This window comes from Mytilus trossulus, chromosome 1, assembly GCF_036588685.1.
Source record: "Mytilus trossulus isolate FHL-02 chromosome 1, PNRI_Mtr1.1.1.hap1, whole genome shotgun sequence".
NCBI classification, from domain to species: Eukaryota; Metazoa; Mollusca; class Bivalvia; order Mytilida; family Mytilidae; genus Mytilus; species Mytilus trossulus.
This window is the reverse complement of record NC_086373.1, coordinates 53,366,924-53,439,012: the sequence shown is the minus strand read 5'-3', so window position 1 is coordinate 53,439,012 and position 72,089 is coordinate 53,366,924. Positions and strand designations below refer to the sequence as shown.

The 72,089-nt window shown below is 34.2% G+C and overlaps 2 protein-coding genes across 4 annotated transcripts; both read right to left on the bottom strand.

Annotated features, from left to right (window-relative positions):
- Positions 1 to 42,652: 42,652 nt before the first annotated feature.
- Positions 42,653 to 43,594, bottom strand: LOC134726745 (zinc finger BED domain-containing protein 4-like). Its single transcript, XM_063591191.1, has one exon. It carries the CDS (start codon positions 43,592 to 43,594, stop codon positions 42,653 to 42,655), a length of 942 nt encoding a protein of 313 aa, XP_063447261.1.
- A 2,106-nt stretch (positions 43,595 to 45,700) lies between these two features.
- LOC134727248 (uncharacterized) lies at positions 45,701 to 71,740 on the bottom strand. 3 transcript variants are annotated; one of them, XM_063591637.1, is made up of 8 exons: positions 71,625 to 71,740; positions 64,825 to 64,971; positions 63,581 to 63,725; positions 58,636 to 58,749; positions 57,942 to 58,067; positions 50,614 to 50,724; positions 47,225 to 47,306; positions 45,701 to 46,482 (listed from the first exon to the last, which is right to left on the bottom strand). In XM_063591637.1, exons 1-7 carry the CDS (start codon positions 71,625 to 71,627, stop codon positions 47,236 to 47,238), a joined length of 717 nt encoding a protein of 238 aa, XP_063447707.1. In that variant the 5' UTR covers positions 71,628 to 71,740; the 3' UTR covers positions 45,701 to 46,482; positions 47,225 to 47,235. The 3 variants fall into 3 exon arrangements, with proteins under 3 accessions (XP_063447707.1, XP_063447700.1, XP_063447714.1); XM_063591630.1 differs by having other exon boundaries at positions 45,702 to 46,482; positions 47,240 to 47,306; XM_063591644.1 differs by lacking the exon at positions 47,225 to 47,306 and having other exon boundaries at positions 45,702 to 46,482.
- Positions 71,741 to 72,089: the final 349 nt, after the last annotated feature.

Below are 72,089 nucleotides of genomic sequence, written 5' to 3'. Positions count from 1 at the left end.
CCAAAGGTCCCATATTTACTTATTTTATTCACCCAAAGGTCCCTTTTATTTATCAAAAAATTATCAACCTTAAGGCAAAGATAGACCAACTTATGTTTATCAATTTTAGTTGCATGAATTTTAACCTTCTTTCATATAAAGCATAATGCTGCCATTAATGATAAGGATTTTACTAATATAATAGTGTAGTATATAGATAATTAATTGCTTATACACACTAGAATAGATTTTCATATTGAAGCATAGATTGTTCTTTAGTTATTTACACAAAAATGTTTATTTGAATAACAAGGCATATCCAATCAGTAATGAAAGACATGCAGAGTTTGCTAATAAAGGAAAACTCACCATCTTGAAAGCGGAACAATAAATCAAGAAATTTGCCTTATGCCTTACCCTTTTAAGAAGAAAGGTCATATGAAAGTGGTGTTCGAAAAATAAAGACACAAAGTTACCTTAAATAACAAGTGACAAATGAAGAACATATTATTGTCCATTTTTGTCCATTTACACAATCAACTTTATAATACATACAGACATCATATCTTTGTAATAATTGTTCTATTGTATCTATCACACCTTCATTTATAATGTCTTCATCTAACACCCCAGACATGCCCTTGTAACACCCTTATCAGGCATTTGTGACATCCTAGTTCTACACACTCAACTATATAATACATACAGACATCATATCTTGTAATATTGTTCTATTGTATCTATCACACCTTCATTTATAATGTCTTCATCTAAAACCCCAGACATGCCCTTGTAACACCCTTATCAGGCATTTGTGACATCCTAGTTCTACACACTCAACTATATAATACAAACAGACATCATATCTTTGTAATAATTGTTCTATTGTATCTATCACACCTTCATTGATAATGTCTTCCTCTAACACCCGAGTCATGCCCTTGTAACACCCTAGCCCTTGGTATAATTGGTTTTTATTGTGTAGTAAGATAGTACTATGATGTTAGATAGTCTATCTAATGAAACATGCTTGGTATAATTGGTTTTTATGGTATAGTAAGATAGTACTATGATGTTAGATGGCCTGTCTATTGAAACATGCTTGGTATAATTGGTTTTTATTGTGTAGTAAGATAGTACTTTGATGTTAGATGGTCTATCTATTGAAACATGCTTGGTATAATTGGTTTTTATTGTGTAGAAAGATAGTACTATGATGTTAGATGGTGTATCTAATGAAAAATGCTTGGTATAATTGGTTTTTAGTGCGTAGAAAGATAGTACTATGATGTTAGATGGTGTATCTAATGAAACATGCTTGGTATAATTGGTTTTTATTGTGTAGAAAGATAGTACTATGATGTTAGATGGTCTATTTAATGAAACATGCTTGGTATAATTGGTTTTTATTGTGTAGTAAGATAGTACTATGATGTTAGATTGTTTATCTAATGAAACATGCTTGGTATAATTGGTTTTTATTGTGTAGTAAGATAGTACTGTGCTGTTAGGTTGTCTATCTATTGAAACATGCTTGGTATAATTGGTTTTTATGGTGTAGTTAGATAGTACTATGATGTTAAATGGTCTATCTATTGAAACATGCTTGGTATAATTGGTTTTTATTGTGTAGTAAGATAGTACTATGATGTTACATTGTCTATCTCATGAAACATGCTTGGTATAATTGGTTTTTATTGTGTAGTAAGATAGTACTATGATGTTAGATTGTTTATCTAATGAAACATACTTGGTATAATTGGTTTTTATCGTGTAGTAAGATAGTACTGTGCTGTTAGATTGTCTATCTATTGAATCATGCTTGGTATAATTGGTTTTATGGTGTAGTAAGATAGTACTATGATGTTAGATGGTCTATCTATTGAAACATGCTTGGTATAATTGGTTTTTATTGTGTAGTAAGATAGTACTATGATGTTAGATGGTCTATTTATTGAAACATGCTTGGTATAATTGGTTTTTATTGTGTAGTAAGATAGTACTTTAATGTTAGATGGTCTATCTATTGACACATGCTTGGTATAATTGGTTTTTATTGTGTAGAAAGATAGTACTATGATGTTATATGGTCTATTTAATGAAACATGCTTGGTATAATTGGTTTTTATTGTGTAGAAAGATAGTACTATGATGTAAGATGGTCTATCCAATGAAACATGCTTGGTATAATTGGTTTTTATTGTGTAGTAAGATAGTACTATGATGTTAGATGGTCTATCTAATGAAACATGCTTGGTATAATTGGTTTTTATTGTGTAGAAAGATAGTACTATGATGTTAGATGGTCTATCTAATAAAACATGCTTGGTATAATTGGTTTTTATTGCGTAGAAAGATAGTACTATGATGTTAGATGGGGTATCTAATGAAACTTGCTTGGTATAATTGGTTTTTATTGCGTAGAAAGATAGTACTATGATGTTAGATGGTGTATCTAATGAAACATGCTTGGTATAATTGGTTTTTATTGTGTAGAAAGATAGTAATATGATGTTAGATGGTCTATCTAATGAAACATGCTTGGTATAATTGGTTTTTATTGTGTAGTAAGATAGTACTGTGCTGTTAGATTGTCTATCTATTGCAACATCCTTGGTATAATTGGTTTTTATGGTGTAGTAAGATAGTACTATGATGTTAGATGGTCTATCTATTGAAACATGCTTGGTATAATTGGTTTTTATTGTGTAGTAAGATAGTACTATGATGTTAGATGATGTTAGATGGTCTATCTTATGAAACATGCTTGGTATAATTGGCTTTTATTGTGTAGTAAGATAGTGATAGATTTACTCTGCCACCATTTCTATTGGTCAATGTATCATTATTGTTACAGGATAAATCATCGGACTGTGATAGATTGATTCTGACATTATGTCTATAGGTCACAGTATCATTATTGTTACAGGATAAATCATCTGACTGTGATAGATTGACTCTGACACCATGTCTATAGGTCACAGTATCATTATTATTACGGGATAAATCATCTGACTGTGATAGATTGACTCTGACACCAAGTCTATAGACCACAGTACCATTTTTGTTACAGGATAAATCATTGGACTGTGATAGATTTACTATGACACTATGTCTATAGGTCACAGTATACTTATTGTTACAGGATAAATCATCTGACTGTGATGGATTGTCTCTGACATCATGTCTATAGGTGACAGTATCATTATTGTTACAGGATAAATCATATGATTGTGATAGATTGACTCTGACGCCATGTCTATAGGTCACAGTATCATTATTGTTACAGGATATATCATCTGACTGTGATAGATTGACTCTGACACTATGTCTATTGGCCACAGTACCACTAGTGGTACAGGATAAATCATCTGACTGTGATATATTTACTCTGACGCCTTTTCTTTTGGTCAAGGTATCATTATTGTTACAGGAAAAATCATCTGACTGTGATAGATTGACTCTGACACCATGTCTATAGGTCACAGTATCATTATTGTTACGGGATAAATCATCTGACTGTGATAGATTGACTCTTACACCATGTCTATAGGTCACAGTATCATTATTATTACGGGATAAATCATCTGACTGTGATAGATTGACTCTGACACCATTTCTATTGGTCACAGTATCATCATTGTTATAGGATAAATCATCTGACTGTGATAGATTAACTCTGACATCATGTCCATTGACTCTGACACTATGTCTATAGGCCACAGTATCCTTATTGTTACAGGAAAAATCATCGGACTGTGATAGATTGATTCTGACACTATGTCTTTAGCTCAAAGTATCATTATTGGTACAGGATAAATCATCTGACTGTGATAGATTTTGACACTGACACCACGTCTATTGGCCACAGTACCATTTTTGTTACAGGATAAATCATCTGACTGTGATAGATTGACTCTGACACTATGTCTATAGGTCACATTATCATTATTGTTACGGGATAAATAATCTCACTGTGATAGATTGACTCTGACACTATGTCTATAGGCCACAGTATCCTAAATGTTACAGGAAAAATCATCTGACTGTGATAGATTGACTCTGACACCACGTCTATAGGCCACAGTACCATTTTTGTTACAGGATAAATCATCTGACTGTGATAGATTGACTCTGACACTATGTCTATAGTTCACAGTATCCTTATTGTTACAGAATAAATCATTTAACTGTTATAGATTGACTCTGACACTATGTCTATAGGTCACAGTATCATTATTGTTACAGGATAAATCATCTGACTGTGATAGATTGACTCTGACACCATGTCTATAGGTCACAGTATCATTATTATTACGGGATAAATCATCTGACTGTGATAGATTGACTCTGACACCAAGTCTATAGACCACAGTACCATTTTTGTTACAGGATAAATCATCTGACTGTGATAGATTTACTATGAAACTATGTCTATAGGTCACAGTATCCTTATTGTTACAGGATAAATCATCTGACTGTGATGGATTGTCTCTGACATCATGTCTATAGGTGACAGTATCATTATTGTTACAGGATAAATCATATGATTGTGATAGATTGACTCTGACGCCATGTCTATAGGTCACAGTATCATTATTGTTACAGGATATATCATCTGACTGTGATAGATTGACTCTGACACTATGTCTATTGGCCACAGTACCACTAGTGGTACAGGATAAATCATCTGACTGTGATATATTTACTCTGACGCCTTTTCTTTTGGTCAAGGTATCATTATTGTTACAGGAAAAATCATCTGACTGTGATAGATTGACTCTGACACCATGTCTATAGGTCACAGTATCATTATTGTTACGGGATAAATCATCTGACTGTGATAGATTGACTCTGACACCATGTCTATAGGTCACAGTATCATTATTATTACGGGATAAATCATCTGACTGTGATAGATTGACTCTGACACTATGTCTATAGGTCACAGTATCCTTATTGTTACAGGATAAATCATCTGACTGTTATAGATTGACTCTGACACTATGTCTTTAGGCCACAGTATCCTTATTATTACAGGAAAAATCATCTGACTGTGATAGATTGATTCTGACAATATGTCTTTAGGTCAAAGTATCATTATTGTTACAGGATAAATCATCTGACTGTGATAGATTGACTCTGACAGTATGTCTATAGGTCACAGTATCATTATTGTTACAGGATAAATCATCTGAAAGTGATAGATTGACTCTGACAGTATGTATATTGAACAAAGTACCATTATTGGTACAGGATAAATCATCTGATTGTGATAGATTTACTCTGACACCATTTCAATTGGTCATAGTATCATTATTGTTACAGGATAAATCATCTGACTGTGATAGATTGTCTCTGACATCATGTCTATAGGTGACAGTATCATTATTGTTACAGGATAAATCATCTGACTGTGATAGATTAACTCTGACATCATGTCTATAAGTCACAGTATCATTATTGTTACAGAAGATATCATCTGACTGTAATAGATTGACTCTGACACTATGTCTATTGGCCACAGTACCACTGGTGGTACAGGATAAATCATCTGACTGTAATAGGTTTACTCTGACGCCATTTCTTTTGATCAAGGCATCATTATTGTTACAGGATAAATCATCGGACTGTGATAGATTGACTCTGACACCATGTCTATAGGTCACAGTATCATTATTATTACGGGATAAATCATCTGACTGTGATAGATTGACTCTGACACCAAGTCTATAGGCCACAGTACCATTTTTGTTACAGGATCAATCATCTGACTGTGATAGATTGACTCTGACACTATGTCTATAGGTCACAGTATCCTTATTGTTACAGGATAAATCATCTGAATGTGATATATTGACTCTGACAGTATGTCTATAGGTCACAGTATCATTATTGTTACAGGATAAATCATCTGACTGTGATAGATTGACTCTCACACTATGTATATTGGCCAAAGTACCATTATTGGTACAAGATAAATCATCTGACTGTGATAGATTTACTCTGACACCATTTCTATTGGTCAAGGTATCATTATTGTTACAGGATAAATCATCGGACTGTGATAGATAGACTCTGACAATATGTCTATAGGTCAAAGTATCATTATTGTTACAGGATAAATCATCTGACTGTGATAGACTGATTCTTACACTATGTCTATAACTCACAGTATCATCATTGTTACAGGATAAATCATCTGACTGTGATAGATTGATTTTGACACTATGTCTATAGGTCACAGTATCATCATTGTTACAGGATAAATCATCTGACTATGATAAATTGACTCTGACACCATGTCTATAGGTCAAAGTATCATTATTGTTACGGGATAAATAATCTGACTGTGATAGATTGACTCTGAATCCATTTCTATTGGTGAAGGTATCATTATTGTTACAGGATAAATCATCTGACTGTAATAGATTGACTCTGACACTATGTCTATTGGCCACAGTACCACTGGTGGTACAGGATAAATCATCTGACTGACTGATAGGTTTACTCTGACGCCATTTCTTTTGATCAAGGCATCATTATTGTTACAGGATAAATCATCGGACTGTGATAGATTGACTCTGACACCATCTCTTTAGGTCACAGTATCATTATTGTTACGGGATAAATCATCTGACTGTGATAGATTGACTCTGACACCATGTCTATAGGTCACAGTATCATTATTATTACGGGATAAATCATCTGACTGTGATAGATTGACTCTGACACCATGTCTATAGGTCACAGTATCATTATTAATACGGGATAAATCATCTGACTGTGATAGATTGACTCTGACACCACGTCTATAGGCCACAGTACCATTTTTGTTACAGGATAAATCATCTGACAGTGATAGATTGACTCTGACACTATGTCTATAAGTCACGGTATCCTTATTGTTACAGGATAAATCATCTGACTGTGATATATTGACTCTGACAGTATGTCTATAGGTCACAGTATCATTATTGTTACAGGATAAATCATCTGAATGTGATAGATTGACTCTCACTCTATGTATATTGGCCAAAGTACCATTATTGGTACAAGATAAATCATCTGACTGTGATAGATTGACTCTGACACCATGTCTATAGGTCACAGTATCATTATTATTACGGGATAAATCATCTGACTGTGATAGATTGACTCTGACACCAAGTCTATAGGCCACAGTACCATTTTTGTTACAGGATAAATCATCAGACTGTGATAGATTGACTCTGACACTATGTCTATAGGTCACAGTATCCTTATTGTTACAGGATAAATCATCTGACTGTGATATATTGACTCTGACAGTATGTCTATAGGTCACAGTACCATTATTGGTACAAGATAAATCATCTGACTGTGATAGATTTACTCTGACACCATTTCTATTGGTCAAGGTATCATTATTGTTACAGGATAAATCATCGGACTGTGATAGATTGATTTTGACACCATGTCTATAGGTCACAGTATCATTATTGTTACAGGATAAATCGTATGACTGTGATAGATTGTCTCTGACATCATGTCTATAGGTGACAGTATCATTATTGTAACATGATAAATCATCTGACTGTGATAGATTGACTCTGATGCCATGTCTATAGGTCACAGTATCATTATTGTTACATGATATATCATCTGACTGTGATAGATTGACCCTGACACTATGTATATTGGCCACAGTACCACTAGTGGTACAGGATAAATCATCTGACTGTGATATATTTACTCTGACGCCATGTCTATAGGTCACAGTATCATTATTGTTACATGATATATCATCTGACTGTGATAGATTGACTCTCACACTATGTATATTGGCCAAAGTACCATTATTGGTACAGGATAAATCATCTGACTGTGATAGATTTACTCTGACACCATTTCTATTGGTCAAGGTATCATTATTGTTACAGGATAAATGATCGGACTGTGATAGATTGATTCTGACACTATGTCTATATGTCACAGTATCCTTATTGTTACAGGATAAATCATCTGACTGTGATAGATTGACTCTGACACCATGTCTATAGGTCACAGTATCAATATTATTACGGGATAAATCATCTGACTGTGATAGATTGACTCTGACACCAAGTCTATAGGCCACAGTACCATTTTTGTTACAGGATCAATCATCTGACTGTGATAGATTGACTCTGACACTATGTCTATAGGTCACAGTATCCTTATTGTTACAGGATAAATCATCTGACTGTGATATATTGACTCTGACAGTATGTGTATAGGTCACAGTATCATTATTGTTACAGGATAAATCATCTGACTGTGATAGATTGACTCTCACACTATGTATATTGGCCAAAGTACCATTATTGGTACAAGATAAATCATCTGACTGTGATAGATTTACTATGACACCATTTCTATTGGTCAAGGTATCATTATTGTTACAGGATAAATCATCGGACTGTGATAGATTGATTCTGACACTATGTCTATAGGTCACAGTATCATTATTGTTACAGGATAAATCATATGACTGTGATACATTGTCTCTGACATCATGTCTATAGGTGACAGTATCATTATTGTTACATGATAAATCATATGACTTTGATAAATTGACTCTGACGCCATGTCTATAGGTCACAGTATCATTATTGTTACATGATATATCATCTGACTGTGATAGATTGACTTTGACACTATGTCTATTGGCCACAGTACCACTAGTGGTACAGGATAAATCATCTGACTGTTATATATTTATTCTGACGCCTTTTCTTTTGTTCAAGGTATCATTATTGTTACAGGATAAATCATCTGCCTGTGATAGATTGACTCTGACACCATGTCTATAGGTCACAGTATCATTATTGATACGGGATAAATCATCTGACTGTGATAGATTGACTCTGACACCATGTCTATAGGTCACAGTATCATTATTATTACAGGATAAATCATCTGACAGTGATAGATTGACTCTGACACTATGTCTATAAGTCACGGTATCCTTATTGTTACAGGATAAATCAGCTGACTGTGATATATTGACTCTGACAGTATGTCTATAGGTCACAGTATCATTATTGTTACAGGATAAATCATATGACTGTGATAAATTGACTCTGACGCCATGTCTATAGGTCACAGTATCATTATTATTACGGGATAAATCATCTGACTGTGATAAATTGACTCTGACACTATGTCTATAGGCCACAGTACCATTATTGCTACAGAATAAATCACCCGACTGTGATAGATTGACTATGACACCATGTCTATAGGCCACAGTACCATTTTTTATAAAGGATAAATCATCTGACTGTGATAGATAGACTCTGACAATATGTCTATAGGTCAAAGTATCATTATTGTTACAGGATAAATCATCTGACTGTGATAGACTGATTCTTACACTATGTCTATAACTCACAGTATCATTATTGTTACAGGATAAATCATCGGACTGTGATAGATTGATTCTGACACTATGTCTATATGTCACAGTATCATTATTGTTACAGGATAAATCATATGACTGTGATAGATTGTCTCTGACATCATGTCTATAGGTGACAGTATCATTATTGTTACATGATAAATCATATGACTGTGATAAATTGACTCTGACGCCATGTCTATAGGTCACAGTATCATTATTATTACGGGATAAATCATCTGACTGTGATAAATTGACTATGACACCATGTCTATAGGTCACAGTATCATTATTGTTACAGAAGATATCATCTGACTGTAATAGATTGACTCTGACACTATGTCTATTGGCCACAGTACCACTGGTGGTACAGGATAAATCATCTGACTGTAATAGGTTTACTCTGACGCCATTTCTTTTGATAAAGGCATCATTATTGTTACAGGATAAATCATCGGACTGTGATAGATTGACTCTGACACCATCTCTTTAGGTCACAGTATCATTATTGTTACGGGATAAATCATCTGACTGTGATAGATTGACTCTGACACCATGTCTATAGGTCACAGTATCATTATTATTACGGGATAAATCATCTGACTGTGATAGATTGACTCTGACACCACGTCTATAGGCCACAGTACCATTTTTGTTACAGGATAAATCATCTGACTGTGATATATTGACTCTGACACTATGTCTATAGGTCACAGTATCATTATTGTTACAGGAAAATCATCTGACTGTGATAGATTGACTCTCACACCATGTCTATAGGTCACAGTATCATTATTATTACGGGATAAATCATCTGACTGTGATAGATTGACTCTGACACCAAGTCTATAGGCCACAGTACCATTTTTGTTACAGGATCAATCATCTGACTGTGATAGATTGACTCTGACACCATTTCTATTGGTCAAGGTATCATTATTGTTACAGGATAAATCATCGGACTGTGATAGATTGATTCTGACACTATGTCTATAGGTCACAGTATCATTATTGTTACAGGATAAATCATCTGACTGTGAAAGATTGACTCTGACACCAAGTCTATAGGCCACAGTACCGTTTTTGTTACAGGATAAATCATCTGACTGTGATAAATTTACTCTGACACTATGTCTATAGGTCACAGTATCCTTATTGTTACAGGATAAATCATCTGACTGTGATAGATTGACTCTCACACTATGTATATTGGCCAAAGTACCATTATTGGTAAAAGATAAATCATCTGAATGTGATAGATTGAATCTCACACTAAGTATATTGGCCAAAGTACCATCATTGGTACAAGATAAACCATCTGACTGTGATAGATTGACTCTGACACCATGTCTATAGGTCACAGTATCATTATTATTACGGGATAAATCATCTGACTGTGATAGATTGACTCTGACACCAAGTCTATAGGCCACAGTACCATTTTTGTTACAGGATCAATCATCTGACTGTGATAGATTGACTCTGACACTATGTCTATAGGTCACAGTATCCTTATTGTTACAGGATAAATCATCTGACTGTGATATATTGACTCTGACAGTATGTGTATAGGTCACAGTATCATTATTGTTACAGGATAAATCATCTGACTGTGATAGATTGACTCTCACACTATGTATATTGGCCAAAGTACCATTATTGGTACAAGATAAATCATCTGACTGTGATAGATTTACTCTGACACCATTTCTATTGGTCAAGGTATCATTATTGTTACAGGATAAATCATCGGACTGTGATAGATTGAATCTGACACTATGTCTATAGGTCACAGTATCATTATTGTTACAGGATAAATCATATGACTGTGATAGATTGTCTCTGACATCATGTCTATAGGTGACAGTATCATTATTGTTACGGGATAAATCATCTGACTGTGATAGATTGACTCTGACACCATGTCTATAGGTCACAGTATCATTATTATTACGGGATAAATCATCTGACTGTGATAGATTGACTCTGACACCACGTCTATAGGCCACAGTACCATTTTTGTTACAGGATAAATCATCTGACTGTGATATATTGACTCTGACACTATGTCTATAGGTCACAGTATCATTATTGTTACAGGAAAATCATCTGACTGTGATAGATTGACTCTCACACCATGTCTATAGGTCACAGTATCATTATTATTACGGGATAAATCATCTGACTGTGATAGATTGACTCTGTAACCAAGTCTATAGGCCACAGTACCATTTTTGTTACAGGATCAATCATCTGACTGTGATAGATTGACTCTGACACTATTTCTATTGGTCAAGGTATCATTATTGTTACAGGATAAATCATCGGACTGTGATAGATTGATTCTGACACTATGTCTATAGGCCACAGTACCATTATATTGCTACAGAATAAATCATCCGACTGTGATAGATTGACTATGACACCATGTCTATAGGCCACAGTACCATTTTTTATAAAGGATAAATCATCTGACTGTGATAGATAGACTCTGACAATGTCTATAGGTCAAAGTATCATTATTGTTACAGGATAAATCATCTGACTGTGATAGACTGATTCTTACACTATGTCTATAATTCACAGTATCATCTTTGTTACAGGATAAATCATCTGACTGTGATAGATTGATTCTGACACTATGTCTATAGGTCATAGTATCATCATTGTTACAGGATAAATCATCTGACTCTGATAAATTGACTCTGACACCATGTCTATAGGTCATAGTATCATTATTGTTACAAGATAAATCATCTGACTGTGATAGATTGTCTCTGACATCATGTCTATAGGTGACAGTATCATTATTGTTACAGGATAAATCATCTGACTGTGATAGATTAACTCTGACATCATGTCTATAGGTCACAGTATCATTATTGTTACAGAAGATATCATCTGACTGTAATAGATTGACTCTGACACTATGTCTATTGGCCACAGTACCACTGGTGGTACAGGATAAATCATCTGACTGTAATAGGTTTACTCTGACGCCATTTCTTTTGATCAAGGCATCATTATTGTTACAGGATAAATCATCGGACTGTGATAGATTGACTCTGACACCATCTCTTTAGGTCACAGTATCATTATTGTTACGGGATAAATCATCTGACTGTGATAGATTGACTCTGACACCATGTCTATAGGTCACAGTATCATTATTATTACGGGATAAATCATCTGACTGTGATATATTGACTCTGACACCACGTCTATAGGCCACAGTACCATTTTTGTTACAGGATAAATCATCTGACTGTGATATATTGACTCTGACACTATGTCTATAGGTCACAGTATCATTATTGTTACAGGAAAATCATCTGACTGTGATAGATTGACTCTCACACCATGTCTATAGGTCACAGTATCATTATTATTACGGGATAAATCATCTGACTGTGATAGATTGACTCTGACACCAAGTCTATAGGCCACAGTACCATTTTTGTTACAGGATCAATCATCTGACTGTGATAGATTGACTCTGACACCATTTCTATTGGTCAAGGTATCATTATTGTTACAGGATAAATCATCGGACTGTGATAGATTGATTCTGACACTATGTCTATAGGTCACAGTATCATTATTGTTACAGGATAAATCATCTGACTGTGATAAATTGACTCTGACACCAAGTCTATAGGCCACAGTACCATTTTTGTTACAGGATAAATCATCTGACTGTGATAAATTTACTCTGACACTATGTCTATAGGTCACAGTATCCTTATTGTTACAGGATAAATCATCTGACTGTGATAGATTGACTCTCACACTATGTATATTGGCCAAAGTACCATTATTGGTACAAGATAAATCATCTGAATGTGATAGATTGACTCTCACACTATGTATATTGGCCAAAGTATCATTATTATTACGGGATAAATCATCTGACTGTGATAGATTGACTCTGACACCAAGTCTATAGGCCACAGTACCATTTTTGTTACAGGATCAATCATCTGACTGTGATAGATTGACTCTGACACTATGTCTATAGGTCACAGTATCCTTATTGTTACAGGATAAATCATCTGACTGTGATATATTGACTCTGACAGTATGTCTATAGGTCACAGTATCATTATTGTTACAGGATAAATCATCTGACTGTGATAGATTGACTCTCACACTATGCATATTGGCCAAAGTACCATTATTGGTACAAGATAAATCATCTGACTGTGATAGATTTACTCTGACACCATTTCTATTGGTCAAGGTATCATTATTGTTACAGGATAAATCATCGGACTGTGATAGATTGATTCTGACACTATGTCTATAGGTCACAGTATCATTATTGTTACAGGATAAATCATATGACTGTGATAGATTGTCTCTGACATCATGTCTATAGGTGACAGTATCATTATTGTTACGGGATAAATCATCTGACTGTGATAGATTGACTCTGACACCACGTCTATAGGCCACAGTACCATTTTTGTTACAGGATAAATCATCTGACTGTGATATATTGACTCTGACACTATGTCTATAGGTCACAGTATCATTATTGTTACAGGAAAATCATCTGACTGTGATAGATTGACTCTGACATCATGTCTATAGGTGACAGTATCATTATTGTTACGGGATAAATCATCTGACTGTGATAGATTGACTCTGACACCACGTCTATAGGCCACAGTACCATTTTTGTTACAGGATCAATCATCTGACTGTGATAGATTGACTCTGACACCATTTCTATTGGTCAAGGTATCATTATTGTTACAGGATAAATCATCTGACTGTGATATATTGACTCTGACAGTATGTCTATAGGTCACAGTATCATTATTGTTACAGGATAAATCATCTGACTGTGATAGATTGACTCTCACACTATGTATATTGGCCAAAGTACCATTATTGGTACAAGATAAATCATCTGAATGTGATAGATTGACTCTCACACTATGTATATTGGCCAAAGTACCATTATTGGTACAAGATAAATCATCTGACTGTGATAGATTGACTCTGACACCATGTCTATAGGTCACAGTATCATTATTATTACGGGATAAATCATCTGACTGTGATAGATTGACTCTGACACCAAGTCTATAGGCCACAGTACCATTTTTGTTACAGGATCAATCATCTGACTGTGATAGATTGACTCTGACACTATGTCTATAGGTCACAGTATCCTTATTGTTACAGGATAAATCATCTGACTGTGATATATTGACTCTGACAGTATGTCTATAGGTCACAGTATCATTATTGTTACAGGATAAATCATCTGACTGTGATAGATTGACTCTCACACTATGTATATTGGCCAATGTACCATTATTGGTACAAGATAAATCATCTGACTGTGATAGATTTACTCTGACACCATTTCTATTGGTCAAGGTATCATTATTGTTACAGGATAAATCATCGGACTGTGATAGATTGATTCTGACACTATGTCTATAGGTCACAGTATCATTATTGTTACAGGATAAATCATATGACTGTGATAGATTGTCTCTGACATCATGTCCATAGGTGACAGTATCATTATTGTTACATGATAAATCATATGACTGTGATAAATTGACTCTGACGCCATGTCTATAGGTCACAGTATCATTATTGTTACATGATATATCATCTGACTGTGATAGATTGACTCTGACACTATGTCTATTGGCCACAGTACCACTAGTGGTACAGGATAAATCATCTGACTGTTATATATTTATTCTGACGCCTTTTCTTTTGTTCAAGGTATCATTATTGTTACAGGATAAATCATCTGCCTGTGATAGATTGACTCTGACAACCATGTCTATAGGTCACAGTATCATTATTGATACGGGATAAATCATCTGACTGTGAAAGATTGACTCTGACACCATGTCTATAGGTCACAGTATCATTATTATTACAGGATAAATCATCTGACTGTGATAGATTGACTCTGACACTATGTCTATAAGTCACGGTATCCTTATTGTTACAGGATAAATCATCTGACTGACCATGTCTATAGGTCACAGTATCATTATTATTACGGGATAAATCATCTGACTGTGATAGATTGACTCTGACACCAAGTATATAGGTCACAGTATCCTTATTGTTACAGGATAAATCATCTGACTGTGATATATTGACTCTGACAGTATGTCTATAGGTCACAGTACCATTATTGGTACAAGATAAATCATCTGACTGTGATACATTTACTCTGACACCATTTCTATTGGTCAAGGTATCATTATTGTTACAGGATAAATCATCGGACTGTGATAGATTGATTTTGACACTATGTCTATAGGTCACAGTATCATTATTGTTACAGGATAAATCGTATGACTGTGATAGATTGTCTCTGACATCATGTCTATAGGTGACAGTATCATTATTGTTACATGATAAATCATATGACTGTGATAGATTGACTCTGACGCCATGTCTATAGGTCACAGTATCATTATTGTTACATGATATATCATCTGACTGTGATAGATTGACTCTGACACTATGTCTATTGGCCACAGTACCACTAGTGGTACAGGATAAATCATCTGACTGTGATATATTTACTCTGACGCCTTTTCTTTTGTTCAAGGTATCATTATTGTTACAGGATAAATCATCTGACTGTGATAGATTGACTCTGACACCATGTCTATAGGTCACAGTGTCATTATTGATAAGGGATAAATCATCTGACTGTGATAGATTGACTCTTACACCATGTCTATAGGCCACAGAGCCATTTTTGTTACAGGATAAAGTATTTGATTGTGATGGATTGACTATGACACCATATCTATAGGCCACAGTACCATTTTTGTTACAGGATGAATCATCTGACTGCGATAGATTGACTCTGACACTATGTCTATAGGTCAAAGTATCATTATTGTTACAGGATAAATCATATGACTGTGATAGATTGACACTGACATCATGTCTATAGGTGACAGTATCAATACCGTTACAGGATAAATCATCTGACTGTGATTGATTGACTCTGACACTAAGTCTATTGGCCACAGTACCACTAGTGGTACAGGATAATTCATCTGACTGTGACAGATTTACTCTGACGCCATTTCTATTGGTCAAGGTACCATTACTGTTATAGGATAAATAATCTGACTGTGATAGATTGACTCTGACACCATGTCTATAGGTGACAGTATCATTATTGTTACGGGATAAATCATCTGACTGTGATAGATTGACTCTGACACCATGTCTATAGGTCACAGTATCATTATTATTACGGGATAAATCATCTGAATGTGATAGATTGACTCTGACACCACGTCTATAGGCCACAGTACCATTTTTGTTACAGGATAAATCATCTGACTGTGATATATTGACTCTGACACTATGTCTATAGGTCACAGTATCATTATTGTTACAGGAAAATCATCTGACTGTGATAGATTGACTCTCACACCATGTCTATAGGTCACAGTATCATTATTATTACGGGATAAATCATCTGACTGTGATAGATTGACTCTGACACCAAGTCTATAGGCCACAGTACCATTTTTGTTACAGGATCAATCATCTGACTGTGATAGATTGACTCTGACACCATTTCTATTGGTCAAGGTATCATTATTGTTACAGGATAAATCATCGGACTGTGATAGATTGATTCTGACACTATGTCTATAGGTCACAGTATCATTATTGTTACAGGATAAATCATCTGACTGTGATAGATTGACTCTGACACCAAGTCTATAGGCCACAGTACCATTTTTGTTACAGGATAAATCATCTGACTGTGATAAATTTACTCTGACACTATGTCTATAGGTCACAGTATCCTTATTGTTACAGGATAAATCATCTGACTGTGATAGATTGACTCTCACACTATGTATATTGGCCAAAGTACCATTATTGGTACAAGATAAATCCTCTGAATGTGATAGATTGACTCTCACACTATGTATATTGGCCAAAGTACCATTATTGGTACAAGATAAATCATCTGACTGTGATAGATTGACTCTGACACCATGTCTTTAGGTCACAGTATCATTATTATTACGGGATAAATCATCTGACTGTGATAGATTGACTCTGACACCAAGTCTATAGGCCACAGTACCATTTTTGTTACAGGATCAATCATCTGACTGTGATAGATTGACTCTGACACTATGTCTATAGGTCACAGTATCCTTATTGTTACAGGATAAATCATCTGACTGTGATATATTGACTCTGACAGTATGTCTATAGGTCACAGTATCATTATTGTTACAGGATAAATCATCTGACTGTGATAGATTGACTCTCACACAATGTATATTGGCCAAAGTACCATTATTGGTACAAGATAAATCATCTGACTGTGATAGATTTACTCTGACACCATTTCTATTGGTCAAGGTATCATTATTGTTACAGGATAAATCATCGGACTGTGATAGATTGATTCTGACACTATGTCTATAGGTCACAGTATCATTATTGTTACAGGATAAATCATATGACTGTGATAGATTGTCTCTGACATCATGTCTATAGGTGACAGTATCATTATTGTTACATGATAAATCATATGACTGTGATAAATTGACTCTGACGCCATGTCTATAGGTCACAGTATCATTATTGTTACATGATATATCATCTGACTGTGATAGATTGACTCTGACACTATGTCTATTGGCCACAGTACCACTAGTGGTACAGGATAAATCATCTGACTGTGATATATTGACTCTGACAGTATGTCGATAGGTCACAGTATCATTATTGTTACAGGATAAATCATCTGACTGTGATAGATTGACTCTCACACAATGTATATTGGCCAAAGTACCATTATTGGTACAAGATAAATCATCTGACTGTGATAGATTTACTCTGACACCATTTCTATTGGTCAAGGTATCATTATTGTTACAGGATAAATCATCGGACTGTGATAGATTGATTCTGACACTATGTCTATAGGTCACAGTATCATTATTGTTACAGGATAAATCATATGACTGTGATAGATTGTCTCTGACATCATGTCTATAGGTGACAGTATCATTATTGTTACATGATAAATCATATGACTGTGATAAATTGACTCTGACGCCATGTCTATAGGTCACAGTATCATTATTGTTACATGATATATCATCTGACTGTGATAGATTGACTCTGACACTATGTCTATTGGCCACAGTACCACTAGTGGTACAGGATAAATCATCTGACTGTTATATATTTATTCTGACGCCTTTTCTTTTGTTCAAGGTATCATTATTGTTACAGGATAAATCATCTGCCTGTGATAGATTGACTCTGACAACCATGTCTATAGGTCACAGTATCATTATTGATACGGGATAAATCATCTGACTGTGAAAGATTGACTCTGACACCATGTCTATAGGTCACAGTATCATTATTATTACAGGATAAATCATCTGACTGTGATAGATTGACTCTGACACTATGTCTATAAGTCACGGTATCCTTATTGTTACAGGATAAATCATCTGACTGACCATGTCTATAGGTCACAGTATCATTATTATTACGGGATAAATCATCTGACTGTGATAGATTGACACTGACCCCAAGTCTATAGGTCACAGTATCCTTATTGTTACAGGATAAATCATCTGACTGTGATATATTGACTCTGACAGTATGTCTATAGGTCACAGTACCATTATTGGTACAAGATAAATCATCTGACTGTGATACATTTACTCTGACACCATTTCTATTGGTCAAGGTATCATTATTGTTACAGGATAAATCATCGGACTGTGATAGATTGATTTTGACACTATGTCTATAGGTCACAGTATCATTATTGTTACAGGATAAATCGTATGACTGTGATAGATTGTCTCTGACATCATGTCTATAGGTGACAGTATCATTATTGTTACATGATAAATCATATGACTGTGATAGATTGACTCTGACGCCATGTCTATAGGTCACAGTATCATTATTGTTACATGATATATCATCTGACTGTGATAGATTGACTCTGACACTATGTCTATTGGCCACAGTACCACTAGTGGTACAGGATAAATCATCTGACTGTGATATATTTACTCTGACGCCTTTTCTTTTGTTCAAGGTATCATTATTGTTACAGGATAAATCATCTGACTGTGATAGATTGACTCTGACACCATGTCTATAGGTCACAGTGTCATTATTGATAAGGGATAAATCATCTGACTGTGATAGATTGACTCTTACACCATGTCTATAGGCCACAGTGCCATTTTTGTTACAGGATAAAGTATTTGATTGTGATGGATTGACTATGACACCATATCTATAGGCCACAGTACCATTTTTGTTACAGGATGAATCATCTGACTGCGATAGATTGACTCTGACACTATGTCTATAGGTCAAAGTATCATTATTGTTACAGGATAAATCATATGACTGTGATAGATTGACACTGACATCATGTCTATAGGTGACAGTATCAATACCGTTACAGGATAAATCATCTGACTGTGATTGATTGACTCTGACACTAAGTCTATTGGCCACAGTACCACTAGTGGTACAGGATAATTCATCTGACTGTGACAGATTTACTCTGACGCCATTTCTATTGGTCAAGGTACCATTACTGTTATAGGATAAATAATCTGACTGTGATAGATTGACTCTGACACCATGTCTATAGGTCACATTATCATTATTGTTACAGGATAAATCATCTGACTGTGATAGATTGACTCTGACACTATGTCTATAAGTCACGGTATCCTTATTGTTACAGGATAAATCATCTGACTGACCATGTCTATAGGTCACAGTATCATTATTATTACGGGATAAATCATCTGACTGTGATAGATTGACACTGACCCCAAGTCTATAGGTCACAGTATCCTTATTGTTACAGGATAAATCATCTGACTGTGATATATTGACTCTGACAGTATGTCTATAGGTCACAGTACCATTATTGGTACAAGATAAATCATCTGACTGTGATACATTTACTCTGACACCATTTCTATTGGTCAAGGTATCATTATTGTTACAGGATAAATCATCGGACTGTGATAGATTGATTTTGACACTATGTCTATAGGTCACAGTATCATTATTGTTACAGGATAAATCGTATGACTGTGATAGATTGTCTCTGACATCATGTCTATAGGTGACAGTATCATTATTGTTACATGATAAATCATATGACTGTGATAGATTGACTCTGACGCCATGTCTATAGGTCACAGTATCATTATTGTTACATGATATATCATCTGACTGTGATAGATTGACTCTGACACTATGTCTATTGGCCACAGTACCACTAGTGGTACAGGATAAATCATCTGACTGTGATATATTTACTCTGACGCCTTTTCTTTTGTTCAAGGTATCATTATTGTTACAGGATAAATCATCTGACTGTGATAGATTGACTCTGACACCATGTCTATAGGTCACAGTGTCATTATTGATAAGGGATAAATCATCTGACTGTGATAGATTGACTCTTACACCATGTCTATAGGCCACAGTGCCATTTTTGTTACAGGATAAAGTATTTGATTGTGATGGATTGACTATGACACCATATCTATAGGCCACAGTACCATTTTTGTTACAGGATGAATCATCTGACTGCGATAGATTGACTCTGACACTATGTCTATAGGTCAAAGTATCATTATTGTTACAGGATAAATCATATGACTGTGATAGATTGACACTGACATCATGTCTATAGGTGACAGTATCAATACCGTTACAGGATAAATCATCTGACTGTGATTGATTGACTCTGACACTAAGTCTATTGGCCACAGTACCACTAGTGGTACAGGATAATTCATCTGACTGTGACAGATTTACTCTGACGCCATTTCTATTGGTCAAGGTACCATTACTGTTATAGGATAAATAATCTGACTGTGATAGATTGACTCTGACACCATGTCTATAGGTCACATTATCATTATTGTTACAGGATAAATCATCGTACTGTGATAGATTGACTCAGACAACATGTCTATAGGTCACAGTATCATTATTTTTCCGGGATAAATCATCTGACTGTGATAGATTGACTCTTACACCATGTCTATAGGTCACAGTATCATTATTATTACGGGATAAATCATCTGACTGTGATAAATTGACTCTGACACTATGTCTATAGGCCACAGTACCATTATTGCTACAGAATAAATCACCCGACTGTGATAGATTGACTTTGACACCTATCTATAGGCCACAGTACCATTTTTTATAAAGGATAAATCATCTGACTGTGATAGATAGACTCTGACAATATGTCTATAGGTCAAAGTATCATTATTGTTACAGGATAAATCATCTGACTGTGATAGACTGATTCTTACACTATGTCTATAACTCACAGTATCATCATTGTAACAGGATAAATCATCTGACTGTGATAGATTGATTCTGACACTATGTCTATAGGTCACAGTATCATCATTGTTACAGGATAAATCATCTGACTATGATAAATTGACTCTGACACCATGTCTATAGGTCAAAGTATCATTATTGTTACGGGATAAATAATCTGACTGTGATAGATTGACTCTGAATCCATTTCTATTGGTGAAGGTATCATTATTGTTACAGGATAAATCATCTGACTGTGATAGATTGACTCTGACACCATGTCTATAGGTCATAGTATCATTATTGTTACGGGATAAATATTCTGACTGTGATAGATTGACTCTGACACCATGTCTATAGGTCAAAGTATCATTATTATACGGGATAAATCAACTGACAGATATAGATTCACTTTGACACCACGTCTTTAGGCAACAGTAACATTATTGTTACAGGATAAATCATCGGACTGTGATAAATTTACTCTGACACTATGTCTATAGGCCACAGTACCATTATTGCTACAGAATAAATCACTTGACTGTGATATATCGACTCCGACACCACGTCTATAGGCCATAGTGCCATTTTTGTTACAGGATAAATCATCTGACTGTGATAGATTAACTCTGACATCATGTATATAGGTCACAGTATCATTATTATTACAGGATAAATCATCTGACTGTGATAGATTAACTCTGACATCATGTATATAGGTCACAGTATCATTATTATTACGGGATAAATCATCTGACTGTAATAGATTGACTCTGACACTATGTCTATTGACAACAGTACCACTAGTGGTACAGGATAAATCATCTGACTGTGATATATTTACTCTGACGCCATTTCTTTTGGTCAAGGTATCATTATTGTTACAGGAAAAATCATCTGACTGTGATAGATTGACTCTGACACCATGTCTTTAGGTCACAGTATAATTATTGTTACGGGATAAATCATCTGACTGTGATAGATTGACTCTTACACCATGTCTATAGGTCACAGTATCATTATTATTACGGGATAAATCATCTGACTGTGATAAATTGACTCTGACATCATGTCTATAATTCACAGTATCATTATTGTTACAGGATAAATCATATGACTGTGATAGATTGACTCTGACATCATGTCTATAGGTCACAGTATCATTATTGTTACAGGATAAATCATCGGACTGTGATAGATTGACTCAGACAACATGTCTATAGGTCACAGTATCATTATTATTACGGGATAAATCATCTGACTGTGATAAATTGACTCTGACATCATGTCTATAATTCACAGTATCATTATTTTTCCGGGATAAATCATCTGACTGTGATAGATAGACTCTGACAATATGTCTATAGGTCAAAGTATCATTATTGTTACAGGATAAATCATCTGACTGTGATAGACTAATTCTTACACTATGTCTATAACTCACAGTATCATCATTGTTACAGGATAAATCATCTGACTGTGATAGATTGATTCTGACACTATGTCTATAGGTCACAGTATCATCATTGTTACAGGATAAATCATCTGACTCTGATAAATTGACTCTGACACCATGTCTATAGGTCACAGTATCATTATTGTTACGGGATAAATAATCTGACTGTGATAGATTGACTCTGAATCCATTTCTTTTGGTGAAGGTATCATTATTGTTACAGGATAAATCATCTGACTGTGATAGATTGACTCTGACACCATGTCTATAGGTCATAGTATCATTATTGTTACGGGATAAATATTCTGACTGTGATAGATTGACTCTGACACCATGTCTATAGGTCATAGTATCATTATTGTTACGGGATAAATATTCTGACTGTGATAGATTGACTCTGACACCATGTCTATAGGTCAAAGTATCATTATTATTTCGGGATAAATCATCTGACTGTGATAGATTGACTCTTACACCATGTCTATAGGTGACAGTATCATTATTATTACGGGATAAATCATTTCACTGTGATAAATTTACTCTGACACTATGTCTATAGGCCACAGTACCATTATTCCTACAGAATAAATCACTTGACTGTGATAGATCGACTCGGACACCACGTCTATAGGCCACATTGACATTTTTGTTACAGGATAAATCATCTGACTGTGATAGATTAACTCTGACATCATGTCTATAGGTCACAGTATCATTATTGTTACAGGAGATATCATCTGACTGTAATAGATTGACTCTGACACTATGTCTATTGACAACAGTACCACTAGTGGTACAGGATAAATCATCTGACTGTGATATATTTACTCTGACGCCATTTCTTTTGGTCAAGGTATCATTATTGTTACAGGAAAAATCATCTGACTGTGATAGATTTACTCTGACACCATGTCCATAGGTCACAGTATCATTATTGTTACTGGATAAATCATCTGACTGTGTTAGATTGACTCTTACACCATGTCTATAGGTCACAGTATCATTATTATTACGGGATAAATCATCTGACTGTGATAAATTGACTCTGACACCATGTCTATAGGCCACAGTACCATTATTGCTACAGAATAAATCACCTGACTGTGATAGATTGACTCTGACACCACGTCTATAGGCCACAGTGCCATTTTTGTAACAGGATAAATCATCTGACTGTGATAGATTGACTATGACACCATGTCTATAGGCCACAGTATCATCATTGTTACAGGATAAATCATCTGACTGTGATAGATTGATTCTGACAATTTGTCTATAGGTCACAGTATCATCATTGTTACAGGAGAAATCATCTGACTGTGATAAATTGACTCTGACACCATGTCTATAGGTCAGTGTATCATTATTGTTACGGGATAAATAATCTGACTGTGATAGATTGACTCTGACACCATGTCTTTAGGTGACAGTATCATTATTGTTACAGGATAAATCATCTGACTGTGATGGAATGACTCTGACACTATGTCTATTGGCCACAGTACCACTAGTGGTACAGGATAAATCATCTGACTGTGATAGATTTACTCTAACGCCATTTCTTTTGGTCAAGGTATCATTATTATTACGGGATAAATCATCTGACTGTGATAGATTGACTGTGACACCATTTCTATCGGTCAAGGTATCATTTTTGTTACAGGATAAATCATCTGACTGTGATAGATTGACTCTGACACCATGTCTATAGGTCACAGTATCATTATTGTTACGGGATAAATAATCTGACTGTGATAGATTGACTCTGACATCATGTCTATAGGTGACAGTATCATTATTGTTACAGGATAAATCATCTGACTGTGATGGATTGACTCTGACACTATGTCTATTGGCCAGAGTACCACTAGTGGTACAGGATAAATCATCTGACTGTGATAGATTTACTCTAACGCCATTTCTTTTGGTCAAGGTATCATTATTGTTACAGGAAAAATCATCTGACTGTGATAGATTGACTCTGACACCATGTCAATAGGTCACAGTATCATTATTGTTACGGGATAAATCAACTGACTGTGATAGATTGACTCTGACATCATGTCTATAGGTGACAGTATCATTATTGTTACAGGATAAATCATCTGACTGTGATGGATTGACTCTGACACTATGTCTATTGACCACAGTACCACTAGTGGTACAGGATAAATCATCTGACTGTGATAGATTTACTCTGACGCCATTTCTATTTGTCATGGTATCATTATTGTTACAGGATAAATCATCTGACTGTGATAGATTGACTCTGACACCATGTCTATAGGTCACAGTATCATTATTGTTACGGATAAATAATCTGACTGTGATAGATTGACTCTGACACCATGTCTATAGGTCACAGTATCATTATTATTACGGGATAAATCAACTGACAGATATAGATTGACTTTGACACCACGTCTTTAGGCCACAGTGACACTATGTCTACAGGTCACAGTATCATTAATGCTATAGGATTAACCATCTGACTGTGATAGATTGTCTCTGACATCATGTCTATAGGTGACAGTATCATTATTGTTACAAGATAAATCATCTGACTGTGATAGATTAATTCTGACACCATGTTTATAAGTCACAGTATCATTATTATTACAGGATATATCATCTGACTGTGATAGATTGACTCTGACACTATGTCTATTGGCCACAGTACCACTAGTGGTACAGGATAAATCATCTGACTGTGATAGATTTACTCTGAATCCATTTCTTTTGGTCAAGGTATCATAATGGTTACAGGAAAAATCATCTGATTGTGATAGATTGACTCTGACACCATGTCTATAGTTCACAGTATCATTATTGGTACGAGATAAATCATCTGACTGTGATAGATTGACTCTGACATCATGTCTATAATTCACAGTATCATTATTGTTACAGGATAAATCATATGACTGTGATATATTGACTCTGACATCATGTCTATAGGTGACAGTATCATTATTGTTACAGGATAAATCATCTGACTGTGATGGATTGACTCTGATACTATGTCTATTGGCCACAGTACAACTAGTGGTACAGGATAAATCATTTGACTGTGATAGATTTACTCTGACGCCATTTCTATTGGTCAAGGTATCATTATTGTTACATGATAAATCATCTGACTGTGATAGATTGACTCTGACACCATGTCTATAGGTCACAGTATCATTAGTGTTACGCGATAAATAATCTGACTGTGATAGATTCACTCTGACACCATGTCTATAGGTCACAGTATCATTATTGTTACGGGATAAATCACCTGACAGTGATAGATTGACTCTGACACCACGTCTATAGGCCACAGTACCATTTTTGTTACAGGATAAATCATCTGACTGTGATAGATGGACTCTGATACTATGTCTATACGTCAAAGTATCTTATTGTTACAGGATAAATCATCTTGCTGTGATAGATTGATTCTGACACTATGTCTATAGCTCACAGTATCATTATTGTTATAGGATAAACCATCTGACTGTGATAGATTGTCTCTGACATCATGTCTATAGGTGACAGTATCATTATTGTTACAAGATAAATCATCTGACTGTGATAGATTAACTCTGACACCATGTTTATAAGTCACAGTATCATTATTATTACAGGATATATCATCTGACTGTGATAGATTGACTCTGACACTATGTCTATTGGCCACAGTACCACTAGTGGTACAGGATAAATCATCTGACTGTGATAGATTTACTCTGACGCCATTACTTTTGGTCAAGGTATCATAATGGTTACAGGAAAAATCATCTGACTGTGATAGATTGACTCTGACACCATGTCTATAGGTCACAGTATCATTATTGTTACGGGATAAATCATCTGACTGTGATAGATTGACTCTGACATCATGTCTATAGGTGACAGTATCATTATTGTTACAGGATAAATCATCTGACTGTGATAGATTGACTCTGACACTATGTCTATTGGCCACAGTACAACTAGTGGTACAGGATAAATCATCTGACTGTGATAGATTTACTCTGACGCCATTTCTATTGGTCAAGGTATCATTATTCTTACAGGATAAATCATCGAACTGTGATAGATTGACTCTAACACCATGTCTATTGGTCACAGTATCATTATTGTTACGCGATAAATAATCTGACTGTGATAGATTCACTCTGAAACCATGTCTATAGGTCACAGTATCATTATTATTACGGGATAAATCAACTGACAGTGATAGATTGACTCAGACACCACGTCTATATGCCACAGTACCATTTTTGTTACAGGATAAATCATCTGACTGTGATAGATGGACTCTGATACTATGTCTATACGTCGAAGTATCTTATTGTTACAGGATAAATCATCTGGCTGTGATAGATTGATTCTGACACTATGTCTATAGCTCACAGTATTGTGATATGTTTACTCTGACGCCATTTCTTTTGGTCAAGATATCATTATTGTTACAGGATAATTCATCGGACTGTGATAGATTGTCTCTGACACCATGTCTATAGGTCACAGTATCATTATTGTTACGGGATAAATTATCTGACTGTGATAGATTGACTCTTACACGATGTCTATAGGTCACAGTATCATTATTATTACGGGATAAATCATCTGACTGTGATAAATTGATTCTGACACTATGTCTATAGGCCACAGTACCAGTATTGCTAGAGAATAAATCACCTGACTGTGATAGATTGACTCTGACACCACGTCTATATGCCACAGTGCCATTTTTGTAACAGGATAAATCATCTGACTGTGATAGATTGACTATGACACCATGTCTATAGGCCACAGTACCGTTTTTGTTACAGGATAAATCATCTGACTGTGATAGATTGACTCTAACACTATGTCTATAGGTCAAAGTATCATTATTGTTACAGGATAAATCATCTGACTGTGATAGATTGATTCTGACACTATGTCTATAGGTCACAGTATCATTATTGTTACAGGATAAATCATCTGACTTGTGATAGATTGACTCTGACACCATGTCTATAGGTCATAGTATCATTATTGTTACGGGATAAATAATCTGACTGTGATAGATTGACTGTGACACCATGTCTATAGGTCACAGTATCGTTATTATTACGGGATAAATCATCTGACTGTGATAGATTGACTCTGACACCATTTCTATTGGTCACAGTATCATTATTGTTATAGGATAAATCATCTGACTGTGATAGATTAACTCTGACATCATGTCCATAGGTGACAGTATCATTATTGTTACAAGATAAATCATCTGACTGTGATAGATTGACTCTGACACCATGTTTATAGGTCACAGTATCATTATTGTTACAGGATATATCATTTGACTGTGATAGATTGACTCTGACACTATGTCTATAGGCCACAGTATCATTATTGTTACAGGATAAATCATCTGACTGTGATAGATTGTCTCTGACATTATGTCTATAGGTGACAGTATCATTATTGTTACAGGATAAATCATATGACTGTGATAGATTGACTCTGACGCCATTTCTTTTGGTCAAGGTATCATTATTGTTACAGGAAAAATCATCTGACTGTGCTAGATTGACTCTGACACCATGTCTATAGTTCACAGTATCATTATTGTTACGGGATAAATCATCTGACTGTGATAGATTGACTCTGACATCATGTTTATAGGTGACGGTATCATTATTGTTACAGGATAAATCATCTGACTGTCATGGGATGACTCTGACACTATGTCTATTGGCCACAGTACCACTAGTGGTACAGGATAAATCATCTGACTGTGATAGATTTACTCTGACGCCATTTTCTATTGGTCAAGGTATCATTATTGTTACAGGATAAATCATCTGACTGTGATAGATTGACTCTGACACCATGTCTATAGGTCACAGTATCATTATTGTTACGCGATAAATAATCTGACTGTGATAGATTCACTCTGACACAATGTCTATAGGTCACAGTATCATTATTATTACGGGATAAATCACCTGACAGTGATAGATTGACTCTGACACCACGTCTATAGGCCACAGTGCCATTTTTGTTACAGGATAAATCATCTGACTGTGATAGATTGACTATGGCACGATGTCTATAGGCCACAGTACCATTTTTGTTACAGGATAAATCATCTGACTGTGATAGATGGACTCTGACACTATGTCTATACGTCAAAGTATCTTATTGTTACAGGATAAATCATCTGACTGTTATAGATTGACTCTGACACTGTGTCTATAGGTCACATTATCATTTTTGTTACAGGATAAATCATCTGGCTGTGATAGATTGATTCTGACACTATGTCTTTAGCTCACAGTATTGTGATATGTTTACTCTGACGCCATTTCTTTTGGTCAAGGTATCATTATTGTTACAGGATAATTCATCGGACTGTGATAGATTGACTCTGACACCATGTCTATAGGTCACAGTATCATTATTGTTACGGGATAAATCATCTGACTGTGATAGAATGACTCTTACACCATGTCTATAGGTCACAGTATCATTATTATTACGGTATTAATCATCTGTCTGTGATAAATTGACTCTGACACTATGTCTATAGGCCACAGTACCAGTATTGCTAGAGAATAAATCACCTGACTGTGATAGATTGACTCTGACACCACGTCTATATGCCACAGTGCCATTTTTGTAACAGGATAAATCATCTGACTGTGATAGATTGACTATGACACCATGTCTATAGGCCACAGTACCGTTTTTGTTACAGGATAAATCATCTGACTGTGATAGATTGACTCTAACACTATGTCTATAGGTCAAAGTATCATTATTGTTACAGGATAAATCATCTGACTGTGATAGATTGATTCTGACACTATGTCTATAGGTCACAGTATCATTATTGTTACAGGATAAATCATCTGACTTGTGATAGATTGACTCTGACACCATGTCTATAGGTCATAGTATCATTATTGTTACGGGATAAATAATCTGACTGTGATAGATTGACTGTGACACCATGTCTATAGGTCACAGTATCGTTATTATTACGGGATAAATCATCTGACTGTGATAGATTGACTCTGACACCATTTCTATTGGTCACAGTATCATTATTGTTATAGGATAAATCATCTGACTGTGATAGATTAACTCTGACATCATGTCCATAGGTGACAGTATCATTATTGTTACAAGATAAATCATCTGACTGTGATAGATTGACTCTGACACCATGTTTATAGGTCACAGTATCATTATTGTTACAGGATATATCATTTGACTGTGATAGATTGACTCTGACACTATGTCTATAGGCCACAGTATCATTATTGTTACAGGATAAATCATCTGACTGTGATAGATTGTCTCTGACATTATGTCTATAGGTGACAGTATCATTATTGTTACAGGATAAATCATATGACTGTGATAGATTGACTCTGACGCCATTTCTTTTGGTCAAGGTATCATTATTGTTACAGGAAAAATCATCTGACTGTGCTAGATTGACTCTGACACCATGTCTATAGTTCACAGTATCATTATTGTTACGGGATAAATCATCTGACTGTGATAGATTGACTCTGACATCATGTTTATAGGTGACGGTATCATTATTGTTACAGGATAAATCATCTGACTGTCATGGGATGACTCTGACACTATGTCTATTGGCCACAGTACCACTAGTGGTACAGGATAAATCATCTGACTGTGATAGATTTACTCTGACGCCATTTTCTATTGGTCAAGGTATCATTATTGTTACAGGATAAATCATCTGACTGTGATAGATTGACTCTGACACCATGTCTATAGGTCACAGTATCATTATTGTTACGCGATAAATAATCTGACTGTGATAGATTCACTCTGACACAATGTCTATAGGTCACAGTATCATTATTATTACGGGATAAATCACCTGACAGTGATAGATTGACTCTGACACCACGTCTATAGGCCACAGTGCCATTTTTGTTACAGGATAAATCATCTGACTGTGATAGATTGACTATGGCACGATGTCTATAGGCCACAGTACCATTTTTGTTACAGGATAAATCATCTGACTGTGATAGATGGACTCTGACACTATGTCTATACGTCAAAGTATCTTATTGTTACAGGATAAATCATCTGACTGTTATAGATTGACTCTGACACTGTGTCTATAGGTCACATTATCATTTTTGTTACAGGATAAATCATCTGGCTGTGATAGATTGATTCTGACACTATGTCTTTAGCTCACAGTATTGTGATATGTTTACTCTGACGCCATTTCTTTTGGTCAAGGTATCATTATTGTTACAGGATAATTCATCGGACTGTGATAGATTGACTCTGACACCATGTCTATAGGTCACAGTATCATTATTGTTACGGGATAAATCATCTGACTGTGATAGAATGACTCTTACACCATGTCTATAGGTCACAGTATCATTATTATTACGGTATTAATCATCTGTCTGTGATAAATTGACTCTGACACTATATCTATAGGCCACAGTACCATTATTGCTACAGAATAAATCACCTGACTGTGATAGATTGACTCTGACACCACATGTATAGGCCACAGTGCCATTTTTGTTACAGGATAAATTTTCTGATGGTGATAGATTGACTATGACACCATGTCTATAGGCCACAGTACCATTTTTGTTACAGGATAAATCCTCTGACTGTGATAGATTGACTCTGACACTATGTCTATAGGTCAAAGTATCATTATTGTTACAGGATAAATCATCTGACTGTGATAGATTGATTCTGACACTATGTCTATAGGTCACAGTATCATTATTGTTACAGGATAAATCATCTGACTGTGATAGATTGACTCTGACACCATGTCTATAGGTCACAGTATCATTATTGTTACGGGATAAATAATCTGACTGTGATATATTGACTCTGACACCATGTCTATAGGTCACAGTATCGTTATTATTACGGGATAAATCATCTGACTGTGATAGATTGACTCTGACACCATTTCTATTGGTCACAGTATCATTATTGTTATAGGATAAATCATCTGACTGTGATAGATTGTTTCTGACATCATGTCTATAGGTGACAGTATCATTATTGTTACAAGATAAATCATATGACTGTGATAGATTGACTCTGACACTGTGTCTATTGGCCACAGTACAACTAGTGGTACAGGATAAATCATCTTACTGTGATAGATTTACTCTGACGCCATTTCTATTGGTCAAGGTATCATTATTGTTACAGGATAAATCATCTGACTGTGATAGACTGACTCTGACACCATGTCCATAGGTCAGAGTATCATTATTGTTACGGGATAAATAATCTGACTGTGATAGATTGACTCTGACACAATGTCTATAGGTCACAGTATGATTATTATTACGGGATAAATCATATGACAGTGATAGATTGACTCTGACACCATGTTTATAGGTCACAGTATCATTATTGTTACGGGATAAATCATCTGACTGTGATATATTGACTCTGACACTATGTCTATTGGCCAGAGTACCACTAGTGGTACAGGATAAATCATCTGACTGTGACATATTTACTCTGACGCCATTTCTATTGGTCAAGGTATCATTATTGTTATAGGATAAATCATCTGACTGTGATAGATTGACTCTGACACCATGTCTATAGGTCACAGTATCATTATTGTTACGGGATAAATAATCCGACTGATAGATCGACTCTGACACCATGTCTATAGGTCACAGTGTCATTATTATTACGGGATAAATCATCTGACTGTGATAGATTGACTCTGACACTATTTCTTTTGGTCAAGGTATCACTATTGTTACAGGATAAATCATCGGACTGTGATAGATTGATTCTGACACTATGTCTACAGGTCACAGTATCATTATTGTTATAGGATAAATCATCTGACTGTGATAGATTGATTCTGACACTATGTCTATAGGTCACATTATCATTATTGTTACAGGATAAATCATCTGACTGTGATAGATTGACTCTGACACCATTTCTATTGGTCACAGTATCATTATTGTTACGGGATAAATAATCTGACTGTGATAGATTGACTCTGACACCATGTCTATAGGTCACAGTATCATTATTGTTACAAGATAAATCATATGACTGTGATAGATTGACTCTGACACTGTGTCTATTGGCCACAGTACAACTAGTGGTACAGGATGAATCATCTGACTGTGATAGATTTACTCTGACGCCATTTCTATTGGTCAAGCTATCACAGTCAGATGATTTATTCCGTAATAAATCATCTGACTGTGATAGCTTGACTCTGACACCATTTCTATTGGTCACAGTATCATTATTGTTATAGGATAAATCATCTGGCTGTGATAGATTGTTTCTGACATCGTGTCTATAGGTGACAGTATCATTATTGTTACAAGATAAATCATATGACTGTGATAGATTGACTCTGACACTGTGTCTATTGGCCACAGTACAACTAGTGGTACAGGATGAATCATCTGACTGTGATAGATTTACTCTGACGCCATTTCTATTGGTCAAGGTGTCATTATTGTTACAGGATAAATCATCTGACTGTGATAGATTGACTCTGACACCATGTCCATAGGTCAGAGTATCATTATTGTTACGGGATAAATAATCTGACTGTGATAGATTGACTCTGACACAATGTCTATAGGTCACAGTATGATTATTATTACGGGATAAATCATCTGACAGTGATAGATTGACTCTGACACCATGTTTATAGGTCACAGTGTCATTATTGTTACGGGATAAATCATCTGACTGTGATAGATTGACTCTGACACTATGTCTATTGGCCAAAGTACCACTAGTGGTACAGGATAAATCATCTGACTGTGACATATTTACTCTGACGCCATTTCTATTGGTCAAGGTATCATTATTGTTATAGGATAAATCATCTGACTGTGATAGATTGACTCTGACACCATGTCTATAGGTCACAGTATCATTATTGTTACGGGATAAATAATCTGACTGATAGATCGACTCTGACACCATGTCTATAGGTCACAGTGTCATTATTATTACGGGATAAATCATCTGACTGTGATAGATTGACTCTGACACCATTTCTTTTGGTCAAGGTATCACTATTGTTACAGGATAAATCATCGGACTGTGATAGATTGATTCTGACACTATGTCTACAGGTCACAGTATCATTATTGTTATAGGATAAATCATCTGACTGTGATAGATTGATGCTGACACTATGTCTTTTGGCCACAGTATCACTAGTGGTACAGGATAAATCATCTGACTGTGATAGATTGACTCTGACGCCATTTCTATTGGTCTCAGTATCATTATTGTTACAGGATAAATCATCTGACTGTGATAGATTGACTCTGACACCATGTCTATAGGTCACAGTATTATTATTGTTACGGGATAAATAATGCATTTACGTTGGATAACTGTATATTGATTTGGGGTATGATCTACATATCATATAAGAATAAGAATAAGAATAAGAATAATTTTATTGCATCATACACCCAAAAGAGGGTCAACGCAAAACAAACAAGTTCACAACATAAAGAACATAGACAATTATAGTCCAATGATAATCACAAGATAACAAAACAAATACAAATACATAATACTATCTAAAACATGAAATACATAGAAAAAATAAACGAAAAACAACAATCAAGTTTACAGGGTCAGAGTTTGATATATAAATATGCTATTGAGAATCTTACATTATTAATGGTCAATTATTATATTAAATTTAATCAATTCATTTGAAAGTTCACCTTTCAAATAAGTTCCCAAATGAACCCCGGAAATTTGTCTCCTGGTTTGATCTGCAATAACGTTTTGACGTCATATTTTAAATATTGTATATAAGTATAGGTCATTCTTTCTTAAATATTTATATAACTATAGGTACTGAATTTCAGTGAATGTTATATTAAAATGGGTACGTTTTTTGAGGCAAAAATGGCACAACCCTACCAAAAAAATATCGAAGTTAATACAACACATCTCAAACAATCTGTCATTTCTATAGTAAATCATTTTTTTAAAATTTCAGTTCTATAAGGGACTTACTTACTTTGAAAGCAAAGAAAGGGGACTGGGCACTGTGTGTTTGTTTTTTGTTTTTGTATTTTGCTTAGATTTTGTTTTTTCGTTTTGTTTTTATTTATTTTATTTATTTGCTTATTTGCTGTTGTTATATTTTCATTTTATCTTTTTTTAAGATTAAAAGTGCCGGAAAGAAGGAGGAGGGGGGGGGGGGGGGGGGGGGGTGTCATTCAGATTCTTGAAAAAAAACCTAATTTGTCCAGACAACGGCGACGACAAAGTATTTTTAAGTATCCTATATGACTGTCCATTTTCAATGGATAGTAACATGTAAAATTTAAAAGAAAATATATTTTTGAGATCTGAAAAATAAACCAGTTAAGACTTTTGTCGTGTTCTAAAAAAATGGTATTGCTAAAAGTTACTAGGAAAATGAGAAGGCTTTCTTCATATGTAATCCCCGTTTCAGAATCCTTGGAATTGACCCAAAAGGGGTAAGAGAAACAAAATTCAAAATCATGCAGTTCAAAAGAAGGCTCGCAATATATTTGTTTAAATCTAATGAAGTGTACATTACATTTATGGATTTTTAGGGTCATCGGACGCAAAAATGAAAATTGAAATGTCAAAAATTCATACGCATTTAAACAACAAGCGTGTTACATATAATGACTCCTAAAGGACACCGTAATTAACACCCCTGAAGAAATCAGTAGAGGACTTTGCTATGCACTTCACGTTACCCGTAGCAAAATACTGAACATCCATTTTAAGTGAACTAAGATGATCATATTCTGTGAACTATAGACATTTTGGTATTAAATGAGACTCTAGTAGGGATCATCCTGCTTGCCCTACATTCTCAGTTTTAGATTTTAATAGATAGTTGCCAAATTTTATGCAGTGTTTCTCCAGCCAGTGGAGGAATTTACAGAACAACAACACCCCCAGAAAGGATACGTTACAGGTCAGACATTTTAAAAGTTTTTGTTGTCTTATTTTGGTTTTCATTTTTTTTTTTTATTAAATTTGACTATATACTGCACAATTATTGTAAAAAAAACCACAGCAAAAGCGTACTTGGTATGTCCTACGTGGAGATTGTAAGTTCTCGTTGATGTTACAAGAAACAGTAAAATCATAAAAAAAACTTCAGATCGTAGATTTATTATCTATGTTCAGATTTACTGATTACTCGAATTCATGTCAATTTTTTCATGCAAGTGGCTCCCCGTACGAACAATTCGTACGGCGAGTCCCAGGGCTCCTAGTACGAACTGCCATATAGATGAAACGGATACGAATTTCCAAATTTCGGTCTTGGAATAAATCCCGTGAATGGTGCATTGACTTTGACCCAAAAAAATCATTATGTCGAAATATAAAATCATTCAATTGATAGACTAGCCTGATGTTTAGTGACTATATGGACATGTATCCTACAAAATTTTAGATGAAAATGCCAAACACACTAAGAATACGCAAACATCTTAACTGACGATGGCTGGTTATTGTTAAAAGAATTGATGATTCAGAATAAGGAGCATCATGAATGGGATTGTTTTGCTTGTAAACAAAAACTTGGTGTTAAGGAAACTCTGGCATGTGATTGCTGTCTAGAGTGGCACCATCTGCAAATGTGTCCATCTGAAATGTGTGCCCAAACAAACGTATTGGATCTGTAAATCTTGTAAGTAGTTTCATGCGTTTAAGGCAAAATACAGATTTGAACTTAATATATTTAAATGTAAATTATATGTCTATTGTAACATTGAAATTAAATTTCCTACTTCCATGAACCCCATAGTACGTAAGTTCAATGATGGCTGATAATTATTTTAAGTAATTTATATTTCTTATTTGATATGAGCATGTTTATATTGATTCTATATTCATTATGTTTCCTTCTATTTCTCTCATTGCATGAATTTGTTTTCATTTTAAGTCATGTTTAAAATTTATTGACTGTTTTACATTTTATTTAAAATTGTTAAAGACATTTTAATCTGTGGCTCTATGTGGATTCTGCATATTTTAAGTATTTGATTTTAACTGGGATCAATATAAAACGATTGGGATTTGAATCTCTCAGTATTTCTATGATACAACAGTAAATTTTCTACGTCGTGTCTCAAACTTTCACCTATAACTTTTGATTTACTCATCATAAAATTATTCTAAAAATTATGCAGGGAAGCTGATTTATAACTGATTTGCAAGATTAAATTTTCTTTCGCATAACAATAAAATCCTAATTTTAGAAAAATAATAAAGGCATGAGGGGTAGTTTTCTTGTGAAAAGAGGTCGTAAAAATGTCAAGAAACCTTCCAATAAACAATTGAAGTTATCGATGATTAACGAGCGGCGGAATACTAGAAATCAAGAAAATTGCGTAACTTTAACTGGTTAGTTTACCTGTTAAATTCCACACTACTATTATGAAATTTAACCTGGATAAAGCTCTTAATATTGGCTTTGTAACCATATACAATTTATGCAGGTGAGAATATTTACAGTGTGATTTTAGTTTTACTGACGTGACCCCACTAACGGAAATTTACATCAAATTTTTGGGGTTCAAAAACTGAACTTTTCATTATATATTTTTGAACTAAATATTCAACTAAATTTAAAGAAAAATATATCATAGGATGCCTCGAAGTTTCCTCTTTTCAGTCATATAATTTTAAAGTATGAAATATTTTTGGGAAAAATAGAGAGTGTTCCCAAATTCACGCCAACCAATCTCTCTCATTCACCACCAAATGTGATGCAAAGAAATTAATGAGAGAGACACCCGGTGCTGAATGAGAGAGATAAATTTTAGATCAATTAGAGGTAAGTACGTAAATTAAGACCCCTTATTCAATTTGTTTTAAAAATCAGAGAATGCTATTCTGTGGCAAATTCATTTCTCTATACGTTGGTATTCATTGCTTGCATGTAAACACAAAACTGACAACGTAAGACGTTTTCTCCTACAAACATGTCAATGGAAATACAAGAAAAAAAGTCAAACAATTGTCCAGAAATCAATGTTAATCTAATCTTATCTTACCAATTTCACTGTTGTAGAAAGTTTACCAGCAAGGTATCACTACCATGTCATATCAAGTGTCAGACTCTATCCGTTTTCTCTCAATCATTCTTTGAAGTTAGTGGTGATGCATGAGAACTAGTGGTGATGCAGGAGAAAAGTGGTGGTGCATGAGAGGACAACAAATTTCTTTATGCTTATATCAAAGTGTTCGACAATTATCATGTGAAATGACTGTTTCAAGTTTCAGTTATTCATCAAAACCTGAAATTGTCTTTCTGGGGACCTTAATTATCATGTTTACCTGGTTCAGTCGACATTGCGAAAGCAATGCGATGTCTGCCTTTTTGATTTTCTCTATTTTCTGATAATAAAGTTACCATTTTCATGTAATTTATCAAAATAGAGGAAGATTACCAAGAGCAATTTTTGTCCGTCCCGCCTGCAACAAAAGTCATGAAGGCGAGACGTAGCGCTCCTTAATTTCGTCGTCGTCGTCGGCGTTGTGATGATCAACATCTGGTACGCCCTGTGTTTAAATTCCTTTAAACATTAATAACTTAATCAAATCATTATGAAATCATTTGAAATTTAGACAGTGACTTTATGTTGAGGAGGCACTATCTATAACAATATTTTGAGAGAAAAAAAAGTTTTATTATTTTTTCTGAATTTTATTGGCAAATGGACAGTATGTTGCACATCATATTTTGTACGGTAAACGGACAGAAAGTCACAGGACAAAAAGTCACAGGACATAAAGTCACAAATTAGGTAGGACAAAAAGTCACAGGACAAAAAGTCACAATTAATCCTTCGACAATTGTTTGAATATATAAAAGAAAGATCTTGAAATATTATCTTTTTATTACATCTATTCATTTTGAAGTGTAGGACATTGTTCATAAGCTTTGTTAAATAAAAAAATAGTAAATTTTAATCATTCAAAAATGATATTTCTTGGCACCATGAAGCCATTTAAGTACCATGTCATGATGACATCTTGTTTTCATAACAATTATTTGATCATTATTGATATTTATTGAATAATTTTTAATTACAAAGTTGCTTTAAGTTTAACACTTCAAGAAAAAAACAAAACTTTTATTTTTTAAATTATTTTTTCTTGCTTTATAAAGAAAAATATTCTAAAAACTAAATTGTGACTTTTTGTCCTGTGACTTTTTGTCCGTGACTTTTTGTCTGTGACTTTTTGTCCTGTGACTTTCTGTCCTACATTCTTTTGTACACGCTATGGTTAAAAAAAATTTCAAACATCAATGACTTCATCAAATCTTAATCAAATCATTTGAAACTTGGATAGCAGCTTCTTCATGATCAAGAGATATAGCATGTTTCAAAACTAAATTTTGAGAAAAAAAAAAGATTTTCTTTCTGAATTTCACTGGTAATTGGAATAAGTTTTTTGCACTTTACATTTAGGTTCAGTCTGTAGTTAAAGTTCTTTAAACATCGTTTACTTTATCGGCATGTCTCTTTGGAATTCCTTCTAAATTGGATCGAGGCACCTTTATGATCAAGAAATTGTACCTAAAAATATTTATCTATTTTTCCACAATGTACTGATAAATGGACTTAGGTTTGTTTTTTTTAAATTTTTTTTTTTGCATTTCACATTAAAGGGTAGTGTATTGTTAAAGTTTTTAATTATCAATATTTATATCAAACCTTCATGAAACTAACTGAAACTAGTACCAAAGCTTTTAGTGATAAAAGTACAGTGTTTTTATCAAAATTTAACAACAATATAGATTTTTCCAAAATTGATTGATAATAAGACTTATTTTTTGTCAATTTACATTCTGGTACAGTCTGTTGTAAATCTTTCCGTCATCAGAGACTCTTATTAAGTATTATGAGGTGGGGAACATTTTTCTTCAGGACAGTTTTTGAAGATCAACAAATTAAGAGTTACATGTTATCACTGATTCCATGGAACCTTAACGAATTTTTATAGTATGGATTTATTTTTCCAAAGGCCACATCTGTCTAACCCCTCGCATGCATATGCACCAGTTCAAAGGCAGGAAAATATTGGCCATGGGTACATTTAGTAGTTCTATTTTGTATGTTTGTTGATGTTGTGACAAACTAATGTGTTATACTGTTCGATATATATTTTTTTTAAATCTTGTCGGGGTCATTCAGAGCTTGATACCCTGTTGAAAAACTTGAGGTGACCACAGTGAATTTGTGTCTTGTATTATGACCGTTTTTTATTCATGCCTATGCCGTTCTAAGCCAAGTCACCATTCATGCAAAAGTTACCTTTATCAATGAGCAAATTTGAAAATACTGATCATATACACCATTGGAAAAATAAAACCATATTATAAAAAACACTCCAGGTATTCTTCCTCTATTTTTACAAATTGAGATGCAAATGGTAAAGTTATACCGAAAATAGAGAAAAATCAAAAAGGCAGACACCGCATTGCTTTTGCAATGTCGACTGATTCAGGTAAACATGATAATTAAGGTCTCCAGAAAGACGATTTCAGGTTTTGATGTATAACTGAAACTTGAAACAGTCATTTCACGTGATAGTATAGAGAAATGAATTTGCCACAGAATAGCATTCTCTGATTTTTAAAACAATTTGAGTAAGAGGTTTTAATTTACACACTTACCTCTAATTGATCTAAAATGTATCTCTCTCATTCAGCTCTGGATGTCTCTCTCATTAATTTCTTTGCATCACATTTGGTGGTGAATGAGAGAGATTGGTAGGCGTGAAATTGCGTCATGAAGTGAAAAATTCTGCGGTAGATTTCTATAAAAACAAAAATTACCCAACTTTTAGAGCAAAATTTCTGTACTTTGGAATAAAACTCTCTGTCAAAAAACTATATCATCCCATGCAGGAATCTTTTCTCTTTAAAATTTTCGGATTAATCAGATGAAGCATTTTTGAGTTACTGTACGACATTCAAGAAATATGGCATTTTTTAAAAAATCAAAGTCCCATAACTCTGGACACATCGCAAAATTGGAAAAAAAAAGGTAACCAGACATTACCAGCCTAATTTTAAAATTTCAGTTCAATTGGATGAAGCATTTTTGAATTCATGAACGACATACAAGAATAAAGAGCTTGGCCGAGTGCACCATGATATGACCGCAATGATCGACAAGTGTTGACACACTTCTAAAGTGGACACAATAATATGTTTGACACAGTAATTTGCTGGACACAGAAATTTCATTAGTACTAAAAAGCACCACTTTGGCCCTTAATAGGTTGGAAAAACTGCAAGTCCTAGCTAAAATTCTCTGTTGGAAATTTCATAAGGACTCTAAAGAAAAAAAAAACCTTTGAAATTGGACGAGAAATAAAAAAAGTTTGTTTTTTGGGATTGAGCACCACTTTGGCCCCAAATAGCTCGGAAACGGTACAAGCTACGTTAAATCCTTCGAGACTCTATCAGTGCAGAAGTTCATAAGGAAAACAATGAAAAAATCAAAATGAAAATAAGATGAAAAATATAAATTTCATGAAAAAAAAAGAGAAGTCCGTTTTAGCCCCTTTTAGCTCTGAACCCTTAAGTCCTAGCTCAGATCTGTAAAAATTCACTTATTTTCTATGATACTCTTTGATCTCACCAATCTTAGTATTTACAATTATGTGTATTTCATTTCTCAAACAAAATCTTCATATTAAGTAGTGTTGTCAAATTGAACAATTATGCCTAACCGGTTAACCGAATAATCGTTCGACCGATTAACCGGTTAACCGGTAGTTACGTTGATGTTCAAAGTCTTATACAAAGTACTTCACGAATGACTGGTTTTATGATACAATAAATTGACATTTATCCCAGGGTATTATAACACAATAATGCAAACACTAACACAATTAGGATTTCAATATGTAATAAATTACAAAAAAAACAAATTTATAAGTATGTACATTTAGAAAGAACGAAAGAAGAGTTATTCACATTTTTCCTCGGGTACATAGTTTTTATTCAGGAATATTATCTGGTCGATTACAGAGGAAGATAGTCGATTTCTCAGTTTAGTAACAATGAGACCCGCGCATGAAAAGATTCGTTCTGACGGAACAGAGGTAGCAGGAATACTTAAATATTGTCTAGCTAACACAAAGAGTCTGGGGAATTTACAATTATTTTCTTTCCACCACTCGAGTGGGTTTGAATCTTGCACAGCACGCTCCTTGATGTATAAGGACATTTCCGATTCATCTTGAAAGGATGTATCTTCGTCGGTGTCAAACAAAAGAAAGTCCAAAGATCGTTGGACTCTTTGTTTCTTGGCTGGTTGCTTGTCAACTTCAGTTCCAAGGTTTTTTTATGACGTTTTAACTGCGGGCTTTAATGGCACATCGTCTAACTTGGACTCTAACATTTCAATGGCGACTTTTTTTTGTTCTGGGGAGAAAAAGTTAAGTGTTCTATGCCTCGGATCAAGTAAGGACGCTAAAGCATGCTGTGTAGATGCAGTTTCAATGTCATACGGTTTAAAGCGGGTGATGAGTTCTTCCGAAATACTTGCTTTCATTTTATGCGCAAGAGCACTATCCTCTTCAGAGTTTTTTAGGTGTTTTTTTAAGAGTCCGTTGACAATAGGAAGCATTACAGAGGCTGATACGTCCTTTTCCAGACACATGTATGTTGTAACATGAGACATTTGCTTCAATACTGCGGAAATTTCAACCAGATAATCCCACTCATGATCTTTGAGAAGCATATGTGTGTCACATTTCTTAGTAACAGTTGTATCTAGCATTACATCCGTAATAACTCTGCGTTGTTCACATAGGCGTTCAATCATTAGCTGAGTCGAATTCCATCTCGTAACTACGTCTTGTATAAGTTCGTTCTGTCTTAGTCCGAACAACTTTTGTCTTTTCCTCATTTCTGCAGTTATTGTAGTTGAATGCTTGAAATGTCCCACTAACTTACGAGCACGTGAAGTAAGTTTGGCAATAGCGGGTATTTCCAAGCATGGTTTAATGCAAAGCTGAATGGTATGACCAAAGCATCTCATATCGTCAAAGTCACATTTCTCTGATGCACAATTCATGTTCCTAGCATTGTCATGTACAGAACTCACAATTTTACCGTCCAATTCAAACTCTGAAATTGTAGATTTCAGTCGTTCAGCAAGATTTTCGCCTGTATGGCGTTCAGGCATTTCACGAGTAACAAGCACATTTGACTGTAAATTCCAGTCTTTGTCAACGTGATGTTCTGGACTGTTAAAAAGCTTTTTGTAGCATTCGATGTCCATGTATCAGAAGTAAGGGATACGCTGTCAATGAGATTTAACTCTTTAATCAAACTCTCTTTTTTGTCACTATATGACTTTTCTATTCTGGATTTTATAGTATTTCTAGACGGAATTTTAAATTCTGGAGCTATTATCGACATAAGTTTTGAAAATCCTTTTCCCTCAACAATGCGAATGGGTAGGTAATCCAATATAATCATATCCACTATTGAATTTGTTATTAGTTCAGATTGAGTAGACGAAAATCTTCTAGATCTGGGTGTCTGAACAAAGTCTAAAACCGATGACTGCTTAACTTTCTCAGGCGTTTCAGAAAAGTCATTGGGATGCTTTAACTTCAGATGATTCAGCATATTACTTGTACCACCAGTATAGACTAATTCCATTTCACATAGTTTGCATTTCACTATTTTGGAGTCGGCATTACGTTTAAAAAAAGACCAAGCCTTAGATGACGGAGGTGGCATATTTACATGTACGCACACACAATATAAAGTCAAAGTGAAGAAATAAACTAAATCGTAAAATTTATTCAGCATGTTCAGCTTACAACTGTTCAAAATAAACTTAATATGCTAATTATGTTTACATTATACTTGCCCGGAGCTGACAGACAAGTTGTCTATGTGCTAATTAAGTAATAAAATTTAAATGTTTTCAAGGTTAACAAGATTAATCAATAAACTGAACAATTGATCTGTCTAATCAAGTACCAATCAATTCGTACAATCATTTCACATTATTTACTAATGATTTCAGTACACATTTACATCAATTTTATTAAAATTTTAAAAAGGTCCGTTTAACCGGTAAGCGTTTTTGGTATTCGGTATTCGGTCGTTCGACCGGTTAACCGGTTAACCGGTTAACCGTTGACAACACTAATATTAAGTGATCAATGACTTGTTTGTAGAGCTTTTATTGCTGATCATTTTTGCAATTTTTAATTTTTTTTCTATCTATTAAAACTTATTAGATAATAGCCAAAAACATTAAAATTGGCCAAAAATAGTCTTTTATATGCAATAACCCCTATGCGGGGGCCATCCGACAATTTTAACTCAAAAGTAACTAAGGTAGATCTTGTCAATCTGAACATTTGTCACCCTGTCAGATTTTCTCAATCTGTTACAGTTTCCAAGATGGCAGTTAATATTTGCATTTTACCCCTATGTTCTATTTTTAGCCTTGGCAGCCATGTTGGTTGTCCGGCAGAAATGTCGTTCACAACATTTAAACTAGTTACCCTAAGGATGATTGTGGCCAAGTTTGGTTCCATTTTGGCTTGGCAGTTTCAGAGAAGAAGATCTTTGAAAAAGTTAAAGGACTGACGATGACAGACGACGACGGACGCCAAGTGATAGAAATAGCTCACTTGGCCCTTTAGGTCAGGTGAGCTTAAAACTAGAAATTTATATACCTATAAATTTGCTTCCATTTGGTCTCATCAGTCAGGGTAGGAATCAAATTCATGGTTTCAAGAAATATCTATATCATCTGACTTTCCCTGAGACCTTCCTGGTTCTAAAAGTTAGTACATAATTGTTAATGTACATAACTATTCCAAACTTGAGCTTTTAATTTTTTAAAAATCATCAATTTTTATTTTCATTTCAAAAATTGTATTCAGAGGATATTTAATATTTGACAACAAATAAAAATAAATAATTCTAAGTTTAATTTAAACTGAACCAGGAAAGTTTCGACCTGCCAGTTAAGCATTAGGACATGCAAGTATTTACATATATATATGAACATAAATACAATAAAAATTTGATGCCTGAAAACTGTAGAAGCAAGACAAAATACTCTACCAACTGAGGATTACCCCATACAATTTAGCTAATCTATTGGGAGTCCTCAAAACAAAATTATATACATAAAATAATATACAAAAAGGTGAGTTGACCAAAGAAATAAAAAACAATACCTTATACACAACAAACAAGCAAGTAAAATGTCATATGAAACAAGTATTAACTATTATATTAATTTTACACAGTATTTTCAGAAAATTTCCAAATCTTCCAACTGTCCATGTTTTATGGGTGAACAGAACTTCAGCTGATAATGTGATTAAACTTTTGTCGTATACATCCTTTGTATAGTGTAATTCATTAGTTTGAAGTGCAGATTTTGAATATTCTATAGGAAAAGTATGATTTAAGGCGTATAATACAAGCATATCAATAACAATATAGACTAGCTACATCCCTTTTTGATATTTATCCCATGGCTTTTTTTCAAGATGCACTTTATATTTTCTTATCAAGTTAGTTATAAGAATAGAGGATGTGGTATGATTGTCAATGAGACAGTCATCTGGAAAGGTTCCAAGTACAAATAAAAATTTATCTACAGGTTACCGTACGGCTTTCAACAATGGACAAGAATCCACAACATAAAGTAAGCTGTAAAAAGCCCCTAAACAAGAAAATGTGACACAATTCAAGATAACAACAAACCTTTATAAATTTAGATTCACCTTTATAAATCAAGGCATCATGCATCCCCTGTAGGTCGATATTAACAGAGATTTTCATATACAATGCTATAAACCTCTTTATATAAGCAAAAGTAATACATGCATATAACTGCCAATAAGTGCACTCTAAATCTAAGACTACTTTTTAACTCATGTAATTTATATCAAAAGAGCAAAACCTAAGAAGATATAATTGTAACAGGATGCTGTTATAGATGTCCAAAGAAACACAAATTGAATTCTCCTTCAAATCAAAAACTATCTCCAGGGCCTGTATAATTCTAGAAATGCCCCTCAGGGCACTAACCTTGTATGATCAGTGAATGTGCCTTGCTAAAACATAGGGTAATCCATGATTACAAAGTTCGCCTCATCTGCAACATTCTTTGTACCTAAGACAAACCTATAAAACACAATAATTCATAAAAGTAAGAGCTTTAAGCTAAGGAGGGTCAACTATGCATGAAATGTAGGTCAAATTACATGATCCTAGACCATATAGTGACTGAGAAATGAACTCGACATAAACTTTAACCAAAGTCAATCAAGCATGAAATGTAGGTCAAATTGACCTATTTTGGTATGGATGCTGACAGGCTCCCAAAGTTACATCCCCACATCAAGTGACACGATCCTAGGTCATAAAGTATCCGAGAAATGAACTCGGATGTAAACTTTAACCAAAGTCAATAAAAGCATGAAATGTAGGTCAAATTGACCAATTTTGGTATGGATGCTGACAGGCTCCCAAAGTTACACTCCCACATCAAGTTATATGATCCTAGGCCACATAGTATCTAAGAAATGAACTTCGACGTAAACTTAAACCAAAGTCAATCAAGCATGAAATGTAGGTCAAATTGACCTATTTTGGTATGGATGCTGACAGGCTCGCAAAGTTACATCCCCACATCAAGTTACATGATCCTAGGCCACATAGTATCTGAGAAATGAACTCGGACGTAAACTTTAACCAAAGTCAATCAAGCATGAAATGGAGGTCAAATTGACCTATTTTGGTATTGATGCTGACAGGCTTGCAAAGTTACATCCCCACATCAAATTACATGATCCTAGGCCACATAGTATCTGAGAAATGAACTCGGACGTAAACTTTTAACCAAAGTTAATCAATGTGTACTTACATTTTTGATACTTACCAATCACTTGGTGTGAAAGTTGAAGGAGCCTTCCTTTTTCTCTTGCCAGTTTTGAGTGATACAACTTCTATTAATTCATTATTATTATAGGTTCAAGATAGGAATTAAATATTAAACAAGATGAACTGTGAGCTATTACTCACAAAAGTCTACCCCCGCTAACCATATCATTATAGGATCTGCAAGTTCGTAAGCAGGAAGTAGAAGAGCAGCAGACCTGAAAACCACTTAAACAATACAGCACCCCAACCTGATACTTGATAACAAATATCTAATAGCTGTAATACATAGTAGTTGAGAAAAGTGTTACGAAAATTTTTCATTAATATCCCTGTCTAATTTATGTACTAAGTCCGTAAACAGGAAGTTGAAGAGCGACAGACCTGAAAACCGCTTACACAGTACAGCACCCCAACCTGATGCTTGATATCAAATATCAAATAGCTGTGATTCATAGTAGCAGAGAAAAGTCTTACGAAAATTTTTCATTAATACCCCTATGTCTAATATATGTACTAAGTCTGTAAACAGGAAGTAGAAGAGCGACAGACCTGAAAACCGTTTACATGGTACAGCACCCCAACCTGATGCTTGATACCAAATATCTAATAGCTGTGATACATAGTAGTTGAGAAAAGTGTTATGAAAATTTTTCATTAATACCCCTATGTCTAATATATGTACTAAGTCTGTAAACAGGAAGTAGATGAGCACCAGACCTGAAAACCACTTACACGGTACAGCACCCCAACCTGATGCTTGATACCAAATATCTAATAGCTGTAATACATAGTAGCTGAGAAAAGTGTTACAAAAAAGTGTTACGGATGGACTGACAGAGGACGGACTGACTGACGGACGGACGGACAGAGGTAAAACACTATACCCCCCCTCTCCTTCGGAGCGGGGGTATAATTATTACTGTTAATTTACTTAGCTGGCACTGATAACGGTAATTAAAGAGAAATTTAAAATATGACAGGTGTGTTTTTTCTTTTATATTGTCTTAATTACATGTACTTAGCCAAGTGGCATTTATAACCATGCTAATTTTTATTCCGATTAAGTTGATGCCCTGACCTCTTTTGATCTCTAGTTAACACTTGCCAATAATATAAACATACAGACCATGAAAAGAAAACTTGTTAAGTATGAAAATGGGAAAGAACAAGAGCAAAGTCGGCTCTGGACCTGCAGCGCTGGCACTTCATGGAAACATAGGTGCTTACCAATCGCAGCATAATAGTATGTAGCATTGGATAATAAAGGGAATTGTGAAAACAAAAGGAAATTGAGTACAGGTTTTTTATATATAAAATGCAAGAAATATGACAATTTTAGCATGATATACATCTATTAAATTTTGGCCTTGGCAGCCATGTTGGTTGCCCGTCAAGGACTACGGATATAATTTTAAAAATAGATACCATAAGGATGATTGTGGCCAAGATTGGTTCCATTTGACCTGGTAGTTTCAGAGGAGAAAATTATTATTTGCGAAATTTTAACCCTCGCTAACACTCGGGATTAAAATTTTACACAAACAATGCAACCCATGTTAAAATCTCCAATAAACCATGGCTGCCATGAATTATTTCTTAAATAGTCAAAAACGTTAAAATTGGCCAAAAATCATCATTTATGGGCAATAACCCCTTTGCGAGGGCATCCGACAATTTTGGCATAAATGGAACTTAGGTAGATTTTGACATTCTGAACATTTTTGCCTATGTCAGATTTTCTCTATCTGCAATGGTTTTCAAGAAATTAGTCAATATTTGCATTTTACCCCTATGTTCTATTTTTAGCCCTGGTGGCCATCTTGGTTGACTGACATGGACATCATACCCTAAGGATGATTGTGGCTAGGTTTCGTTCCATTTGGCCTGGCAGTTGCAGAGGAGAAGATTTTTGTTAAAAGTTAACGGACGACGACGACGGACGCCAAGTGATGGGAATAGCTCAGTTGATCTTTCAGGTCAGGTGAGCTAATAAAAAGTGAAAGGGAACCAGGCATTACAAATTCCAGCCTAATTTTAAAATTTCAATTCAATCGGATGAAGCATTTTTGAATTAGTGTACAACATACAAGAAAAACGCATTTTTTAACACCAAAGTCCCACAACTCTAGAACAACATATAGAAAAATCAGAAAAAAACGAAAGAGAACCAGGCATTACCTATTCTAGCCTAATTATAAAATTTCGGATTAATCGGATGAAGCATTTTTTAGTTACTGTACGACATTCAAGAAAAATGGCATTTTTTGTAAAAATCAAAGTCCCATACTCTGGACACATCGCAAAATTGGAAAAAAACAAAAGGTAACCAGACATTACCAATTCCAGCCTAATTTTAAAATTTCAGTTCAATTGGATGAAGCATTTTTGAATTCATGAACGACATACAAGAATAAAGAGCTTGGCCGAGTGCACCATGATACGACCGCAATGGTCGACAAGTGTTCATTTGGGCAAGTGTTGACACACTTCTAAAGTGGACACAATAATATGCTTGACACAGTAATTTGCTGGACACAGAAATTACATTAGTACTAAAAAGCACCACTTTGGCCCCTAATAGGTTGGAAGAACTGCAAGTCCTAGCTCAAATCTGCTAAAATTCTCTATGTTGGAAATTCGATAAGGACTCTAAAGAAGAAAAAAAAACCTTTGAAATCGGACGAGAAATAAAAAAGTTTGTTTTTTGGGATTGAGCACCACTTTGGCCCCTAATAGCTCGGAAACGGTACAAGCTACGTTAAATCCGTCGAGACTCTACCAGTGCAAAAGTTCATAAGGAAAACAATGAAAAATGAAAAAATCAAAATGAAAATATGAAAATTAAAAATTTCATGAACAAAAAAGAGAAGTCCGTTTTAGCCCCTTTTAGCTCTGAAACCTTAAGTCCTAGCTCAAATCTGTAAAAATTCACTTTGTTGGAAAAAATATGACTACTTTTGACATAACTGAAAATCGAAATTGTCAATTTTATTTAATATAAAAAGAAATTCAGGTTTAAAGATATTTTTTAGCCTACAACTTTTGAAAATTTACTGGATTTTTTTTCCTTAAATTGACGATTGTTGTTGGAAGGGACTTGGACAATATTCATGACATGGTCAAATTACAACTAGATGGAAAATTAGACGCCTTTTTCGTGCCACCGTGACAATAAGTGAAGGGCATATTGTTTATACTGATCCATCTGTCCGTTTGATGTTTTAGAACAAAATAAAACATAAATTATGGATGGATGGACAACAGACAGACGATAAATAATGGATGAAAATGCTTAGTGATGGCAAAAACTTGCAAGCCTTTCAGGCTAAGTGACCAAAACAGAAACCAATAATACAAATCAGCAATTCTTACTTTTCTTGTTTTCTTGCTTTTCAGCTACTTTACTGCTGCTTGGAGTATATATTTTTCTAGGAATTCTTTTCCTTTTTGGATAGGAAATTGGAGTTTCCATTGTTGGTAGATCTGCAAAAGATGAATATCATATTTGACAGATGTTTCACTATCAACTGTTTCATTACCAGGACCAAAATAAAAAAAATAATGTATGATCTGACAAAAAAAAAAAACAAGCTGTGTCAAGTCTTGTATTGCTGTTTTATATTTCAGAATATTTATGTGTCCGTGTCGTTACCAATTCCACTCTGAATGTAAATCATAATAATTTTGCACTTGACACGAACCAGCTAGTAACTATTGCAAGAAAGGTAACTAGAGGCTCCAAGGAGCCTGTGTCGCTCACCTGTTTTCAAATTTGTCTAAATCTTCCTTTGAGGATGATTTCAGACCCACTGGCTGTATTTTTTAGATCTTGTCCTACTTAACATTTTTGCTGTTCAAACTTTCAATATATCTATAACAGTTTAAAAGATACTTTTTAAAGCACTAAAATCGGTGAAAATATAAAAATAGAGGATATGGTAATAAACAAGTAATAAACATTTAAGGGCAATAAATCCAATAACAAGTGGTCATTTGAACTGTGTGTAGAGCTTTTATTGCTGAACATATTTGCAATCTAAAATATTTTTTTTTCTATCTATAATCACTGTGCTTAAACAGCTGTGGGTAACTTAAGTTACCCACAGCCCAAGATGGCGCAAGACATCTTCTGTTTATATAGATTTTAGTTATTTTAAAGCAAAACAAAGTTGTTTAACGAAGATAAAGCTTTCAAGAAGATGTATATCAGTTTCGCCCGCACTAATAAAAGTAGAAATAACTCAAGTATAAAACAATAAGTCGAAAAACAACTGATTTTAAAAGTCCAAAAGAGGTACGTAACTTTTACAAGAGATATCCGTAACTTTTTTTACGTAATTTACAGAGATGTCCGTAACTTCATGATGTGTCTTTAACTTTTCTCAGAATTTATATTGTTATACACAAAAATATAAAGGTAAGCTATGAAATATCGTAAGTTGGTATACAACTACATTTAGTTACAGTAAAGAGTAAAGGTTAACGCCTTACTTATTCCCAAAAACGGCAAGGGGAATTCATAGTCAGAAGTTCCAATTTTCGAAACGATCCCTTAAAGCAAAACACTAAACCCCTTCAACATTTTTTATTTTTTAGATTATATGTGATATCACTCTGTCTGTTTTACTCATAAAATTACAGCAACACAGTACTGCAACATACATTTTTACAATAACAAACCACGGCTGTCCTTAATCAACTAGTTTAAGATGAATATTAAGAAGCCGAAAAATCTGAACATGTAGCTTAAATGTTTTTCTTCTATGCGGTGCCAATATTCAAATTTTCAGATGAAATTACAAAAGGGAATAAACCGTACATTAATACTGAAACAATGAAAATATCTTAGCCTTATTTTTTAAGAAACCAGGACTAGTTGGGTTAATAAACTTTCTTCATTATTTACTTGTGTTACTCATCGAAACATAGTGCAATTACATATATGTAATTTCAAATAGATTTGCCAGGATCACATTGTTGTTTTTCTTCAAACAGTTGAAAATAAAATTTCTACTGGGATAATGATTTATTGAGTTCTTTGAAACCCTGTCTCTCCTTCGGTAGCTGTTAATAGTGGAAAATCACTGGTATAAAGCCGATGCCCGTAAATGCAGTTACGGTTAGCCGTAGATGGCATACGAAAATATGGGCATTATATTTTCTAGCTTTTAAGCCTATAAAATTGTTACAATTGTTGAATTTTGCAATTTAGGAAAAGGTCATTGTCTCAAGATTTAATATAGACCAGAATCATGTTTATTATATGTCTAGCTATTTCATTTTTAAAGCTCTTAGTGAGCTGTAAGATGCGTGTACCTGCTGCTTTTTCTACAGTTTAGATGCCCTTAACTTGTAAAGCGGATGCGTGTAACTTGCAGATCTAATGATTGTAAATTGCAGTAGCTGAAATGCTGAAGTTTATTGCATGTTTAATGTACAAATTATCCTGTATTGGTAAGCACTTTTATGTTATATTTTCATGAACGTAGAGAGCGTGGCACTCTTCCTATACGAGGCATCGGATTTAATGTCCCTAATCTGACCGGACCTGACTGTGTATTTGTACATCCAGCACAGCTAAACGGACCAAAGTTAAGCGCTTAAGTTGGTATTATCCCCATGTTTGTGAGTGTCATTTTCTTCGGTGTCCGTGGAAAAGGAAAACAAATGTCAGATCATTATGTATAAAGAATCCTTATATACGCAAAAATTATGCATCCAAAGGCTACAACAGAAAAATTACCCACGGCCAGAGTTTTCGGTTAAGAAAAGTTACGGACATCTTTTGCCATTTTTAAAATTGTTCTTAGGCTAAGCTAAGACAAAATGCATTACATTTTTTGTTTTCAGTTGATTATTTTGCCTTAGATACAATACATTGACAACTTGTAAAGAATTATTAATGCAAAGATATTTGATAAAATTAAAATCGCATTATTTTACGCCGCCATATTGGGCTGTGGGTAACTTAAGTTACCCACAGCCGTTTAAGCACAGTGATAATAGTTTATGAGATAATAGCCAAAAGCATTCAAATTTGCCAAAAACTGTCATTTATGGCCAATAACCCCTATGCAGGAGTATCCAACAATTTTGACATAAATATAAATTAAATAGATCTTGTCATTCTGAACATTTTTGTCCTTGTCACATTTTCTCTGTTTGCAATGAATGGTTTTTGAGATATTAGTCAATACAGTCGAACATGTTTTTCATTAACAGCCATATGTTTAATATATGTACTAAGTCCGTAAACAGGATGGCTTAGTATGACGGACGAAGGGACAGACAAAGTCCATGATTTGCTATTGGAAACCGCAGAAATTGGTAGGATCAAAATCTAAATTAGGAGGTGCACAATGGGAACATGTAACAAAGATTCTCTGACAGTTTCATGGAATTCCCTTCAGTAGTTTAGGGACGGAAGGATGAACGGACGGACACAACGAATACTATATACCCCGTTTTTTTAAGCGGGGGTAAAACTAAATAATGTATCAAATTATTACAATAAAATATCAATGAAAGACTCATTTTTTTTTTTACAAAATTTTAAAAATAAAGATTGATAGTCATGTTACTGTAAAGGACAGTTGAAAGTATAATTAAAGAAATTGTTCATTGAAACTTTAGGCCAAATTGTAATATATGGACTGGCAGGCCACTCCAAAAGGCCCTCAGTGTCTTGAACTATTTCTTAAATATTGACCTTAATCACATGAAATATTTGTACAAGGTAAATAAATCCTTGTATCCACCTCATCAAAAGTCATAAATTGTATAATATACAATTATGACCTTCATGGAAAGTTAATACAGTCAAACCTGTGAAAACCGGACCCTGAGTAATCCGGTTTCCTGTCAATTCCGGACGAAAATTAAAGTCCCACTTCCTTCCCTTAATATTCTTTGCAAAAATGTCCCTTGTAAACCGGACCCTGTCTATTCGGAATTCCGATCTAATTATCTAGTCCCAATACAGTAAATTACTTTAATTATTACCTGTCAAAACCGGTTTGGCCTTTTATCATAACGGTATTGATTGATGTCAATCAACTGATCAAGTCGACAGAGATCCGACCACTTTTGAAACGAAATAACTGCTATGGAAAATTAATCTTCAATGCCTACGGAGGAAACTTATGATGGACAGAAAAACAACTCGTGTTTATCAATTCAAACAATGTGGAGATTCCGACGCAAACAAAATCTGCGAAAGTGAAAATGAAGCGGACGAGCCAGAAACTTTAACTTCATATGAGTATTTCTTCACAAACATTAAATGTATGAATCATTTTTCAAATTCCAAAGATGATGGATTTCTTAACTTTCTCATACCAATGAGAGCAATGATTGAAGATGTTTCGTTCGTAGAAAAATGGTAAAAAGCAGGGACATGTCCAAATATATATTGTGTTCAAATCATCGGCACTCTAGGTTAAATAAAATTAGTTTCAGAATTTTCTATTATTCAATACACTAATTTATAATATGTCAGTAATCTACTGTACTATACAAGCTTATTATTTGTTAATTGCATGAAATATGCAGTTCTGTAAAATATCTGACGTCATGAACCACTGACTTCCTGTCAATCTGAAAACCTGAATAAACCGACCCACTGCCTAAACCGGCCCTTTTTGACGGTCCCAGAGGTGGCCGGTTTACACAGGTTTTACTGTATCCAAAATTGATAAATCGAGGAAGAGGTTATTTCCTGCGGGCATAGCCAAAGGGAAATTCCCCCTTTCGAGATTTAACAATTTTGGATATTAACTTTTCATGAAGGACATAATTGTTTTATTATACCACACTAAACATTGGACTTGTTTTAACCCATTTTACAAGCATCAGCGTAAAAGTTTCATTTCAAAAACTAACTAGTCTTTGAGACTTTCAGGAAATTTACCAAAGTTGGAATTGCAACTTTTGGAATCAGAGCATTTCAAAACATTTCATTAGTTTTTATGATATATATATATGGTAAGTCTTGTAGAATGATTCCAAAAATCAAGCAGTCTTTTTAAGACTTTCAGAAAATTTACAAAACTTGGAATTGCAATTTTTTGAAATCTTAGTGTTCCATGTAATTCCAATAAATAAAATGTAGCAAAAGAGATTAATTGCAAGTTAAATTTTGAAAAATTAATGAGTCTTTGAGACTTTCAGGAAATTTACCAAAAATGGAAATCTGAACATTCAAAAATATTTTGTTTGTTTTTGCAATGTAAGAATAGTAAGTTTTGAAGAACATTTTCAAAGATTTGCCAGTCTTTGAGACTGTCAGGAATTTTCTTAAAACTGGAATTGGCATTTTTTTTAAATCCAAGTGTGCATATCTTTTTATATGTTATTGTAAAACACAATTAGTTTCAAGGAACATTTCCAAAATTTAAACAGTCTTTGAGACTTTCAGGAAATTTACCAAAGTTGGAATTGCCATATTTGGAATCCAAACATACAGTATTGTTCCAACTGTTATACTAATACATAATAAAAAGCTTCGCCGAGCACAGCATGATACGACCGCAGTTGTCGACAAGTGTTCATTTGGGCAAGTATTGACACACTACTAAAGTGGACACAATAATGTGCTGGACACAGTAATTTGCTGGACACAGTAATTTGCTGGATACAGTAATTAGCTGGACACAGTAATATACTGGACACAGAAATTAAGACCCTTGTAGCAGGGAAACCGTAAGTCCCAGCTTAAATTTGGAGAGAATCAAACGGGTTGGAAATTTGTTAAGGAATCCAAACAAAAAAAATGTTGTAATTTGACGAGAAATAAAAAAGTTCTATTTTTGGAGTTAGCACCACTTTGGCCCCTAATAGCTCGGAAACGGTAAAAGCTATGTTAAATCCGTTGACATACTATCGGTGCGGAAGTTCATAAGGAACATAATGAAAAAAACAAAACCAAAATAAGATGAAAAATAAAAATTTGACAAACAAAAAAGAGAAGTTCGTTTTAGCCCTTTTAGCCCCTTGTAGCTCAGAAACCGTAAGTCCTAGCTCAAATCGGTAAAAATTTTCTGAGTTGGAAATTTCATAAGGAATCCAAAGAAAAAAAACCCGTTGAAATCGGACGAGAAATAAAAAAGTTTTTTTTTTTTATTTAGCACCACTTTGGTCCCTAATAGCTCGGAAACGGTAAAAGCTACGTTAAGTCCGTTGACATACTATCGGTGCAGAATTTCATAAGGAACATAATGAAAAAAACAAAATGAAAATAAGATGAAAAATAAAAATTTGACGAACAAAAATGAGAAGGCAGTTTAAGCCCATTTTGGCCCCTTGTAGCTCCGAAACCGTAGGTCCTAGCTCAAATCGCTTAAAATTTCATGAGGAATCAAAAAAAAAAAAAACATTGAAATCGGACAAGAAATAAAAAAGTTCATTTTTTTGGATTTAGCATCACTTTGGCCGCTTATAGCTCGGAAACGGTAAAGGCTATGTTAAATCCGTTGCAATATTACAGTTGCGGGATTTCATAAGGAACATTATGAAAAAAATTTGATTAAAATTGAACAAACAAGAATGTGTCCTCAGTACACGAATGCCCCACTCGCACTATCATTTTCTATGTTCAGTGGACCGTGAAATTGGGGTAAAATCTCTAATTTGGCATTAAAATTAGAAAGATCATATCATAGGGAACATGTGTACCAAGTTTGAAGTCGATTGGACTTCAACTTCATCAAAAACTACCTCGACCAAAAACTTTAACCTGAAGCGGGACAGACGGACGAACGAACGAACGGACGGACGAACGAACGAACGGACGGACGAACGAACGGACGCACAGACCAGAAAACATAATGCCCCTCTACTATCGTAGGTGGGGCATAAAAATAAATCCTCTACATCATATTTAATATAAACACTTATTTTGCCCTTTTTGGCCCCTATTTCAGGAACCGGCGGGGGCATAACCCCCAAAAACAATCCTAAGCTGTATTTTGTGGTTATATTCCTTGTGTTAAAATTTCGTAGCATTTGCTCTATCAGAACTTAAGTTATTGTCCGGAAACCATTAATCTGGACGACGACGACGACGACGCCAACGGACAGGGGCGATACTATTATACGAACGCAAAATTTTTGCGGTTGTATAAAAAGTTAGTTGCTTGGATCATAATCATACCAAAAGATGTCGCATATTAATCATTTGGTGGGAAATCATTTTGCCCTAAGGGCAAAGTTCAAAATTCCGAAACCTTCGACACAGACAACTTTCATAGTACTACTTATACACTTATAATTTTCATGTTTCTACCATGAAAGGTGTAAGAGGAGTTTTGCAGAATCGATTTTGTCATTATTTTTAACCCTTAGGAATATGCCCTCAGGGCTTGCAGGCAAAATACCATGCCACTGCTAGACTTGGTACCCATAATGGGAGGTCATACTGTTGGAACCAACTTCCTATTGTAAATAGTTTGGAAGATTTCACCATTTTCTGCCTATCTCAAAAACGAAATTTCGCTCATAAATTTGCCCTAGGGCATGAATTTCATACCCTGATCACATACTCTAACATGCTACCAAGTTTCAAGTTTCCATCATTTCTAGTTTCTGAGATTTTGCATGACATTACATACATACAAACAGACGGACTGCATTACATACATGACATAATCCCCCCGCTTTCGCTTAGCAGGGGGGATAAAAACAGCACTTGACAATATTTATACCCTCTTCTTCATTGATAATATTCTCTTCTGAATCGATGAACTGTTCCCTCTCAAAATCTTCTTCTGCCTCTACACCTTCCATCTGAGTATTTCTATCTTCTTCTCTGTCTATTTCTAACTCTTTCTCTGAATAAGGAAAGATATTTCATTAACTAACATAAATTGCTTACCTGGATAGTCTTAACCAAACATATCAATGGCTAAATATAGCAATTTTAATGCCGTTTTAATTTTTTGTGTGTGATCTATGCATTCTTTTAGTAACAATTTTGAAGATGACTGAATAAAAAAAAAACTAGAGGCTCAGGTGAGCATCAAGAATTGCCCATGGCAGCCAATTTTGTTGTCCAATCAGGACGAAATGAGGCAATTTTATAACAGACCTTACATAGATGCATCCTGCCAAGTTTGATTCCATTTAGCCCAGCGGTTTCAGAGGGGAAGATTAAAGTGTGATAAGTTATGATAGATGTTTCATGGTGGCAAAAGCTCACATTACCCTAATAATAATCTATAAAGCAATCAACAATGCTCATCTTTCATACATGTTGTCTGAAATAAATTAAATATTCTGCAATCATGGACTAATGCAAAACATATTACAATTAATCATTCAATTATTAAACAGAAATCAAAAACACATGTTTCTGAATTCACAATTCCATTTGTTTCTTTGGTAAAACTCTAAATTTACCTGAATCAGAGTCCAAAATGCATTGCAGTTGTTCTATTACCCTGGGCCTACTTATGACGTACTGCATCACCACAGATGGATTTGCATCTGCAAATCTGGTCCATTTTTCTTTAACTGAAAATATAAGATTTTCATCCAATGATAAACAGAGGACAGGTCTGAGCTTTTTTTTTGCAAAGGTTTATTTTGCCTCTCAAGCTTAAAATGACTTAATTGACAGTCCAAAATAACATTTGAAATTACAGATAATTTTATCAATACAAACTGAGGTGCTCAACAACCTACTTTGTTGACTACTCAATAACCTATATTGTGGTCAACACAGGAATTGTGTTACCAGTAGCTTGCTTCATACAGTAATGTGTTTGATATGCTTACTTTCTTGACAGTCTAACTTGCTTGCCACGATTATGTTGGTAGTTCACTATTATTGAAATATATTGGAAATCAGAATTAGAATAAACAGCTGCGCCACAAGTGCAATATACGCCCATTCCGAATTTTTTTTATAGTTCATTTCAAAACATATGCAGTGGAACCTGTCTTATCCGACACACCTCGGGACCAGAGAAATATGTCGGATTGGACAGGGTGTCGGAATACTCGGGTTTCACATTTGATAAAAGTGAAATAAGCATGTAAGATACAAACGTGGGCAATAACACCCAAAATAGGTTTTACTAAGGAGATCCTTTAAAGAAAAATAGTGTTTATGAAACATTACACCACGTCAAGTACGAATTCCCAAGATCTCGTAAATATTTAGTACGATAAATTTCAGTGAGATTGACAAGTTCTTAGAACATTTACAGTGTTAGTCTTCATCAATTGTTTAACTATTTTCCCAGTCATGGTTATTTGTATCATTTAGTCGGAATATTGTCTTCGACACTGGTTACATAAAGTAAACTGTCAAAATGAAATCGTTTCACAGTCCAATTAGAAATATTTCTTCGTCTGGATTTTTTTCCCCAACAATTTACTCACATTGAATTAAGAAAGACATTATGAAAAGTATGTATTAAGATTTATATATTTTCCATATGTTGTAGAAATGTTTTTATCCCGTACTGAGCCTCAAATTTCCTATCCGATCAATAAAAAATAACAAGATATTTGTGTACACAGGTAATGGATTACATTTGTAAATTACCTTTAATAAAAATGCATGAAATACACCTGACTGAATTATGATTACCTTGTTTATAAATTGATTAAGGAGATCAAAGGGTCGGATTAAACAAGTATAATTAGAGTACTTATGAAGGCTGGGACTTGAAAATGCTGTCGGATTACGGAGTAGACGGGTGACGGAATACAGAAGATTTTTTAACAAAGAATGTTAAAGAAAACTTTCGGGACCAGTAAATTTTGTCAGATTTCACAGGATGTCGGAATATTCAGGTGTCGGATTAAGCAGATTCGACTGTAATTATCAGATCATGTCTATTTCAAACAAAACAAAAGAAGAAACACTATGTGAATTTTAAAAGCAAACAGACAATTATTTTTATAAAAATAAAATTTAATAAAATAATGAAAAAAATAATAAATTAAATATAGAACCAAAAAAAATCTAAATGAAAATAGGAAAAAAATATTCTTTAGTTATTCACAAAAAAAAAGTAAGTTACTTAGTCCGCTCCCAACTCCAGAACTCTAAAAGGACAATAGGGAAAATAACAAAAACCAAAGGCATTTACTCTACATAGGACCTACATGTAACATCATGTTAAAATTTAGTAAGAATTGGTCAAAGTAAACTTGAGTTTTTGTGAAAAATGTCAATTTTCAATGAACAAAGTCCCATAACTCTTGAACGACAAAAGTGAAAATCAATGAACCGTAACAAGACTCAAACTCAATCTGTAACATCAATAAATATCTATATACCAAAAATCAGTTCAATATCACAAGGTGTTTAGTAAAAAAGTCTGGAAAACTGGTTGTTGCGCAACAAGTCAGAATGACAAACAAGGGTAAAACTATATGTCCCGACCACTTTGTGGCCGGACATAAAAAAGTGCTGAAAACTTCAAATTCACTGTAATTTTCTAAGTCCGAGGGCGTAACTTCCGTAAAAATTATTCAACCACAACCAAAGTAGAACTTAATCTGTAACTTCTCATGATAAGACCACATACCAAAAATAAAATCAATTGGTTGAACATTACAAAAAAAAGTGTGGAATACTTAAAATTCACTGTAATTTTGTATGTATAGAAATATTTTATATTTTGGGCCACTTTTACCTTTAACCTATGTCTTTTACTTTTTATTGTTTTGTATGTTTTATATTTGGTTTGTTTAGCCCCACTGCCAGTGGTTTTACATTTACAATTTCTTTGATATTGAATTTTTCTATGTCCAAGGGCTGTAGCTTCCGTGAAAATCATTGAACCGTCACCAAACTCTAACTTAATCTGTAACTCTTCATAATAAGGCTACATACCAAAGATATTATCATTTGGTTGAAGCATTAACAAAATAAAGAGCTACGCCAAGCGCAGCATGATACGACCGCAGTGGTCGAACAGGTGTTCATTTGGGCAAGCATTGACACACTACTAAAGTGGACACAATAATATGCTGGACACAATAATATGCTGGACACAGTAATATGCTGGACAGAGAATTCTGATTAGTAATAAAAAAACTTTTTTTTTGTTTTTTTTTTATTTAGCACCACTTTGGCCCCTAATAGCTCGAAAACGGTAAAAGCTATGCTAAATCTGTCGTACTCTACTGTTGCGAAAGTTCATAAGGAACATAAAGAAAAACTAGAAAATGTGTCTGTAAGCCACAGATGCCCTGCCATTAAGATCAATATGAGGTTCCATGTTGTCTCATGTAAAAATTGACCAAAATGCTGCTGAAAAGAGCTGTATGGCAAATTTAAACCAAAGTCACTCAAGCATAAGATATGTCAAAGTGACCAAAAAGAGGTCAAACTGTGCTGCACTGTGCAAGAATACTACAACAGTGTAATATCATTGATACACTACCACAGATTCCGAGAAATGGCAGTAAATGCAAAACTTAACCAAAATCATTCAAGCATAAAATTTAGGTCATGGTATTCTAGAAGATGCTGAACTGTGCTGCACTATGCAAGGACACTACAATACATTAATATCATTGATATACTACATTAGGTTCTTGAGAAATAATCCTCGACACAAAACTTTACCAAAATCACTGAAGCATAAAATGTAGGTCATAGTGACCAAAAAGATGCTGAACTGTGCTGCACTAAGCAAGAACACTACCAATAGTCTAATATCATTGATACACTACCATAGGGTTCTGAGAAATGGACCTATACACAAAACATAACCAAAACCACTGAAGCATAAAATGTAGGTCATATTGACCAAAAAGATGCTGAACTGTGTTGCACTAAGCAAGAACACTACAACAGTCTAATATCATTGATGCACTACCATAGGGTTCTGAGAAATGGACCTAAACGCAAAACTTAACCAAAATCACTCAAGCATAAAATGTAGGTCATAGTGACCCAAAAGATGCTGAACTGTTGAACTGTGTTACACTACATAGGAACACCACAGTGGTGAAATATCATTCATATATTACAATAGGTTTCTTCACAATGGTCATTTATGAAAAAAGTTATTGAAGTCAATCAAGCATGAAATGTAGGTCAAATTGACCCAAATGTTGTTGATCAATGTAGTACTATTTAAGAAGAATATACTGATGAAATATCATTGGTACATCATTATCACATTCTGAGAAATGGACCTTAACGCAAAACTTAACCAAGATCGGGACAGACGGACGTACATACGTATGTACGGACGGACAAGGGTAAATCTATATGCCCCTTTCACTTCGTGGCGGGGCATAAAAAACAAAACCAAAATAAGAAGAAAAATAAAAATTTGACGAACAAAAAAGAGAAGTCTTTTTTAACCCCTTTTAGCCCCTTATAGCTCAGAAAATATAAGTCCTAGCTCAAATCTGTTAAAATACACTATGTTGGAAATTCATAATTTGCTGTTATACATTTTGAAATTGTTTAAAACACTAAGGTTTTTCTACTTCAAGGCATAGGATTTCCTTGGTCTTATTTTGGTGCCCTGTTTCGGTATATTTTGGGTTTATAAGCTCTTCAACTTTATAGTGATTTTGGATTTGCATAGTTTTAGATACATGTAAGAGCGTCACTGATGAGTCTTTTATAGACGAAACACGCGTCTGGCGCAGAAAAAATCTTGCCTTGAACTTTGATGTGATTTTTTTTTTTAACACCATGATGGTTTTCACTGCTGGTGGAGGTATTCTTCCTAGAGGTTAACCCGCTCCGCTAGTCAACACTTCGGTGCTGACGTGATTCATCAAACTAAATGTGCTGTTATAAATTTTGAAATTGTTTAAAACAATAAAGTTTTTCTACTTCAAGGCATAGGATTTCCTTGGTCTTATTTTGGTTCCCTGTTTCGGTATATTTTGGGTTTATAATCTCTTCAACTTCATAGTGATTTGGATTTGCATAGTTTTAGATAAGAGTGTCACTAATGAGTCTTTTATAGACGAAACACTCGACTGGCGCAGAAAAAATATTGCCTTGAACTTTGATGTGATTTTGGTTATTTTTTGACTGGAAAATGTAATTTTAAGAATTGAATGCAGATTTTTTGCATTTTATGGGCGTGTAAAAGCGTTGACCGTGCGCACATTTTTTGTATGAAGCGCTTCCACGCTTTATATAAATGTAATTTTAAGAATTGAATGCAGATTTTTTGCATTTTATGGGCGTGTAAAAGCGTTGACCGTGCGCACATTTTTTGTATGAAGCGCTTCCACGCTTTATATAAAATGTGCTTCGGTCAACGCTTTTACACGCCGATTAAGTACAAAAAATATGCATTCAATTCTTAAATCAATGTGCATATAAACATGATAAACATCATAAACTCACAAGATTCCACAGGTGCACACGTCTTTCTTGTTATGAAATTTTTTATCCAGGTGTAAAGTCTATTCTTTTCTTTCCTTTTCCTTGAATTCTGTCCACAACTGTCCTTCTCATCTAGAGGGGGACTGTCATACTTGGTTCCTACTTCCTAAAGATAACACACATGAAAATCAATATTCAGCAGTTACAAAACTGTACACTAAATAATAATATATGTATGCAAGAGCAAAACAAGAAATCTGTGTGAACTGATGCTTATTAGTGATACTCCGCTCCCGAACTTTGGCGCTAAATACGGAAAATTGAATAATAGATAGAAATAAAATTGTATAATAATAACATCATGAAATAATGGGTGAGATATCACTGATGAAGATGCGTGTCAAAATTCTTTCAAATCTCCTTCCCAAGGGTATGAAGTTAAACTTGTAAATGTATCATGTGTATTGAGTCTGCAATGAAATTCTTGTTCCATATTAAATCTAACTTGAAACTATGAGCACAACTCTATACCCCACCCCTTTTTCCCTCTCACTTTCCTAACCCTATAAGTCATGAGACTTACATCTGATATCGCAAGAAGTTCATCTTCCAATGATACAACCACCTAGGCTCTACAGTACAAAAGCTATGCCAATGATACAACCACCTAGGCTCTACAGTACAAAAGCTATGACATGAAGAACATGAAGAAGAAAAGCTTTAAAAATTATAAAGTAAAAAGTGGATGACATTTTACTATCATGAAGGTCAAGGGTCACATTGACCTAAATTTGGTACGTGACACATCATCTTCGTTTTGCTATCATGAAGATCAAAGTCAAGGTCATTGTGACATAATTTCATTCGTGACACATCCACCTCCCGTATATGATTCATCCACATACCAAGTTTGATAATCCTACAATGTAGGTACTAAGGTACAAAAGTTCTGCTCAGGACAATGAGCAGGACGGATGGACAGACAGACAGACAGACAGAGGTGATTCCTATATACCCACACAAACTTCATTTGATGGGGTATAAAAACGTCAAATAATGCCTTCAAGTTTTTACATGATGTTAACAGTCTACAAACAAACATTTGGGACCATCTTATATTCTTACAGGGTATAAAAAATTGTCATGCATGTCCATCAGACAAACATATATTCCTAAAATTGAACAACCCGTCAACAGTAAAAACAGCAGTCTACATGTAGTCAAAATCTTTTTACTACCTGTCTATATCCTACTATAGTACAAACCTGAACAATGTCAGTTTCTGTTTTCATTTCCAGATATATTTTTAAAATATATATCTCCAGGGGTGATGTCTTTGGTGTTTTTTTTATGACTTCCATCAATTTTTCTTCAAACAAGATAAATGGGGATGTAGGTGCCATGCTCATAAACTATAAAAAAAATAAACACAGATTTGTTACAACAATCATGACAATATCATCTTTTGAGGAGAAAAACGTCACATTTTAGCAATGCGTATTGCACACATATTTGTGTCAGGATGTTAATGCTACAGATACATGTAGTGAATGGGCTATTCCAGAAATAATCCATACCCCCCCCCCCCTATAGAGGGTACATGGGGTTCAGAAAAAAATCCATGGAAAATTTGGGATGTGGTTCAGAAAAAAATCTGGAATTCCATGTCGGTCCTATAGAAGGCAAAAAGATAAATTAAAATATTCCATGGAAAATTATGCTGTTGTTATTAGAAAATTTCTGGAAATCCAGAGCATCCTATAGAAGGCAACAATAAAAGTTTAAAAATTCCATGGAAAATCTGGATTCTAGTCGCTTTCAGTAAACTTAAGATAAATTTGTGCTTGTATGTATACATTTTGTATCTGTAGTTCATTAGGTAATTCTAAAGCCCTATGTATCTTTACAAACAATGTACCAGAAATTTAAAGTGGTTTAATAGGTTTTTGCTCGTTGTTGAAGGCTGTACGATATTCTTAAGTGGTTAATTTTGTATCTTTTGATCTCTGGTGGGGAGTTAGTACAAATAATTATGATGTCTAGGAAAGCTATTTTAAGCTTTTGCTTTGACGCCTTCCAGTGGATCAAAAGATGTGAAAATTGAAAAATACCCACAGCAGATGGCATGATTATCTTAACTATTGGAGAGTAGTCTTATTGGCAATTTGGAAATGATACCACATTTTATTATTTTAATACTACATGTATAAAGTGTGTCCATACATGTTGTAAGCCAGAGTTGTCAGTACTGAACTTAAGTCTGAGAGTTGTAAATTTGAAATTGTTTGCAATAGGACCTAAAAAAAAATAAAAAAATGTACATTTGTTCATGTACCTCAGCTTCTAACATAACATTCAGGGGATATGATATTCATGTAGATATTGATAGTGATAATACTTCAAAAGAAATGCATACTTTCAACACCACATGACATGTTTACTATTACATTTGTAATCTTATTGGGACAATTCACAACTTCTAATTGGAGATTGAGATAATAATATTTCCCCTCTTTTCTTTTACCATGGAAGTTACATGTACATGCATGTATATCAGTATATTGGTATTATAGAACTTGTTTGCTTTTTTGCATTTTCATAAAACATGTGTTATCATGGTTATGGTCATGGCATTAAGGGAAAAAATTCTCAGAAAATAAATGCCTGTGATTAAAAAAAATATTTTGAAACTTGCATTTCTAGAACTAAGTGAAATTAAATTGATATGAATACTGTGTATATTATAATTTATTCATGACAAAAATGATAAAAAAAAAAACCTTTATAAACATAACAAATGGTTCTAACATCCAAATTCCACTAATTATATTTAACTTTTGATTTTGTAATCAAACTTGATTATAGACCCATAGTTATCTTTTTGTTTCAAGTTTGTTTTTTATTGTGAAGGAGTCATATTTAAATGCAGCTATAAGGTTTATGATAAAAAATGTAAAACATCCATACTAAGAAATGAAGAATCAAAAGAAATGACTAAGTAAAAATACTGGATGTTGATAACAAATCAAGATTTTTACAACTATTTACAAGTCAGTGTTTTAATGGTTTTAAAATAAAAACAAAATCATAGTTCACTATCTGGATTTATAGGGTTTTATTTACAATGATTTATGTTCTCTACAAGTATGTTTGTATTGAAATTTGTGAGAAACCACACACCAGGACCTACTGCTTTTCATAGTTGTTGAGGTTGAAGATTATTTTATCTAGCCATCTAGTTGACAAACAATCAGTAATTAAAAAGCTTTAAAGAAGTCCCACTGTGAACACATGGCCATTTCTGTGGACTTTAATTATATCATAATATACTACATGCAATTACTTGAACCACATGTTATAAGACAAAGGAGATAAATACTAGGAACTATGTATCCACAATCCCTTGCTCTGCAAAAATAAATATTTAGTCTCAGTTTTAAAATTAGAAAAGTTTATTTTTTTATTACATTGTATTATTTAAATTGTTATTTTTTCCGTTTATTTATCAATCATTATAATACATTGACTCTATTTGTCTAAGTGGATTAATATGATTACATCTATTATATATATGAATATGTTTTGAATATATATACATAATGTATCATCTTTCAGTTCCATAACTTATCTTAACTTTAAAAATGTTAAACATGTATACATTTAAAAAATCAAATGTCATTCATATTATACAAATTTAGAGTTTAACAATTGTTTAAAAGTTTTGTAATTTTCTTTAATTTCATGATGTTTTAGGAAATTATAACATGTAAAGAAATACAGGAATTTGAAAACAATAAGAAATTATATAAATCGTTCCCCAAAGAAGGATTGTTAGATGTCTAGATTTGGCGACTTTAGTTGCAGGCGACAAATAGAAAATTGTAAAACTGCATGTACAGGAAATTATATGAGATTAGAGACACATTTATTTTGTAATGTATTGTGAACTAATTTATAATTTTTTTAAAAACCATTTGTATTTGGAGAAAACATTTTCAAATTGTGACTGTGGTATGAGAACATTAAAGGAGTAGGTCCGGTAAGGGCAGATTTTGGCCCCAAATTTCAGTTTCATCTAACGAGATATTTAGGACACTTTTTAAACACTTAAGTGTATATTTCAATTGATTCGATTAGTTTATGTAAAAGATTTTAACTGATCAGTCATTAAAAACGCTCCGATTGAAGCTTAAATATGAAAAATCTAACAAATATGCCAAAAAACGTCACTTTTCAGATGGTTTTCGTCAAAAATGAAAGTGGCCGCATCCATGTTCATCCTCAACCTTTATATATGTTATGTATTATCATCAAATACAACTTACATTTTAATATTATGAATGAACTCGAATGCGGCCACTTTACAATACGCACATTTAAAATTCAGTTCAAGAGAAGTCCGAGTCTGATGTCAGAAGATATTACCAAAGAAAATATTTAATCTCCTGAATAAATGTCTCAGAATATTCACATGACATTCATATTTACCAAGCCAAAATATGAAGAAACTCGCCCCTTTACCCTCGTTACCCGTAATGCTGTATACATAACTTCTCTTCATTAGAGGCTGCATTATCTAAGCTTTAGACGGAAACTGTCTAAAATTTAACTAAAATGCTATAATTGTGAAGATTTCAGTAATTTAGCATGACTTTATGATGCTAGTACACGATATTTGTACATAGTATTGTCAAAAACAGCACATATTTATGTAGCAGAAGCATTCTACTTTCCAAAAAATAGCTAAAAGATTACATTTGCTCAATTTTGCAAAGCTGCTTAATTTTGGAGCCAAAAAGGGGTCTTACTGAACCTACTCCTTTGATAACTTCTCAAATTTCATTCCAGTATACAATTTTTTTTGTAGAAAATCAGTCATTTCTTATTCAAATTTATATTGAAGATTTTATAATATAAATATAAAGATAACATACATACTAAACAAAAATTTTGTTTTACAAAAAAAAGTGGGGGATGTCTGGAGCTTATAAAATTCAAAACTCAGAAGATTTTGCCACTAGCTGATTTTGATAACCAATATAACAATCTATTTATGTTGAACCATGGAAGTATTATATTGACAGGAACTACAACGATTTGTTAGCACTTATTTATAACCCGGGGAGCTCTGTAGAAAAGATATGGAAACTGACTAATTAGTATGTTATCGTTAATAGCCCTTTGTGACCATGTGCGATGCCGCCGTCCTAAATTGACCAGACATACTTCTTATCATCACGAGGTTTTTATTGCGAAAGGTTATCTCTAATACCTGTCGGAAAACCCCTTTGTTTATTTCAATCTCGTCTGTGGTCTTTCAGAATTATTCAATTTTTCAAAACAAATCGACTAATGTACAAAACAAGAAAATCGGACGAGAACTTTGAATACTACAACGTTTTGAAGTGGTGAGTGACAATATTTCATTAGTTTGTGGGTTAAGTTTAAATCGTAATTAAGGTGTGTTCCGGTTACCGCCGGTTAAAAATAAATATATTTGATAAAAATAATTACTGTGAAGTTTCGAGTAGTCTATATAGTTAAGGTACTGGATAACCCTGGAAAGTAGAAATTTCCAGTTTAAAATACGAAAATTAATCGAACAAGTACCAACATCAACAAAATACAGAAGAAGAAAACAGAGATCTCACTTCGTTGTGTAGCTATTTATATAATGTTGGTTAATATATTTTTAATTGTGAATATAAAAACTTCATGTCTACCCGCAATTGAAAGACCTTTCCGATCATATAAAGCCATGGTCAGTATTTTATCATTTGAACATGTATGACTATGCCAATATATATACTAGCCAAGATTTAAAAAAAGTCTTTATGACCCGAGTATTGTTTTCTCACAAGGACAAATCTTAAAGTTATCAACTTCTACTGTAAATCTTATACTTTATATACATGATATATGCACTTAAAAAACAAGGTTTAATGTCTATTTCAAAAACGTAAACTGAAACTGTTTTAGGCCACACTTAAAAATATTTTGATTTGCCCAAACCCTACCCAAGATTGAGACAGTGGGTAGGTAGGTAGGCATTTTTTTTTAATTTTTTTTTTAAAGAAATTGTAGTATCAGATGTCTATTAGTCTTCATGCCTATTTGATTAAAAAAAAACTTCTTCAAATTAGGACAATAAAAGAATTTGAGTAGGCAGCTTTTTTCTGGGTAGGTAGCGTTTGGGCAAACAAACCTATTATTTATTTTGGCCTTACAGTGCACTTAACATATACATGTCCATGAAATCAGAAATCAGTGATGTATATTTGGCAGTCAGGATATTTCATATATCAGTGGCGGATGCAGGAATTTTCGAAAGGGGGGGGGGTGCTAGCCCAGGGCAAAGGGGGGGTGCAAAACATATGTCCCGATTCAAATGCATTGATCTGCCAAAATAAAGGGGGGTGCGCACCCCCGGAACCCCCCTCTGGATCCGCCACTGTATATAATAATATACGTAAAGCCTTATTTAACATGGTGTTAAACCAGCCCTGGATTTGGAGTAAGTCTTATAATTGCTCTATAATAAAATTGTCTTTTTTTAAATCTTGATTAAATCGGCTCAATTTTCAATATGTACAGTCCCGAAATATGAATGAAATACATGCCACTGGACGTAAGACAAACAACTTTCAATCACAACTTATGATGTGCTTTTTCTACCCTTCAACCCTTTAAAACAAATCCAAAATAGTCTTTTTTTGTCAACAGATATGGTAAAAAATGGACCCAGACTATAACTGTCGTTTATGTGGAACTACAGAAAAGAGAACTGCTCACCACCTATCATACGAAAAATCAAAATATGCTAGAGACATTAAACTCTCACTAAACATTGATATTCAAAATGATCCAAGTGATTTTCCAAAATTTATTTGTATTAGTTGTCAATCTAAGTTGTATATACATGTATGTTGAATCATTGCAAACTAGATTTCGCAAAAAGACTTGTTTTTGACATTAGTGCCCTTGAATCTTTCTCTTTTGTTCCATCGCGCTTTAGCGTGCTGTACCATCGTACTTTAGGGAACAAACAAACATCGCACTTTAGCGTGAGACACCGTCATACTTTAGCGTAGACCATTGCACTTTAGCGTGACCATCGCACTTTAGAGTACCATCGCACTTTAGAGTCCTACATGTATAAACAAGAAGATGTGGTAAGAATACCAATGAGACATCTCTCAACCCAAATCACAGCGCATAAAAAGTTAACAGGTATAGGTCAAAAACATGGAGCCTTGGCTCACACCAAGCAACAAGTTATAATGGGCCCCAAAAATAACAGAAAACCAACTGTGGAATCTATATGAAAAAAAAAGAAACCAGAAACATGAACAAGTTACTACACCAACAAATGACAACCACTGAACAATGTCAATGGCATATGACTTAGAAAAGGTGCATAAAAAAATGTAGTGTTTTAAACATTACAACAGGAGCCAACCTTCACCCTTACCAGAGACCGTAATGTATCATAACAATATAAAAAGACCCAAGATAAATTATCCATTGAATGATTGTACATTTGAAATGGATGAACTTGATCACAAAGACATTTAAACAAAAACAAGTAAGCATACAGCTGCCATACACTGAATGAATGCCAGTTTGATCTAATCATCTACATGTATGACACAAAAAAAAACAATATTAAAACTTATATGTTTCATGAAAATTGTTTATCTGGAATTTTTCTGTTGGAAATTAAATTTGTCTGGAAATATTTATTTCCACAGGATATTTTCTTGGAATTTTTAGTATTATTCTCATTTTTTTCCTGGAATATTTTTTAGAATTTTTGAAATAATCTGGAAATTATTGACAACTTACAGAATATTTTCTTGAAAATCTGAGATTTTAACAGATTTTTTTTCTAGAAATCCTTAACCTTCTATAGGGGGGGTATGGATTATTTCTGGAATAGCCCAATACGGCAATAGTGAATAATCAACAATAAGGGATTCTACACTTCAAGAGGATTTTCCAACTGAAGTGGTTCATCTGGTAAAGGTGGAAAATACGGGGGGGGAGGGGTTCGCCACTGTCTCACCATTCCTCCATAATTATTTTTATGGTTGTGTTTCCTATTCTTATCGTTGCGTTTTGTTGTTAGCGCCTTATGACAAATCCATTAAATATGTGCATGATGTGTACACTGGTTTTGCTGACGTATCTATTATACAATAAACTGCATATCGGAATCGGGTTTTGAGATCCGGATTGGACACGACTGGTGTGCGACTAAACCCGAGACTCGCCGAGCGTTTTACACTCCTACCTAGGAGTCTACTCCCGTATTCGGAAGAAGAAATATTTAAAATTTAACTGTCGAGAGTGGATAAATATCGTATTACACGAGATTTGGTGGTGGAATCTGTTTATCTAATGATTTTCTAACAATACGCAGGCAAACTTATTCCTTCTTTGCGACTGATCTGCAAAAAGATGTGTTCTTTCTATGTGATGTCATCAGGCATGGTCGCCTTTTTTTCATGCCGTCACAATAGGAAATTCG

Excerpts from the sequence above, each read along its gene's own strand:
- LOC134726745 (XM_063591191.1), bottom strand. The coding sequence starts at position 43,594 with ATGGACATCGAATGCTACAAAAAGCTTTTTAACAGTCCAGAACATCAC.
- LOC134727248 (XM_063591630.1), bottom strand. Across the intron at positions 58,068-58,635 it reads CATTTTGGACTCTGATTCAG|AGAAAGAGTTAGAAATAGAC; the intron begins GTAAATTTAGAG and ends TTCCTTATTCAG. Across the intron at positions 50,725-57,941 it reads TATTATCAATGAAGAAGAGG|ATCTACCAACAATGGAAACT; the intron begins GTATAAATATTG and ends CATCTTTTGCAG.